Raw genomic sequence first — 63,579 nt, forward strand, 5'->3', positions numbered from 1 at the left:
ATATATGCATACAATTGTGTTGTTCCCATTGCCAGAAATCAGTAAATTACATCCAGCAAAAGGAAAAAAATTCTATTTAGTTTCAAATGCAATAAACGTGTGGTGTTTTTTTTTCCAGATTTCATATGGTAGAAAATATTATGACAAAATTCTTGCTTAACAGAAACTTCTGGAATCAAGCCAGCATTATGGAATAGTATCACATTCCACACTTAAGCACAACCACACTTAATACTTCTAGTTAGTTTTAAGGGTAGAAGAAATTTTTGATGGCAGAGAGGTGAGGGAAGGAGGGAAAGGAAGAAAACTTATTAGACAGCAAAAACAAAATAATATATTTATGTATTAGGGAAATAATTTAATGACTGAAAAACCAGTCTTTAAACACAGTATTTGAAGTTATACTCCTGTTGGGAAAAAAAAAAGGATATTAAATGGTGCCAATTGTACTACAAAATTGAACACGAATTCATCAAATAGATTCCATAAAAGTTCTGTTCTGACTTGGTGAATTCACAACTCTACCCATGGCACTTGAAATTACTCTTGTTGAAAGGACCTGTGCTTTGGAGAAAGGCTAGGCTGAGGGCAGGGCTAACTAACATCAGGAGATGCCCCCAGGGGCAAGAAAGTCTTTATGCACAAGATTCCTTAGAAAGGAGCTAAGATAGGCAGTTTGTGCAGTTTATTTCTTTTCTCTAGTAGCTCAGTTAGTCAAAAGATAATAACTAACAAATAATTTTAAAGAGAAATGTCTAAATATTTACTTGAGCAGGAGTTCCCTTTTTTGTGTGTTCTGGATCTCTTTGGCATTCTGATGAAGCCTATGAATCAGAAAATAGATCCAAACTAATGATCTGATCTCAGAGTATTAAAACAAATGCTAAATTTCAGTTAGAGGTTAATGAAAATAACTCTTAAAATTTATCCATGAGGGGAAAGGATCTCAAGTTAGAAACTCCTGCCTCATAGGGAGACTTGTAAATTCTCAGGTAGCTAAACTCCTATCCCAGAGACAGCTAACAGCAACTGGTCTAATTTCATCAAAATCACTATTTCTATTCCAGTTTTGTCTTCAGTAAGTGCTAGAAATGTAGGGGTGGAGATAGCTTCATAAGTATTATTAAAATGAAAGAAATCAGCAATTTTTAAGTAGAATTTTCAAATCTGCCGCTAATCATCCATTTTTATGGTATTTCCCATCGTTAAAAAAAAAAGAAAAACTACTATATGTGAATATCAGCATCCTTAAGTGTTCAAATAAGTCCAGACTGTATAACTATTATCGTCTTTGGTTTGATCTTCACATCTTGTGTGAAGTCACTTATAAATGATTCATATCTTCAAGCAATCTCTCCACCTACCCAATTTTGTACACACAATGAATGTGCTAAAAAATGTAGTTCTCATGATGACCATTGAGTGAAGGACAAAAAAATAGCCATTAGCAAGTAATCAAGCAAATAATCCTTTAACATAAACTGATTGTAATTTTACATACCACGTGCAAAGGCATACATACACACAGACACATCCCCAGGACAAAATAATGAGATTATTTTTCTTATGGCTTACAGAAATTAATTTTGCAATTCTGTATTCACATCATATACATTTTAAAAATCAAAAATCATTAAGCATCATTTCTAAAACTCAGTCATTCTCTGGGAAAAAATTTCAGAAGAATCAGACTACTTAAAAAATTAAGTGGTAACATATAGACCTTTATATAAATTTCAGGATGTATTAACATCCACATTACTCACTATAGAGAGATTAACTTCCTATTCAGTGCTATTTGTGTGATTGAACAGTGAACTCCCCATACCAGCATTAATTACAAGGGTACAAAGGGATTTACTTTTTTTTATACATGCACAAAGTAGATGGCTTCTATTTTCCTCTCTTCCAAAATTGGAGACCACAGAAAAGTGGACCAAAGGATGACATGAAGCAGACTCTTCATTGGTACCCTAGATTATGCCACGTTAAAATTCAGACAGCCTTGTACAGTGAATAGAAGCTGTCTTTTTAGAGAAGCACTCTAGCACCCCACTACTGACCTCAGTCAACTCAATCCAACCATGGAAGCATAAAATATTTTTTAGGAGTGGATCTAAGAGAAAAAGGGAGGTGAATGGCAATAATATTGTCAATGGGTTTGAGATAATTTGATCCTAGAATAAATTTACTTGCATAACATCAGAGCAAAAGCTTGTTCCACTTTAAAAAATAACTGTTGACTTTATTTCAGGTAAGACTATTTTAATAGATTTTCTGAGGAAACATTAGCTCTGAAATGTACCCAATAACAGAAATAGGGAAAGCATGCCAATCTGGAAGCCATAGGCTTCTCCATTAAATTCTGAGAGAAAGCTGTGTTTCTAAGCACCAGAGATAAAGAAAATTTTATTTTAAAAATGGACTGCTCAGGATATCTCAATAGGTACTATTGAAAAAGAAGCTAAAAACTGTGTAATTTAAATAATTATTTACAACTTCTTCTGATCCACTTTTAATGCTATTATTAACATATGATTAGCCCTAGGACTTTTCTGAATAAGTTTAAGTTAAAGACAAGAAGTCAAACTACATCCTTCACTTGAAGCTCTTACACTATCCACACTCCAAATACAAGGACAGACGGGGATGCTGAGTCTCCATGGACTTATCTTAAGTAATTTTCAAGACAGGTTCACTGGAGAGACTTACAGCTCACTGAGTATATTCCTCCTGGTTAGAAGAGATAGAACTTTATCTCTCATAAACACACTAGCAGAACCTAGTGCACAGACAATTTAGTTCTTTGGGGAAATTAAAGGGGCTTGGGTGGGAAGAGGGGAAGATCTCAAGAAGTTAAAGTAATTCCATGTTGGTCTTCACCCTCAGTGAAACCTAGAGATGGACAGCAGCATTCTTTTGATCCAGTTCCACCAAGGTACTTCAGTAGGCTTCAAATTGGCTCATCATCAACTTCCTACTGTATTCATATGCCAAAAATAGGGCCCCATTAGCAGGGAAAGCTCGAATCAAGGTAGGTTTCAGTCCAGAATATAAGGCCCCAATCCCTACAAGATAAAATTTTAAAAAAAAAAAAGATCATTTGGCATTTTAACAATGCATATGAAACTCTATATAGCAAGACATGGAAATAAAATTATAGTTAAAAAATTTTTTTGAGATAACAATGGGATAGAACGTGCCTTGTCAGCAATATGGAAACCACCCTGGATAAAACATCTCCCTTTTCCAAGGTAGGTCAGTACCTTCTCTGCAATTTATAGTTTTAGAGACCTGCCCCAGATACTAAGGGTTAAGGATACAAAGGTCATAGTGGCAGTATGTATCAAAGATGGGACTTGACCTAGGTTCTCCTGGTTACAAAGTTGACTATCCATTACACGATATTGTTTCTCTGCTAAAAATACTTATAACTGTATATAAAACAACAGTTACAGTTGCAGCCAATGGTTTCCTTCCTTAAAAGAAGTCACAGGAAACTTCAGTACACCTTTGAGGTAAAAGTGATACCCAAGTTCATTGAACAAGTTAAGGAGAACTTAACAAAAACCATTCTGAACTGACATGTAACTAGCACATATGAGGTGTCTCGCACATATATTATTTTCAAGTGCCTTGCTTTGGATGTTCAATTCTCAAACTCTATATCTCCTTGAAATTAGAACACAAAATCCAACTGAATTGGCTTTCTCACTGGGGGGGAGGGGGGGCGGAGAATGAGGTGGGAGGAAGGGAGAGAATTTGGAATTCAAGGTTTTAGAAGTAAATGTTGAAGCTTGGTTTTGAATGTAGCTGGCGGAAAAAATAAAAAAAAAATAAAAAGTAAAAACTGTTTCATACTTACAAGGACCCATAAAAGATTTTAATAATCTTGAAAATTAGCTAGGTATCATACTTTATATCCTAGGTTAATTCTCAAAACAAAACTGAGGAAGAGTTCATAAAATGCTTCCTACAGATTTGATACACAGCTTTTCATTATGCTTTATCATCTGGCATTTATGCTGTGTTTGGGGGGTAGTCATGGGGATCAAGGAACATGAGACTAGGACCTGAATATTTGCTTTGAACCCTAGTAGCCTCTCTCAAAACACAATTGATTCTGGCTGAAGTTGCCCTGGTCCTCCCTCATTCATACTCTCTAATAAATTCATTTAATCCCTGCTTTCCAACTTTCCTGTATATTCATTCTTTCCAAGCTCCCACATTCTTTAGATTTCATGGATGCAAAATGAATATTCTGTGAGCAGCAAATATTCATTAGTGAATAGTGAATAGAATGCCAGACTTAAAATCAAGAAGATTCATCTTTTTTAGCTCAAATCCAGCCTCAGACCCTTACTAGCTGTATGAACTTGGTCAAGTCACTTAAGCCTGTTTGCCTCAATTGACTTCATCTGTAAAATGAGCTGGAGAAGGAAATGGCAAAGCCACTCTAGTACCTTCACCAAGAAAATCCCAAAAGGGCTTATGAAAAGTTGGGTAAGGTTGAACAACAAAAATAATGCAAATACTCTGTTTAACTCTTTCACTCAACCCTCTCCTCTAAAACCTGAGACTCTTAACCTCTAGAGAATTTAGAAATTTCAAACATCTGCTTCCCTGATCCTCAGCATCAGGACCACAGTTGAACTTCCTTTTCTCAAGGTGACCCTAGTCCTTCCCATTGTGCCTGATCCCCACTAGTTTTCTTCAAAGTTAGATGTTTGTACATGGCCACTTAAGGAAAAGTCATGGTCACAAAGCACATTCACTATCATTTTTAAGGACTTGAAATCAATGATCACTCAAAAAGATGTGTAAATATCTATCTAGATACAATGGGACATGTTGAACTCAAGTCTTTTTGCCAACCAAAGATCTCCAATCATTCAAGTGTTAAGCTAACTGAGATTAAGAGGTTAGAAGTTCTGCAATGCCAACTTCAGAACTGCTCTTAGTGAATAATTTTGAGACAATTAAGAGAGATTGTAACAAAGATGAATCAATGGGGCAATAGCTATGATACTGGTACTCAATTAGCCTATCAATTCATCAAATGGTACTGCATTAAATGCAATGGATACACAAACAAAAAAAATTTAACAACCCCTACCCTCAAGGAGCTTACAGATCGAGAAAAAAGGTGCAGATCAAGGGAAAGAAGAGGATGGTGGTTTGAAGTCACCCATCAAAGTTTGGCCCTTGGCCAAAAATTTTTTTAAAGGACTCCGGAAGCTATTAAGTAGTGCCGGTCACCACACAAGCTTTGCATTCTATTTTTTTATATTAGTAGACTCACCTTCATTTTTCAAAACACTTGCAAATGTCCCCACAAAGCCAGCCTGTTTTCCAGACATGGAAAGAACTTGGATTCTTGATTTGATACAATCCACTGGATACACAGCAATCCAGAGGCATATTCCTCCAAAGCCACCACTTAACATCAAAGGGATGGGTCCTAAAGAGGAAAGCCAGAAAAAATACCATTTTTCCAGAAGTAAGGGCAACTGATATTATTATCTCAACACCTGGGAAAAACATCAATGATTGTTTCTCAAGGAAAAAAAATCTTACGCCAAAGATTACAATCTCAGGAGGGGACAAAAGACAGTCAGTCACCCATAACATAAACTATTTCTAGTTTCTGAACCCTTGACTTTTCTTATATCTTATATCTTTCAGAATGACAAACCCCAAATACAGTTCTTTACAACAGCCTTATAACATAATTGCTTTGTCCTGAATGTCAATATTATTGTCCATTAATGGGTTTGGGATAATTTGATCCTAGAATAAATTTATTTGCATAACATCCGAGCAAAAGCTGAAATAATGGGAAAAGCTGAATAATGTGATCAAGTCTAATGTTTAATGTTTAATGGGAAAAATGTCTAATAGGAAATAAAGTTTTAATTTGTCACCTCCCTGCCAAGTACTATAATTCATCATTTGATTAAAAAATGGTATCAGATAAGTTCAAGAAGGATTAGGCTAAACTGTACATAGTAATAGCAGAATCATAATGAAATCAAATGTGAAAGACTTAGCTATTCTGATCAATACCGTGATCCCCAACTTTCCAAAGAACTCATAATGAAAAAGCAAAGCAATTCCAGAGGGAGGATTGATGTATTGAATACTGAAGCAAATAATTCCTTCACTTTAGTTTTCTTGCTTCCTCCTTCCCCCACCAACATGGCTAATATCAAGATATGCTTTGCATGACTTCATATGTAAAATGAGCACAATGTATCTTGCCTTCTCAATGGATAAGGAAGGAGATCAGAGGGAGGGAGAGAATTTTGAAATGAAAAAAAGTAAAATTTTAAATAAATTGAATTTATTAAAAAAACAAACAATAATAAAATAAATATGAGAAGACACAATTCTTTGTTCCCTAGGAAAAGGATCTAATCAATCATACACACACACACACACACACACACACACCAAAATGATTCTATTGAACTGAGAGGTTAGGTCTTCAATGGACTCATCAAATCCTGATTTATCTAGGACTTTTAATAACTTGGTACTGAAGTTTCTCCCAAGTTTATATTTTTGTATGAAACAGAAACCCCAAGCAAATATCTCTCCATTTCTTCTCTTCCTCAAATAGACACAGTCCCCAAAAAGCTTAATTGAGTTAATGAGGAAACGTTATACTGAGGAAAGTGACAGGGGGCTATCCTTCAAACCTCTACCAAGTAAAGTTTTAGCCAACCTTGGCACAAGACTAAGAACATCTTAACTAACAACACTTTTTGTCTCTGTCCAAAGTCAACAAAGTACCTCATGGATGCCTATTTTGTCTTGAGAGTATAGCATAACTGTGATTACCACTCTATCATAATCAAAGCATAAGCAACATTCAGTTCAAAAGGTACATACCTAACTCCTCTTTTGATCTTCCTGATGCAAAAAATGATCTACTCAGTTCATAGCCACCAAAGAAGAAGAAATATCCAGGTACTTCCCTAAGTAAAGTGCTGGAGAGTCCATGGTAGAAACCCAGAGGGCCATCCTTCCGAAGAATGCCCTTTACTACTGACCATACTGTACTGGGAGAAAAGGCAACATAAATACATATTAGCTTGCAAATGAAGAAGGATTAAGGCAGTGATCCTGAAACCATCCATTACCAATTATGGCTGTGGTGGAACAGGTCCAATTCATTCAAAGTCCTCATTAACTCCTAGCAATAAAGAAGCAGATCTTCTATCAATCAAAATAATAGTCTTTATCTCTGAATAAATTCTCTTCTCAGAACCTAGTAGGAAGGATTCAGGTCTACAGATCTTGAGGGATTTTTTTGCTAGCTTTCTGGTACTCCAATTTTTTCTCCTGAGCAAAGTAAAAGGGGAACTTGGCTTTCAAACTCAGGGCTCTTGCCCTTTGCAATTCTGACTAAACTTCCTTGATCAATAATAACCTTCAGCTAGAATTTAGGAAAACCACTAGACTTGTCTTAGCCCTTAGGTTGGCTCCCCGAATTCAAAGAGCTGAGGATTTACCTCAACCCTAATTACCTGATCCCCACCTAACTGGCAGAATAATCTGGCTGGTTATCCTTCTAATATAACTCATTCTTAGTCCCCCTTTCCACTAATCTTCTATCCAGCCTTCTCCCTCTAGGCATCAAGAGTATATTTTCTAGGATTTACTGACAAAGAAGGATAATATAGGAAGTGTTGAGATAGTCCGGTCTGGAGGCAGAAAGGCATCTGAGTGTGACACTAATTAATTACAACTCAACTCTCCTATCCTGAATTCAATCCGGCCTCAGACACTTATGAGCTGGGTCACCGTGGGCAAGACACTTAACTCTGTCTCAGTTTCTTCATCTATAAAATGGCAAACTATTCCAGTATCTTTGACAAGAAAATTCAAATGACATTATGAAGAATTGAATACAACTGAAACAACTGAACAAGAACAAAACCAAAATTGACAAAGAGGAAAGATATGACAGCAAAATATATGAAATATATAACAGCAATTCTTTAGCAGCATAACATAATTAAATCTACTCAGTTTTAGAAGAGGGGCTCCAAAATTTAAAAAAAACCAACCAACAAGCAAAAAATTACAAAAAAAAAAAGAGGCAGCTAGGTGGCACAGTGGATAGAGCACAGACCCTGGAGTCTGGAGAACCTCAGTTCAAATCCAGCCTCAGACACTTAATAATCACCTAGCTGTGTGGCCTTGGGCAAGTCACTTAATCCCATCAATTTGCAAGATTTGCAAAAAAAAAAAAAAAAGAGGAAGGGCCCCTAATCTCCCTAAGGCAGATCCTTGCCTTAGAAAATCACAAATCAACACTATGCTGTATGGCATTATTTATTTTGTTAAACATTTCCCATTGATACCCACTAGTTGCTACCTCTGCCCTAGGCTTCCCTGTGCTTAAATTCCCCTAACCTGGCTGGCTTTGATTTTCCCTCATGGCATATGTAAAATCACAAGACCATGGTCATCTAGTCAAACTGTCACTTATCAGATGAGGCCCAGAAAAATTAACCAATTTGCTCAAGGTCACAGAAGCACTAAGAAGCAGAGCTGGGATTAGAAACCAGATTCTCTGATTCCAAATGCCATCTACTCCCCATTATCCCATTGGACTTTTTGACATTTGCTTCTCTTGTAGCCCCAGACAGGAATAGTTTTTCCTTTAGAACGTAAATACAATTAATTTAGTATACATCAAACCATGAGGTTTTTTGGGCTAAGCTCACCATTCCTTTCTTCCAATTAGAGGTTTTTTTTTCCCTCAGCCCACCAAGGAAGTCTCCTGATGGCAAGACAGGGCTTGTGGTACCCCACTCAGAACAAAACATAATCACTTAGCTGGCTGGTATAAAACTTCATCTCTTCCCTCCCCTCTTTTTTCTCTCCTCTAACTCTTTACCCCTAGAGAAAGGGACAAGGGCAAATCAGAATATTACCTCAACTAAATTTCAGTCCAACATACAGTATATCCTTTAAGTTAACAAAGTTAACAACAGAAAACATTCTTTAAACAACTTTTTTTTTGTGGTGGATTAGGAAGAATTAGAATTAGAATTTTATTGGACTGATTGAAGAGTTCTCTTATTCCTATCTCCTCAATATTCCTTTCTATATCTTGTGTTTTGGCAAATAGCAAGTGGATTTTGTTCAGTGGCTCAAAGACTAAAGTGGGAAGGAAGGCATTAAATTGAAGGATAAATGTTACTTGCTGGCAATTCAAAAGATCAATTACAGCAAAGATGTCAAATTTAAGGCTTGCCAAGTAAAGAATTGCTATTATATATATTTCATATGTCAGATATTTTGCTATCATATATTTTTCCTCTTTGTCAATTTTGTTTTTGTTCTTGTTCAGTTGTATCCAATTCTTCATAATGTCATTTGAATTTTCTTGTCAAAGATACTGGAGTAGTTTGCCAGCAACTGACAGAACTAGATTAAAATACAATTGGGATAACTAGATATGTAAGCCTGGAAAAGTCAATTTACCCATTTGCTTCCTCCTCCTTTGCCTCCTTCTCCTCTTCTTGCTTCTCTCTCTCTCTCTCTCTCTCTCTCTCTCTCTCTCTCTCTCTCTTTCTCCATAGATATAAACATATATCTATAGATCTATGTGTGCATGAATATAAATACATGGGGTATATATATATATATATATATACACACATATACATATACACACTATAAATATGCAAAATATGGAATATGTTTGATAAAATAAATAAAAACAATACAAAAGTAAAATACAACATAGGGAATGTTAATTTGTGGTTTTCTAAGTTAATATGTAACATTAATGAACTACAGCTTAACTCTCCTATCCTAAAAAAAAAAGCACGAAAGGATAAGGATCACAGCTGTAATTTCAATGGTATAACAAACTTTTAAGAGAGGAAGCTCCCTCAGCCAGTGCAGGTCAGTCTCTACTCTGCCTCTTCTAAGCCTGGCATTGCCTAACTAAGATGATGCTAGTGTCTTTGCCCCAGGTTGCACAGCCAGTATATGTCAGAAGTGAGGCTTGAATCCTCATGTTCCTGGTCTTAAGACTTGCTCTTATCCCATTGTGCTAAGCAGAAATTGAGTTACTTTATTAAAGACAAATAAAGAAGAAGAAGCACGGGAAGCACTTGAGCTGCTAGTTTTAAAGCATATCTACAAAGCATTTTGACAGCCAGGACATGGAAACAGCATTGTCATACAAAGGCAAGAACACCAGATTTGATGCCAGAAGACCTGGATTTTCCTAGCTCTAAATGCTAAAATTCTTTGAATGTTCCTTTGTACTGATATTTATTACTTTCTTAATATTTGAACCAATCCTACATTCCTAGTATAAATCCATCCTTATCATAATGTATGTGAGGAATGAAGGGTATAGTTGGTCTTCACAGGGTATGGAAGGGGGTGCCTTTGAAATCCATTACAAAAGGGGAATGGCCCCAGCCAGTCACAAAACTGGGAGAGTTCTCCTAATCCCATTCCAAAGATGAGAAACTAGATTAGAAGAAACTAGTCCTTAACTGGTCAAGAGTAACCTGGTCTTGACCTTCTCCTTTGCACATGCTCAAAGACATCTCTCTGTTCTTGCTCATTAGTATAACGAGCAGGGTGGGGAAATATATGGGAACCAATGTATCAATTAGATTTGTGACCCCAACCTATGGTTGGCATGAAGGGGCAGGAACAAAGTCTTTCAAAGTGCATAAAAGAGCTTGTATATTGTACCATGAGAGAGAGGTGCCATTTTGTTAAGATATTTTCATAAAAACCATTTTATCACTCTGGACTAAGTATTCTCGAGCCATTTATGACAGTGTATATATCTGCCAAAATTTTATTTCCCATTTTTGTATCAGAATTCATTGGGGATATTTGTTTATATTCACTTTAAGAAGTCTTGTTTCTGTTTTGGTTCTTTACTGGATTGAGGCCCGGGAAGAGGTCAAATAGGAAATAATAATTCACCTCTCAATTCTCTTCCTGGTAATATATGAGACTCAAACTCAAGTTACTCGAGGACCTGGGGGCCCCAAGATAAAAATTAACTTAACTTGCATCTTGATGTTTTCCTTTGGAAAAGTTTCAAGAGTTTAACCAGACATCACCTCATTTTCCATGTCCCTCCAGTCAAAATTAGTTCCATTGTATAAAGGGCAAAAGATTTAGCATGATTTGCCCAAGGTTATTCTGGGGACCAATGACAAAGATAAAACAACTAGTCCCAATGCTATATCACCTTGTCATGGATGGGTCATTTCTCTTCCAAGATACAAAAGATTTCAATTCCTGTCACCCAACATTCACTTTTTTGGGGGGAGGGGGATGGTGTTCAATATTACATAATGGGGGTAAGAATAGACTATTCTTCTAGATGATTTAAATTTAAAAAAAATAATTACCCTGAAATTAAAGGAATTTAAAAAAATTACTTTTACTTTTTTCTTATCAGTCATTCTCATTAACACCTTCTATCACATCTTAAATTACTTTCTTTAAAAGCATTTTTAATTCTCAAGAATGTCTACACTTTTTCTAACATCAAGGCAGATTAAATTTCTTAAAACAGTACAGAAAATAAGCTCTTTTCTGCAAATTTCATTGAGAGGGCTGGTGTTCTCTAAATAAATCATTGTGGTTTAGAGTGGGCAAATTAGAATAAAGTAGACTTGTTTTTATCTTTAGCATTCACATTTTGATTTGACATATTTGCAGCAAATTCAGAGGCTTTCAACCCTCCCTTCTCCCCCATCCCCCAACATTCAGAGCATCCAAAATACAAGATCTTCCCAGAGTGCTGTGGATCTGAACTACTGGAACTTACTTCTGGCCTTCTGTTATCTTCCCTGATGCCTGCATTTCAAACATAGTCTGTAGTCGACACTTCACCAACTCAGTGGGACACAGTACCAGGGCGGCAAAAGCAGAAGCAAAAGAGCCCGCAGCTGCATTCTGCACATCACTGAACAAGAACACAACAGAACATCAATCAATTTGCCCACAAACATTTATTAAGCACCTACTACTTGCAGTTGACATAGGTAATTAGAGTTGAATTTGTAGATTAGAAGGGTCCAAATACTCCTCTGACAATGCATACTGTGTGATCTTAAGCAAGTGATAACCTCTGGGTTTCTTTAGGCAACTGCTTAAGCTATAAATTGCAAAGACAGTGTTAAACTCTTAGAAGAGGGAGTTTAGTAGAGGTACTGTGAGTTTCCCAAAGCAATGAAATCACTGGTTTTGCCATCCCTATTTGCAATATACTCTGCAAGGGGCAGCAAGAGGATGTCATGATTAATGCCCTGGGTCTGGAGTCTGGGCTCAATCAATGAATAAACATTTTTTTTGCAAGGCAAATAGGGTTAAGTGGCTTGCCCAAGGCCACACAGCTAGGTAATTATTAAGTGTCTGAGGTTGGATTTGAACTCAGGTCCTCCTGACTCCAGGGCCCATGCTCTATCCAGTGTACCACCTAGTAGCCCCTGAATAAACATTTACTAAGCAGCAGGCACTATGCTGAATGCTGAGGGAAAGAAAAAGAGGCACAAGTTAGTGCCTGCCTGTAAGGATCTTACACTCTAATAAGGCAGACAAACATGCAATCAACTATATATACATAAAGTAGTGTACATTTTACATATAAATATATATAGATATATATGTATACAATTAAAAGAGAGGAAAAGCACTGGATTTAAGAGGGAGGGTTTAAGGAATTATTTTTGTATTAGGTGGGATTTTAACTGGAATTTAAAGAAGCCAGGAAGATCAGTGGTTAGAGCAGAGAAGAAAAGTGTTCTAGGCATGAAAAAGAGAAAGATAAAATATCCAGAACCAAGAGATAGAGTGTCTTGTTTTTAGAACAGCCAGAAAGCCAGTGTCACTGAACTGAAAATCTGAGTTGGGAATAGTCTGGAAAGACTTGCATGAACTGATGCTGAGTGAAGTGAACAGAACCAAAAGAACATTATACACCAACAGCAACATGGGGTGATGATCAATTATGATGAACTTATTTGATTCAACAGTACAATAACAAAAGACAATTATAAAAGACTTGTGATGGCAAATATCATCAGGGACAGCTAGGTGGCGCAGTGAATAGAACACCAGTCCCAGAGTCAGGAAAACCTGAGTTCCAGTTCAGTCTCAGACACATAATAATTGCCTAGCCATGTGACCTTTGCAAGTCACTTAACCCCATTGCCTTAAATAAATTAATTTTAAAAAATTTTTAAAAGAGAGAAAATACTAATGCATATTAAACTTAAAAGTATGATCTATACCTTTATCTATCTGTCTATATATGTGTGTGTATGTTTTATTTTTTCCTGGAGAGCTAATTATTAAACATTTGCCAGCATATTCTTGCCTTTGACTAATAGATGACCAACACCCAGCACTTCTTGTTAAAACAAGAATAGACTAGCTTATGATATGGGGAAGATATTTTGGTGAGGTGGATGGTATCCCTTGAAACATATCACTTGCTTGCTCCCTCTGAGCTTGTGTGTAAGACCTGGCCCACATAAGATGGAAGGAAGAAGAAACCATTGAGACTGGGGAGACCTTTGTCTTAAAACATCTTCAATAAATGTGAAAAAGTCTAGTTTTAGAATAAAGAGAGTTACTTTGCTCTAATCCAAGCACAACTTTGTATTCTAGTATGTCCTGAGTATATATAGGAGAGTCAACTTTCAGAAGACCCAGACTATGACCACCTCCTGCTTTTTAAAAAAGGAAAGACACTAGTTCTTTTATTTATAACTCCTGGAATGTTCAGATGAGATTCAATAGGTCCTTGCTCCTTTTATCTCCTCTTAATTGATGCTCCCTAGATACTTTTCCCATCTCAGCTTCTACTCTCTTAAGGCCCATATCTCATTTTTCTTGGGGGGGGGGGGGGGCGGTGTTAGGCTGAAACTCATTGTTATCTTAGCTTCCCTAAGTTACTGTTTTCACTATGTCCTAGTCTCAGGAAAACCAATTCCAATCTCAGGAATAGCTTAGTTCGGTATATATATGATTTGTTTATCATATGGTCCAGGGCTTGTGAAATATGATCATCTATCTATTCACAACTTAAAAATAATAAGAGGAATATTTTTTCTTCTCTTTCAAATTATACAACATGGGGAATCATTTCTTCTGCTTTAATATGAGGCCACCCATGGCTGTCTCTTTGGCAGCTAAACTCCATATAAAAATTGGAATTCAGGGTTATTCAGACATTTCCAAATAATATGATAATTGGGTTTTTGTTTTAATCTTTAGGTGTTTTAAATACTTTTATATCTTTTTTTCTGAATACAAATTCAAAATTGTCAATTAAATTCTAAGCTCCTCTAGGGCAGCGATATTTTCTAATTCTTTTGAGCTACTATTCAGCACCTAGTACTGCATTTGGCAAATATTAAACAGCTAATTCTCTGCCTCTTGATTGGTTTTAGTTATCTGCTGTAAGGCTAAATACCAGATAGGAGGTTTAAGTACTGACTTCTTGGTATCAGAGATAAAATACCATATTTGATCATGGATATAATATCAGACCAGTGAAAGAGAAGAATACAATTTTCAATACATCTTGAATAAAAAATGCCACTATATGGAAATGCTAAGTTGATTACATTTTAAAGATTAAAATTGTACATGTAAATTAAATTAATTGTGTAAATTAAAATCATGTTTCATGTATCCATTTAAAATAAATTTTATTCATATGTAAAAAAAAAGAAAGAAAATATCATCCATATCCAGAGAAGGTACTATGGAGTTTAAATTCAGACCAATGCTTACTATCTTCCAACTTTTAAGTTGTTTTATGTTTTTTTTAAACCTCTAATGTTTTTTTCCTGTTTTGATTTGATTTGATTTGATTTGATAACATGATTAAAATGGATCTTTGTTTAGCATGGTTATATGCACATTGCCTATATTAGATTGCTTTCTGTCAAGGGGGAGGGAAAGGAAGGTGAAAAATATGAAGGCCAAAATCTTGCAAAAAAAAAAATGATTGCTGAAAACTACCTCTGCGTGTTGGAAAAATAAATAATATTTGGGGAATGAGCTGCCAGAAGACTGGAAAGGTAGGAGGGGGCTAGGTATGAAGGACTTTGATTGCCAAAAAGAGCATTTTTGTATTTGCTCTTAGAGACAATAAGAAGAAAGCTGATCAAATCTTCAATTTAGGAAAATCACTTTAGTGGCTAAACGGAGGATGGACTGGAGGGGGAGACTGGAGACAGGCAGATCTTCCAGCAGGCTAATACAACAAGCTAGGCATGGATAAGGATGAAGGCCTTCACCAGAGTGGTGGAAATTTCAAAGAGAAAGGGGCATATTTCAGAGATGCTGCAAATGTGAATTCAACAGCCATTGGTGAGAGCTTGAATATGGGGGGATGGGGGGAGGAATGGGAGATCCTGAGGAATCCAGAACGTCTCCTAGGTTTTGAGCCTAAAGAGTTGGGAGGATAGTGGTTTTCTCTACAGCAATAGAAAAGGTAAGAGGAGAAGTGGGTTGGGGGAAAGATAATGAGTTCTGTTTTAGCACAGTGAGTTTAAGCTACCTACTGCACTTCCAGTTCAAGATAGTGGAAAGACAGTTGTAAACTTGAGACTGAAGGTCAGTAGAGAGGTAGATTTGAGAATCATCAGACTGGAAATTAAATCCATAGGAGTTGATGAAATCACCACGTGATTTAAACTCTGGAAAAATAAGTTCAAATCCAGCCTCAGACACTTACTAGCTGGGTGACTGTGTAAGTCACTTAACTGCTGTCTCAGTTTCTTCATCTGTAAAATAAGGATAATAATAGCACCTACCTTCCAAGGTTGTTGTGAGGATCAATAAACAATATAAATGATAATGTGTTTAGCACAATGCCTAGCATTATATGAAATATTATATAAATGTTAGCTATTATGTTATTGTCATTATTATTAACATTATTTGGTTCTGAAAGAAAACTGCATCAACAAAGAATCAATGGGGCAGCTAGGTGGCATCTAGCCTTGGAATCAGGAGAACCCGAGTTCAAATCTGTCCTCAGAGACCTACTAGCTGTGTGACCCTGGCAAGACACTTAACCCTATTGTTTTGATTTAAAGAGAGAGAAAGAGAGAGAGAGAGAGAGAGAGAATCAAGAAGGGGAAATGTTACAAGGCAGGACAAATAGAGACCTGTATTTCTTGATTTTGTCCTAAGGAAACTACACTCCAGTGAAGATAATAGCAATAAATAATAATAATAATAGCAATTAAGCAAATAAGCAAAATAAGCAATAATGAATATGTGGGTTTACTTTTCATACATTATCTCATCTGAACCTTACAACAAAATAGTGAGCTAGATCCTACTAGTGGTTGGTTGTCATTATTTCAGTCTTGTCTGAGCTTTACTAACCCCACTGCTCCTAATATATTTTAGTTTTTCCAAGGCAATGGGGTTCAGTGGCTTGCCCAAGGCCACATGGCCAGATAATTATTAAGTGTCTGAGACCGGATTTGAACTCAGGTACTCCTGACTCCAGGGCCGGTGCTCTATTCACTGCGCCACCTAGCTGCCCCTTAATATCATTTTTAAATAAGATTCTACTGATGTCCTTTTTACATCATAATAGTTTTTCCCAATATTCTTTATTTCCCCAGTTATTTCATATAATACTATTTTTCTTTAAAAAAAAAGGAAAAAAATCAACACAACCAATCAATATATTTAAAAATATTAGAAAATGGGGTGGCTAGATGGTGCAGTGGATAGAGCACTGGCCCTGGAGTCAGGAATACCTGAGTTCAAATCTGGCCTAGCTGGGCAAGTCACTTAAACCCATTTGCCTTGCAAAAAAGAAAATATTAGAAAACAAATGCAATGTGTACCATCTGTGGACCTCCTACCTCTGTGAAAGGGTGATCTGGAGGTGTTCTCATATCTCTTTGAGTCATGCTTGATCTTTATAATTTCGCTATATTCATTTTTAATTTTTTTGCTATGTGATTGTTCTTGCCATTTATATTTTTGTAGTCAATGTGATTACTACTTTCTTAGCTCTGCTTACTTCATTCTGCATCAGTTCATGTAGATCATTTCATGCTTCTTTGTTCATCTCACAAAACACTTTATTATTATTAATATCATTTTTTCAGTTCAAAATTCTCTCCCTCTCTCCCCACCCCAACCATTGAAAAGGCAAAAAGAATCTGATTGCCATTACATGTACAAAATCAGGCAAAACATTTTTTACATTAACCTCATTCCAGAGGGATAAAATGTAAGAAAAAGAAAAAGAAAAAAATATGCTGCCATTAGCAATCTGAGTCCATCAGGTATCTAACTGTAGGTGGATAGCATTTTTCATCATGAATCCTTTGGAACTATGATAGATCATAGTATTGATCGGCATTATTAAGTCTTTCATAGTTGAGTATCTTATATTGCTTTTACTGTGTACATTGCTTTCCTAGTTGTGCTCACTTGATTTGGTATTACTTCATATATCTTTCCAGGTTTTTCTGAAACTATCCTCTTTATCATTTCTTATAGTACAAGAGTATGCATCATATCATTTACCATCACAATCACATACCACACTTTTCAACTATTCCCCAATTGATGGGCATCCCCTCAATTTCCAATTCTTTGCCACCACAAAAAGAGATATTTTTGTAAGTATGGGTCATTTCCTTTTTCTTTGGGCATAATTTCAAATTCTTTTCCAGAACAGTTAGATTAGTTCACAGTTCCAACAGTATACTACTGTATCAATTTTCCCACATCCCCTCTAATATTTGTCATTTTCCTTTTCTGTCATCTTAGCCAGTTTGGTGGGTGTGAGGTGCCTCAGAATTGTTTTAATTTGCATTTCCATAATTCTCAGTAATTTAGAGCATGCTTTTATATTATTGATAGCTTTGATTTCTTCCTTGATTGTTCATATCCTTTAGTCATTTATCAATTAAGAAATGGCTCTTATTTTAATAACTTTTACTTGGTTCTCTCTCTCTCTCTCTATATATATATATATATATATATATTGATAATGAGATCTTTATAAAAGAAACTTGTGGTAAAAAAAAAAGTTTCCTGCTTTTCTTCTTCTTTGCCTGAACTGCCTTTGTAAAAAAGTTTTAATTTTATATAATTAATATTATCCAAAATTACTTCCTGTGAACCCTCTCTATCTCTTGTTGATCATGAAATCTTTCCCTATCAATAGATCTAAAAGAATTTTTTTTACATCCTCCCCTAATTTGCTCATCCTTTAAATCAGGGACCCATATCGAGCTTAGTTTGGTATACAATTTGAGACATAGGTATATACTTAGTTTCTACCATTCTGTTTGGCCCTTTTTGTCAGTGAGTTCTTGTTCCAAGAGCTAGGATCTTTGAATTTATCGAGCATTAAGTACCAGGCTCATATGTTTATCTAATAAATTCCATTGATCAACCACTTTATTTCTTATCCAATATCAAACTGTTTTGATGTTTGCCAATTTATAATATAATCTGAGATCCAATAGGCTTCTTTCCTTTACATGTGTCTTTATTGATTAGCTCACTATTCTCAATTTCTTTCTCCAGAGGAATGTTTTTCTAGCTCTATAAAATAATTCTTTGGTAATTTTATTGCTATGGCACTGAATAAGTAAATTAATTTATGTAGTATTATCATTTTTATTACACTGACTTGGCACACCTATGAACAATTCATATTTCTCCAGTTATTTAGATCTGTCTTCATTAGTGTGCAATTGTGTTCATAAAGTTCCTGTATGTTTCTTGGCAGGTAGAATTCCAAGTATTTTTGACTTTCTGCATTTACTTTAAATGAAATTTCTTTTTTCCATCTCTTCCTGCTAGAGTTAATATAGAGAAATACTTATGATTTGTATGGGTTTATCTTATATCCTACAATTAATTGCTTTGATTAGTTTTTTAGTTGTAGTTCTACAAGTTCTATTATATCATCTGCAAAAAGTGATAATTTTGTTTTCCCATTGACTATGCTTATTCCTTCAATTTCTTTTTCTTCTGAAATTGCTATCAGTAGCATGTCTAGTACAATTATTGAATAATAATGGTGAAAATGAGTATCTTAGTTCTCTACAATCTTATTTAGAAGGCTTCTAGTTTATTTCTAATATAGATAATGTTTGCTCTTGATTTTAGACAAATTCTATTTGTCATTTTAAGAAAAACTCCATTTCCCCTATATTTTCTGGTATTTTTCATAGGAAATGCTGTATTTTGTCAGCAGTTTTTTTTTTAAGTTTTTTTTTTGCAAGGCAATGGGGTTAAGTGACTTGCCCAAGGCCACACAGCTAGGTAATTATTAAGTGTCTGAGGCCAGATTTGAACTCAGGTACTCCTGACTCCAGGGCCAGCGCTCTATCCACTGCACTACCTAGCCACCCCCCAGAAGTTTTTTCTACATCTATTCATATAATCATTTTATTTTTGTTGGTTTTGTGACTGACATGACCAATAATATTCATAACTTTCCTAATGTTGAACTTACCCAATATTGCTGATATAAATCCAGCCTGGTGATAATGTACGATCTTTGTGATAAATTGCTGTAATCTCCTGGTTGATAGTTATTTAATATATTTTTTCAGTTTATAATTTTGAAATAGTTTTTTAAATATTTGGTAGAATTTCATAGAAATTTTTGGTAGAATTTGTTGGTATATCCATCTGGTCTTGGGTTGTTTTGGAGGGGATGTAATTCAAGAACTTGGTAAAATGACGCTTTCACATTTCCATCTCAATTCTTATTACCCATATTATTTCTTACATCACAATATCATCTGCCATTATGTTCATGTTCCATCATAACCATTCTCTAATCAATGAACTTCTCCTTTGTTTGTAATTCTTTGTAATCACAATATGTGCTGTCATAAGTAATATATATATATATATATATATATATATATATATATATATATATATATATATATATAGGCATTTTCTTCTTATCAGCAAGTTCCCTGAACTTCCTACCAGTATTGTTACTGCCATTTTTCAGAGGAGGAAAAGGAACTAAGATACTAAATCATTTGCCAAAGGTCACCCACCTAGCAAAAGTTATAAGCCAGAATTGGAAGCTATGTCAGCCTGACTCCAAGTCCTATATTTTTTCTCTTAGTCCAGGCTCCTAAGGGTGGCTGATTTGAATGACAGAAAACTCAGGCAGCTTACAAAAGCACAAACACCCAACTTGATCCAGGGAACCAAGGCTGGGAATTTTTTTGCAAACCAAACCTGGCAAATCATGGATTTCCTAAGTTAAGCTAATGTTCTAAACATCAGCAGTCAGCATTCTTGCACAGATATCTCCAGGTTCTTAGCATGGATAATGATATTCACTCACACCCAAGTGATTCAGTCTACTGGCTACAAAGGGAAATTAATTCCAAAAACAGTGGCCCTGGGTGGTAGAGCAGCTAATGTTAACTGAAAGTGCAGCAGGCCTTGTACTTTGATTTATAGGTGTACATTGCAAGGAGACACTGCCAAGTGAGCTTGTTTCTGACAAATGGTATTGAGAGGAGTTTTCTTTCACAAGATTTGCTCAGGGCACAAGTTTCCTTTTAAATTTTTAAAAAGACAAACATACAAATGTTTGCATGCATAATATATTTATAGACACATAAAAATATATCCATATATTCTATTATTCTTTCAAACATTACTACCAAGTGCTACCCAGTTCACTAACATCTTCTCACTCCCCTCCAACCATCACAAAGTAAAAATCTTTACTTTTCTAATTCTGCTAAAACCTAAACTTTAAACTTATCCATTTTCTCTTCAAATCAGGCTTGCCTTTTCTCAGGGCCACCTGTCAGTCCTGTGACTGAAATCATTGAGTAGCTATTATCTAGCTTGAGGGAGCAAAGGTAACAAGTCCACAAATAGAGATAGCTTTTGGACATTACTTACAGTACCCTCAAAAGCAGGTTTTAATAGAGAGAACAGGGTTGGATTTTTAGAGATTAATGATATCATAAATGGGACAATCACTTGGGGACAACTTGGGAGATAGAAAGGTGCTGGGGATTGATTTTATTTGTCAAAGTCTTGTTGAAGCCAGGCCATTATATTATATGGGCTTCTTAGGAGCCCATTTCTCTCTCCTCTCTCTGCCACACTCAATTTTAACTATGTGTCCTAATGGTGGCTGGTTTGAATGATAGGCACTTAAGGATCTATTGGCATAGGCATATGTATGCCTATCTGACAGTCCTCAGTCCACCCTGAATGATCTGATTGAAATCCAAATGAGTAGCAAATGTTGACTAAATCATTCCAGATTCAATATAGACTTTAAATCTCTAATAAATACTTTCATCTCCCTATATAAACACCTAGGGTGCACAAGTCCCATTTTATGATTGTAATATAAAGGTTTAGGGATGGCATTACTCACAATGAATGTAAACTTAGTTTGTTTAAAACATGCACACAGGGCGGCTAGGTGGCGCAGTGGATAGAGCACTGGCCTTGGTGTCAGTAGTATCTGAGTTCAAATCCGGCCTCAGACACTTAATAATTACCTAGCCGTGTGGCCTTGGGCAAGCCACTTAACCCCATTGCCTTGCAAAAAACTAAAATAAAAACATACACACAAAAGCACACACGTACACATACACGAGACAAACATGATTTATAACAGTTAAAAGTCAGACTTTGAAGAACTAGAGAACATACTTCCAATATGCTCTGTCTACTAGAGAACATACTTCCAAGAGGCTCACTCTTTTCGTGTTTGCACTCTGTCTCTTGCATCTGTTTCCCCATCCCTTCTCCTTCTCTCCTCCTCTTTTGATTCCCTCTCCTTCCTCTTTGAACATTTTTCTGGGTTAGACCCACAAAAGACACCAACGACTCTCCAGCAAAAAACTGTATACTTGTTCTCTCTGCTTCACATTGGGTTCACCATGAAAGGGGACAAGATGTTTACAAAGTCCTACTAAGACCCTCAGAGGGTTCTTTGCAAACTGGGGATGGATAAAAGATTAGATGAGGTCAGTGTGAAGAGTTGCTTTTTCTCTATCCTTGAATGCTGCAAAGCTACCTGAAAAAAAGCTGCATTCCAAAGTAGGAGACAGGAGAAGAGGAACTGTCCTCATCTCTCCATGGCTGCCAGAGATAGCCCATAGTACTGGCATGTAGGAGGGAAAACTCTTTCACAATCTCTTAACACCCCACACACACATCTGCCCTATGACCCCAAAATGATGTGGGCCATGTCAATATGAGAGGAACAAGCTTCCAACTGTCTTTAAGCAAAGGATATTTATTATCTGTCTCTTAAGAGGGAGAAAAGGTAGAAATTTGTTAACTTTTTCCTTACAAATATTTCTAAGTACCTAAAATTAAACATTATCCAGAAGTTAATACAAATCAGTTAACATATGCAAAGTCCTTTGCAAAACCTAAAACACTACATAAATGATGATTATCAAAATGACTATCAACCAAATATATAGGTATATAAATGTGATTATGATTATATTATTTTTTATTGCTAATAAACTTGAGTGGTTGGTCTTAACAGAAAGAGAAAAGCAGGGCAAAGGATTTAGGTAACATAGTTCAGAGGAATTCATTTTGAATTTGAAGTCAGAGGACAAAGGTCTGATTCTTGGCTTTCTCTTACTGGTTATATGGCCAAATCACTGCTAATCTCTCAAGGTCTCAGTTTCTTCATCTATAAAATGAAGGGGGTTTACGATGCCATATAAAGTCCCTTTCAACTCTACATCTACAATCCCATCATATTATTAGTAGTAATTACATTTCTGACATTTCATAAGTTATGCAGATGCTACACACGTGACTATTAATAAGAAAGAGAGGCAGTGTTACTTAGAAGATTGAGGATTGGTCTTAAAATTAGGAATATCTGGATTCAAGTCCTGTCTCTGATATGATACAATATGAGATCCTGGCAATCACTAAATTTTTAACTCCTCATTCTTGCTTAGTCCACATGACCACTCTGTTGCTAAAGCTTGTCATTTCTACTTTTACAACATCTCTCATATAGCCTCTCCTTTTCACTCATATAGCCTCAATCCTATCACCTTTGCCTGGATTCCTGCAATACTCTCCTAATTAGTTTTTCTGGCACAAAGCTCTCTCTCCACTCCAATCTATCCTCCTTTCAACTGCCAAGGTGATTTTTCTGAAGTTTTGTGAAGTCTACCCAGGAATAGGTTAGACTAGAACAATGTCTAGATCTCTTCCTACTAAAAGATTCTATGACTACATTCTGTTGCATGGACAAATCAACATCAATCCCTGATATATGGCAGCTACTCAAGGAGCTCCAGTGGTTCCCTGTTAGCTCCAGAATCAAATATTAGTCCCTTTGGCACTTAAAGCTCTTCACAAACTGGTCCATCCTATTATTCCAGTGTTTTTTAAACTTTTCTCCCCTCCCAGTAATCTATGATCCAGTCATACTAACCCCATGTAGTTATTCAAACCCATCTTTCATCTCCAGGCCTTCATATGAGTCAAGCATTCTCCCATGTCGAGAATTCTTTGCCTCCTCATTCCTATATCTTAGATTCCCTGACTTCAAGACTAAGATTAAAAACAAAAACAAAAAAAAACTGCATCTTCTATGGGAGACTGCTAGTCCCACCTCCCATCCCCAGCTGCCTCTCCCAGAGTTTCATCTACCTACTCTGTATTCTTTGCATTTACCTAGTTTTCTGTATATAATCTCCTCTATTATAATGGAAGGTTCTTGTAGTTAGGTGCTATTTTTTGCCCTTTTTTTAGGGACAAAAAGGTTTACTTAAGTATTGCTGAAAGAGATCCATGAAAGAATAAACAGTAAGGAAAAGCATAAGAGCAACATCAATGACATAAGCCACCATGAGAAGAAAGGTATAGGAGAATGAGAGGTTACCTGGGGATCACACTTCCCAAGAGTGGATTACCCTCCCAAAAGGAAGACAAGTCTTTCTTTTGGTCTTTTAGCCTCCAACAGTTAACATAGTAGTTGGCACATAGTAAGCACCCAATAAATGCTTGCTAATTGACTCAACTTCATGGTGCCCCAGGCAACTCTCTAACACTATAAATTACCAACAAATTGCTAAATCTGCATAGGTGGCATAAATTTTCATATACATTTTCTGTGAAAAAGGAAGGGGAAGAGAAAAGGGGGGGGTGAAGTCTCATTCATTGTTATCAGTTTCACTCACAGTGTGGGTTCTCAAAAGACAAGACTCTCAAAGTATAAGGAATAAACCCTAGAAAATGCATTTGTGCTCCTCATTCAATTACAGTCAAATTTCCATTATCTAGACCCCTCAGGATAGCCAAATTTTCTGAAAAATTCTGGGTACACTCCTTTAAACATAAAAAACTATTTTTACTGAGAACATTTTAGATGGAAACTATTTCTATTTCTCTCAAGTACCATTTACCAAGATGGATGATGGGAAGCATTGGGAATAAGAGATGTTTGTTGACAGGAAAGTTAATAATTTTACCATCCATTTTTTAAAAAGCTGGTGGTAAAGGCTGAATTTAAATTCAAGTTTGCTAGAGTCTGTTCTAGGGCACGCTAAAGCCAAGGTGTTTCTGGTTTGGTTTAAATAAGACAGTCACACACCCACAGCTGTACAACCTTTGTACCCCTGAGGAGTTCTTTCCCCCTTGCTTAGCCTCTAGAAGCAGACATCCCAGAGTAGCAGTTTTTCTTGACACAATAGAAGAAAAGCCTTCCTAACATTTAGATCTGCCCTACCTCAAGGGATGATGGGTTTCTAGTCACTGGAGGTCTTCAAGGAGAATACAGGTGATGACTTGTCAGAGAATTAGTAGAAGGGAGTTCCTACTCAGGAATGGGTTAGACTAGAATAATGTCTAGGTCTCTTCCCATTGCAAGTTCTGTAGCATGGACAAATCAGCATCAGTTCCTGGAATAGAAAGATCATAGTTCTGTTTTCCCAAACACATAGCAAGAGACTATATCAAAAACTCTTGCAGCAAGGGTCTATGCATAACTAGAGATACTTTGAACACCATTACAATCTACTCATCCATTCATTCATGAGGAGCACATCAGGGGCTGATTAAAGAAATAAATAAGTAAATTACTAATTTACTGCCCATACCCTTTGAACTAGAAATTCCATTGCTAGGTACATATCTCAAGAAGATCAAAGACAAAAAAAAAGGAGTTATAAATGCTAAAATATTCATAATAGTACCTTTTGTGGTGGCAAAGAACTAGAAACACAGCTGATGCTCATAGACTGGGAAATAGTGTTATGTTTGCTCTTTAAGGGAATTGACATAAAGAATTCAGAAAATATGGGAAGATTTATTTACATTTACTGATATAGACTGAAGTAAGCAGAACCAGGAGAACAATATACACAGTAACAATAATAACGTAAACAGGAAAAAATAATAAAACTGAACATTGTGGAATTTTGTGGAATGGCAAAGCTTGATCCTAGGAAAGAATTGAGAAAATATGTCTTCTGCCTTTCAGTTATGTTAGGGGGCAAAAAGAGTGACTATGTGGGTCAATATGTTTCAATGTGTCAGTTGATTTGGTTGAAATGGAATTTCTTTCTTCTTTTAAAATATATGTGTGTGTGTGTGTGTGTGTGTGTGTGTGTGTGTATTTTAAAAGGCAAGTCTCCCTTCATAGGGAGAGAAAGGGGTGGTGATTATTTGGAAATGAACAAAAGTCATCCATAAAAGAGAAAAAAAGACTATTGACAAACCTCAGTTTTGAATTCTTCTCCAATCCAACTACCTTCCTCACAATTTGTTGGCAGAAACCATAGCACATGAAGAGGACAGAATTCTCTGCAATGTTGGCAATTAGTGCTGGGCTGGTCCCTTTGTAGAAGCCTCGAAAGCCCACTTGGGTGTATGTCTTTACACAGCAGTTTATGAGACCCCTGTACAAGTCAGGAAATGTCTGCATCTTCACTTTCACTGTGTCAAAAGGCTGGCCAGTCAATACACATGCAGTTCCTCCTAGAATATGGAGCAGAAAGTCAGAACTCCTTTGCCTATCCTCTTATTTAAAAAAAAAAGTATGTAAGCTTTGTTTTAGAGCCAGCTCTCAATTATCTATTAGAAGATGGGAAAACAAGCATTTATGAGCCAGACACTATGTTAATTGCTTCACAAATATTTTTTATACCCACAAAAACCCTGGTAGGCAGGTACTTTTAAGATTCCCATTTTATAGTTGAGGAAATCAAGGCAGACAAAGGTAAACTGACTTGCCCTCAGGTAGTAAGTGGATTTTTTTTTAGGTCTTTGCAAGGCAAATAAGGTTAAATGGCTTGCCCAAGGCCACACAGCTAGGTAATTAATAAGTGTCTGAGGCCGGATTTGAACTCAGGTACTCCTGACTCCAGGGCTGAAGCTCTATCTACTGCACAACCTAGCCACCCTAGTAAGTGAATTTTAACTTAGGTCTTCCTGACCCCAGTGCTCTGCTCATATCATAATAATGGGGGACAAGCCAAATGTGCCCTTTTTTTGCTTAATATCAACCTTATCTGTAAATGAAGTACAAAAGCAAAAGAGCAAGGTTATAAGAGAAATAGTTAAAATGAAATACCAGCCAATATTTATGAACACTTTAATAGAAACATTGAGGTTATGGGGGGGGGGGAAGAATGTAATAACCCCCAACACTTACACGCAAGGAATAACTTTCATGCTTCAGTAATTTTTCATCAGCAAATACAAAAACTGCCATTTTTTTCATTAATAAAATTTGCTGTCTAGCAAGTTTAACAAGTTAAACAGAGATTGTTTATTTTAACATTTAATAACTAACAATCCCTAATATTTATCCAATATTTACTATGTGGTAAGTATTTTACAAACATATCATTTGACCTTCACAGCAACCCTGGGAGGTAAGTATAATTAAGAGGAAACTGAGGCAGACAGAGGTTAAGTTATATGTCCAGGGTCACACAACTAATAAGTGCTCGAGAACAAATTTGAACTTGAACTTTCCTGACTCCAGATGCAGTGCTCTATCCACTATGCTACCAAATTACCTGTGGCTAATCAAAACTATGACTTAATCTTTCTGAACCTCAGTGTCCTCACCTCTAAAGTAAGGTTGGATTAGATGACCTCTAAGGTCTCTTCCAGTTCTAAACCTAGTGTAGAATGAAATTGTGGCAAACAATACATCTAGTAAGAAGTCCCCTAGCAGGGGGCCGCTGGGTGGCACAGTGGATAAAGCACCAGCCTAAGAGTCAGGAGTACCTGGGTTCAAATCCGGTCTCAGACACTTAATGATTACCTAGCTGTGTGGCCTCGGGCAAGCCACTTAACCCCATTTGCCTTGCAAAAAAACCTAAAAAAAAAAAAAAAGAAGTCCCCTAGCAAACGTGCCAGGTCCCTGGGGCCAGTATCCCTATAAACAGCCTAGATCAAGGGCTCTTGATCTTTCCAATGACAAGTATATCTATCCTACAGACAGACTACAGATTTAGGGGATAGAGTTTGAAGGTTCTTGAATCTAACCAAACTCCACCAGAAACCTCAAGTCCTCCCTCCACCCTGCTAATACCAGGCTTGACTTCTCTACCACTACTGATCCCAACTTATAAATTGCAACATCAGGATTATTACTGGGTTTCTTTATCAGTAATGTACAGATTTGGCAGAAAGGATGAAGCCAGTAGATGATCAACTCCATAGATTCTGCACTTTCTCACCAGAAAGGGGACTCTGCATCTGATTTATTTTTTGGTTTTTTGTATATCTTTAGAATGGACAGAAAGAATATAAATTTTAAAAACAATCAACCCTAACTAAATGGAAAGGATAACTCAAACTGAAAGCTACAAATTATGATGATCAAGCTTGGTCCCAAAGAAGGCTTATGAGAAGGTAAGATCTTCCTCACAAATATCTTCTTAGATACTATTCAATAGGAGGAACATCAAATATGTTGTTCAACTTTTCTGACAGGTTGGTTAGTTTTTCCAAACTGGTTTCTTCTCCTATTTTAATTCTGTTCTAAGGGCATAGCATAGTTCCCTGGAGGGAGATGGGGAAGTAATATACTGGGAAATATAGGTGATATATAAATCAATAAATATTATTTAAAAAAAATAAAAACAGGGCAGCTAGGTGGCACAGTGGATAAAGCACCAGCCCTGGAGTCAGGAGGACCTGGGTTCAAATTCGGTCTCAAACACTTAATAATTACCTAGCTGTGTGGCCTTGGGCAAGCCACTTAACCGTATTTGCCTTGCAAAAAACCTAAAAAAAAATAAAAATAAAAACAACTGGCAACTTCTGTGTTAAGTCTTGGTGAATGTGAATCTAAGTACTATCTCTTCAAGTCTTAATACAAGACTGAGAGCTACACCATGACATCATTCTGATTTTGTTTTTGTTTTTGTAAGGCAATGGGGTTAAAGTGGCTTGCCGAAGGACACACAGCTAAGTAATTAAGTGTCTGAAGTCAAATTTGAACTCAGGTCCTCCTGACTCTAGGGCTGGTGCTCTATCCACTGCTCCACCTAACCGCCCCAATCATTCTGATTCTTGAAAACAGATACTTTGAGAGGAAGAGTATATTTTCTGTTAGGTCATCTGACCTCTTTCTCTTATTTTCTGCCTCTATTAAACAAGGATGTCCCTCCATAGGAACCAATTTTCAACAGAGTTGAAGCTACTAAGACAAGTCCTTGAAAGAGATGTGAGGTCGGTTCCAACATCTGGGCAACATCCTGTCAGTCAGCAAAGTATTGTAAAAGTATGGAGGTAAACGTTTGGAAACTCTGAGGATAACATAAGACTTACATTTGTGTCAGAAACAAATGAGAAATTATAATTTTGGTTCATTTTTGCCTTTCTTAAAATCTTTGAGCTAAAAAGATCTCTAAGGTCATCTAAGCCAATCCTTTAACATTATGGATACAGAAGGGGAGGCTCAGAGAAAATGATTTTGTCGGTGTTCCAGAACCAGTTCATGGCAAAGCCAAAACTGGAATCCAGGTCTACTGTTCTTTTTTATCATACCTCACACATTGCTTTATTTCCCTCTGGATTCACTAAAAGTAAACTTGAAGAACCATGAAGGCTTTTTATCCCTCTTTATGGAAGAAAGTTAGGAGTAAAAGAGGAGAAAGTGGGAGGACAATTGTAATTTTCTCAAATAATGCTTTTCAAAGTTTTTCCAAATCATGTAGTCATGGCATCGTTTTCAGAGCTAGAAGACACTTATTTAATACAATTCCTCTATCCTATCATTAAAGAGGAAGCCTAACTTGACTGGAATCACATGGATGACAAATATTAGAGGAAATCAGAACTCGGGTCTCCTTATCACCAGTACTGGATATTTTGCTCTCAAAATTAGAAATTGGTTATTTTTTATTGTGGCCAAGTTCTCTGATCTTATCAGTAAAGAGAATTCCTGATGAGGAAAATCAGTCCTGCTCTCCATCCAATAGACTTAGAGGCCTGGGGAATTATGAGGATAAATGACTTGACCAGTTACATCACATTGAAAGGATATATGATTTGACCAAGGTCAATATGTGTCAGAAAATATTGTGCCTCAAACACAGTTCTTCCTTACTCTGAGGCCTTCTCTCTGGCCACACGGTTTCTTATGGCTTAACAGAAGCAGACTATACTCATTCTTATCCCAAATGCTCACACTTCATTTGATTTGGATCCTTGGAATTCAAGAGATCCAATAAAAAAGAGAGTAAAAAAAAGAGTAAGTCCTATATTAAATAGACATCCTTCACTAGATGAGCCCCCCTTTTTGGAGAGATCTTTAAATAAATTGATATTGAGACAAGGTTAATTAGCTATCAAAATTTATGTTCACTTTGAAGCCTATCGAGTTATTCTTGAATTTTTCTGCTTTGGGGATTATAAATGCCTTTTTTCTTTATAACATCAACTCCCTCACCTTCCAAGTTGACCCTCCCCACCTGTGATATGCTTCTGTTTTTAAGACCCATAGAAAATTTTTTTTAAAAAGATCCACAGAATACCAATTCAAGTTCCAATATCTCACTTTAGAAAACAACCATCTAGCCCTACCCCAGATTCTCACAATGTGTACATAAATTTCCAGGAGCAAAGGAGGACAAAATGATACAGTTGCCTAATTCTTTACCTCACTCAATGGAAAAGGGCAAGGTCAACAAATCAAACCTGTTAGAAGCCCTTCCATCTTTCACTTCAGAATAAATAAATCGATCCCTGTCCAGATAGGAACAAAGTATTTTTCCACAACTCTAAAAGGTCACCTAATGTGCAGTGCTGAGAAAGACTTGTGACTGTGGGACTGTGCCCTGATAAACAGCATGGAGCAATAGAGGCTTTTAGGGTCTAAGGAGCAAAGATGACTGTGTCCTATGATCCAAGTAAAGGTCAGTTTGGCTCTTAGAGCTACTATATTTGGGCCAATCACTTTATCACTTTTAAACAATTTACCATGCCATGCTTTTTCCTTCTTGTATGCTCATGAGTTTCCCCTCTTCTACTTAGGAAACTCTATTAGTAAAAATGAATGAAGTAAGCTTTTTTCTATTTGTTTATATAAGCTCAATATTAAAAAAAATAGTGAATTGTTATTAATATGTTGTTGTACTTTTAAATTACAAAACATTTTTCCTTATACTTCCCCTGGATCCTCAACATCTTTTTTCAATAAACAGAATGACAGCTTTATCTCTATTTTACACAGAAAAATTGTGATTTACCAAAAGGCAAAGTGAATTCATAAAATAAGCTAGGATTAAAACTCAGTTCTCAGATAGCTAGGTGGCTCAGTGGATAGAGTACCAGCCCTCGAGTAAGGAGGACCTGAATTCAAATCTGTCCTCAGACACTTAATAATTACCTAGCTGTGTGGTCTTGGGCAAGCCATTTAACCCCATTACCTTGCAAAAACAAACAAAAAACCCCTCAGTTCCACTATACCACATATTTCCAAGATTAGCAATCCATTTGCTATAACTACACATCTTGCTCCTAGTAAACAAATGACAACTAGAGATTGCTCTTAGTTGTAGGGAGGTTCAGGGGATTATAAATGAGAAATGCTGTTACTACCATGAGACAGACGTGTTAAGTCCTTTTCTGATACTTCATCATGACACAGGAAGACCTCAGGTTCATGAGTACTGTGCTAGTAGAATTTAAACTCTGATAGGTCCTATTCATGCCAAAAAGTACTATCGAAGTAAAAGACAACATTGCCGACTGACCAGTCTGGCTCAGTCCAGAGGGAATAACTACAAAGTCTTAGCACCCAATATTTTGTACTATGACAACTCATAAAATCTTCTCTTAATGAGTGAAGAGCTATCAACTGCCTTAAGAGAAAGAGAACTTAGAAAAACCATGAGTCTTTGCTAATTTTCCCATTTAATGATTAAATATCCAATAAAGGTATTAAAAGTCATTGTGTAGGACATAGGACTTTGAATTTCCAAGGAGACCTGTGTGAATAAGGGTAAATAATCCACATGCTTTGGTAAAAATCACAATTTATAAACCGGTTAGGTTTACTATTGGGGGGGGAATGAAAGATGAATTCATTGAAAATCAAAGTATTAATTATGGAAGATAAGAGGGAAAGGAAAGAGAAAGAAGGGTAAGACCAGTGGCAGGGAGGGGAAGAAAAGAGGAAAACTAATATTTATATAGGCCTTTAAGGTTTGCTAAGTACTTTACAATTTGATCATTTGATCTTCACAACAACTCTCAGAGATAGATGCTATTATTTTCCTCAAATTTTAGATGAGGAAATTGAGGTAAACAGCATTCAAGTAACTTGCCCAGGTTTACACAGTTAGCAATCATCTGAGGCAACATTTAAACTCAGGTATTCCTGATTTTAAGTCCAGTGCTCTGTCATTAATCAAATAAAGAATTCATCTCCATTCCAAATTTTCTTTCCTCGGTATGGAAGAATGTCAAAAAGAAGTGATATTAAAAATTAATGTTAGGAATCAGAGGGATACAGCAGAAAAAGCACTAGCTCACTAGAGGACCTGTCTCTGACCCCTACTACCAAGTCATTTACTTCAGTTTCTTCAATTTAGTTGTAATCTTCAGACCCTAACACTTGGACTTGAAGAAATGCTAAGTTTATTTCTACATAATTCCAAATAAACCACTCAAAAGTTTCCAATACCTAACTCTACTCCATTATTTCCAAATACCTCCAGGATATGTCTATTTCAATGTCATCACTTCAAATATTGGTGCGGAAAGTCACTCTTTTCTCAATCCCCACAAAAGAGACGGTCCCTTTTCCAATTACCCTGTGTCTCCCTCCCAAGGGTATCAACAATCTTTTGCTCTCTCTGGCCACCAAACTTGTGAGATTTTCTTTTAATTATTTCTTCACCTACATACCCTAACAAATATCCTACCAAATCCTATTTTTATTTTCTCTCCATCACCTCTCCCATCACCTTAGCAGAGTCTCAATCATTACAACTGCCTTCTAGCTGATATCTGTCTCCAACTGTGGTCTCCAATATTCTGTAAGACTGCCAAATTGAACTTCTTAAATATACCATTTATGTTTCACTTACTTAGAACCCTCCATAATGACTTTTCTTTGATACCTGCTATTCAAGGTCCTGCATTATCTGACTCCAAATCTATCCAGGTTCATTACACCCTGTCCCCTTGTAATTATCTTCTCTTATCACCTCTTAGAGATGTCAGGAAATAATAAGTGTATTCTAAGAAACAAGATCCTCCAAGGATCTTTCAGGTCAGGAATAGTGGGGATTACAAGATCTTTTAAATAGGAAGCTCTTTGAATTTCTAAATGGGAAAAAAACAAACAAAAAACGCCCACAAACATTTACTAAGTGCTTACAATGTATAAAACACTGTGCTTCTTAAAAAAAAAAATTATTTTTAGTTCTAAATTTTCTTCCCCACCCACTGAGAAGGCAAGAAATATGATACCCATTATACATATTAAGTCAAGCAAAAGATTTCCATATTAGCCATATTGTAAAAAGGTGAGAAGAAAGGTAAGAAAAATAAAGAAAAAAATGTAAAGCACTGTGCTGTGTTGAGGACCCCAATAGAAAAATAAAGACCGTCTCTGCTCACAAAGAGATTACACTCTAATGGATGAGACAATTCACAGAGGAGATTTCTTGGGCAAGTCAGCTGGAAAGTCCCCATTTTTCTGAAAATTCAATGACAAAATGGAAGACAAGGTATCATCTTTAATGTCATTTCCATTCATAAAATCCATTCATTGGAGAGCAGCTAGGAGTGCAGTGTATAGAGCACGGGCCTTAGAGTCAGGAAGACAGGAGTTCAAATCTGGTCTCAGACATTTGATTCTTACTATCTGTATAACCATGGGCAAGTCACTTAACCCTGACTTCTTACCATCCAGGGCCATCTCCAAATGTCCTGATTCATATCTTGCCACTGGACCCAGATGACTGGAGGAGAAAAGTGAGGCTGGTGACTTGGCACAGCACTCCCCCTCACTCAAATCCTATTCATGTGCTTGTCATGGCATCACTATCCTGATATCATGGTCGTCTTCATGAATGAAGGACAAATATCTATTGCTTATGCTAATCAACTTGATAAAGCCAAGATCTTTGGCAATGACAAATTTCTTTTTTAGGGTTTTGGTAGTTCAGGCTGCTGAGAGGGCAAGAGTTCTACACCTGCAAAGGCCCACCTCCACAAGAGATGCTTCCTTGGAATATGGCTAGAGGGGCTTGGCTGAAAGCACAGCAGGGTTGGGGATGGGGGAAGGTACAATTTCCAGGACTCTGGAGCTTACTTGCCCATTAGTGGTATTTAACTGTGGGTAGTGGTAGTGGGAGAGCAGCTAGGGAGGATAGAATGACAGGCCTGAAGTCAGGAAGTCTTTCAAATCCAGCCTCAGACACTTACTAGATATGTGAAGTTGGTCTAGTCATTTAATTCTCTTTGCCTCAGTTTCCTCCTCTGTAAAATGAGTTGGACAAGGAAATGATAAACCACTCCAGTATCTTTATCAAGAAAAGTTAAAATGGGGTCATGAAGGGTCAGACACAACTGATATGTGAACAAGAATAACACAATAATAACAAAACTGTAGTGGGAATGATGAATCATTGTTCCTCTCAATAATGGCTACAAAGTCAATCTGGAAGCAGGGTTGATGGTTTGGGTGGCAATGATATTCCCAAGGCTCTTGGGTGCAGAGCCCTGGATTGCCTTCCCCAGAGTATGAGGAAAAGGGCCGATCCAAGGGATTTCACCTGCTTAACCCCTGACACTTCCTATTTCTCTCTCTGGGTCAGGTGCTTTTTAACTAACAGGTACTCAGTCTATGTTTAACTGATAATGGTATTATGTTGAAAGATGACAGGAAAATATGTGACAATATGTTTTCACTCTCAAATACTGCATACTGGCCAAAGCAAAGTTTGTGATTTATGCTAAGAAGAATCCCAGTAATCAAATGCTGTCCTCTAAACACATATAATGCTATGTTCAAAGGGACATCTATTTATTTGCCTGGCCTCACATGGAACTTTAATACTAAGACCTTAAGGTTTCTAAAGTACAGATCCTTCACTTTAAAGGTAAATTAAATTCATATAGGACAACTAGCTTGCCTACATTCATAGAAAAAATTACAATTATGTTATTTTTAAAAGAAATTCTTTGTTGGAGCAAATATACTTATTGGATTAAACCTATAATGAAAATCTTGAAGATTCCTAACATGAATAAATTAAGAATTCATTCATTCCCTAAGATGCCTGAGGAATGAAAAACACATATTCACACCCAAAGTCAGTAGACTTCTTTAATTTTTGCTCAAGAGATGCAGGTATAGGAGTGACAATATTTGAATAAAGAATTCCCTAGTCTCCCTTCTCAGCTTTCTTTGGCAGAGATTTAAAAAAAGACTTCAAAGTCTGTGAAGAGATTTCAGAGATTTATATAGCCTACATTTTATGGGACCAGTACAGTTCTTTTAGAATTAGGAAACCAAAGGTTGGATTCAGGTAAAATTCAACTACTTGCCATTTACTTAGGTCAGGGATTCCAGCTTGAAGCATGAATATTTCCCATATGGTAGAGAAACTTGTCAAGAAGGTAATGGGGGGAGGGGCGGCTAGGTGGCACAGTGGATAAAGCACTGGCCCTGGAGTCAGGAGTACCTGGGTTCAAATCCTATCTCAGACAATTAATAATTACCTAGCTGTGTGGCCTTGGGCAAGCCACTTAACCCCATTGCCTTGAAAAATCTTAAAAAAAAAGAAGGTAATGGGGGTGGGGGGGAAGAGTATGAACAGTCAAGTAGCACAGTGGATAGAGCACCAACCCTGAAGTCAGGAAGATCTGAGTTCAAATCCAGTCTCAGACACTTGATTCTTACTGTGTGACCTCAGGCAAGGTACTTCTCCCCATAGCCTTGCCAAAAAAAAAGAAGAAAGTGTGGGGAATATTTAGTACATAACGATAACTATATTATTGCACTGAAATTAATCTGTTTTTTTATATATGTATATAAACATATACATAGGTTGAGAAATCTGGTATATGTTTATATATAGTAAACTCTAGAGAGATTTTTAGACTGGGGTCAAACTTGTCTTTTAAATATTTTAATAATTATATTTCAACATAATTAGATTGTGATTCTATGGGTTTTATTTTATGCATTTAAAAATATTATTCTGAGGAATCTATAAACTTCACTAGACTATCAAAGGAAGATCTAAACAAGGATTTTTATTAAATACCTTCTATATACCAAGCACTGTGTATAGAAAGGGATGAAGGGAAGAGAATATAGTCCTTCCTCTTAAGACGAGAGCAACCTAATATTTGCTCTTATTTCTTTGAATAGTACAATATATCTCAAAAAAACTTATTATAAAACAATAGTGAGAAAGTGATGTAAAGGATATGTTCATTCTGTAATGTTCTAAGAACTTATGTTAAATTATATAGAATGGATGGATGATATAGTAATAGAGAAGCTTCTCCAGGGAGGCTGAAAGTATCTTAACAGGTTTTCACCAATTTAATTCTGAGAATGCATAAAGAGAATTAGAGGAATTGAATGTTCTCTGGAATTACCTGCAGCCCCTGCAGTGAGGTCAATGGCAGCTTGGATGGCAGGATTGGACTTCATATTGTCCTACCTGGTTGTCTCCCTTTTGCAATGGAAATATCCAGAATATGGCTGATATCTAGTTTATGGTTGATAATGCATATCCCTGGAAAGAAAGAAAAAACAATGTTAACCAAGGCTTTAGCAGATCCAGTTTCATTATTATAGCCTTGACAACTAGTTACTATCTCACAAATAAAGAGAATCACCATGTATTCCAGGAAAGCTGTGATACTTAAAAATAAAAAAAAAAGATTGGAGTGTATCTCACTCTTAAAAAAAATATTTTTTTTTAAATTGCAAAGTTATAACATGACAGATTTAAGTCAAACTTTGCAAAGTCTAAGGATGTACCTGGGGAATTTAATGGCTTACTAGGAAGTTGGAGAGAAAAGTTTACCAAGGGACAAAAATATTAACTATAAATGTGGCAGATTAGTTGTCCTATGGTCAAAGCTAAGTTCTAAAGCTACATGATAGACCAGTACCAAACTTCTTTCGATGGTCAGGGCTCCTAAGAAGCAGTAACAAAATTAAGAGATGAAAAAAAGAAAAGAATGAAAAAAGAGTGGGAGAGAGGGAGAGAGAGAGAGAGAGAGAGAGAGAGAGAGAGAGAGAGAGAAAGATCAAACTCTGAGCCATCCCTTTGCTTCTAATTAATCCAGTTTTATTTGGGAGGAGTAGAAGAAAGAAAGGAAGGGACAAAAAGGAGATTGAGAATCCAAAAATATCAGGGGGCAGCTAGTTAGTGAAGTAGACAGAGCATGGGCTGTATGACCTTAGGCAAGTCACTAAATGCCATTATCTTGCAAAAAAACCCAAAGAAATCAGTGAAAAGGGAGCTCAATAGTCTAGACCAATGCAAACAAGAATACACTTACATTTCTGAGGAGTGATGGTACTGAAGATTTTCCACAGAAGACTATCAACCCAGTTAACAGGGTATAATGGAATTTATATTCATTAATATAGAATATTATCATTACCTTGATACTATACATTTGGGGAAAGAGTGATTAATATCAGATAACAATAGCAACAAATATACATACACATGTATATATATTTGTGACACCTTTATAAAATAAATAGCTTAATAGAGGAGGGAGGGGGCAGCTAGGTGGTGAAGCACCGGCCCTGGAGTCAGGAGTACCTGAGTTCAAATCTAACCTCAGACACTTAGTAATTACCTAGCTGTATGGCTTTGGGCACATTTAACCCCACTGCCTTGCAAAAACTAAAAAAAAAAAAAAAATAGAAGAGGGAAGAGTCAAAGTGAGAAGACAAAAGTGAGACTGGTTTAGAGTGTGACCAGATCCCAAGAATGAGCCCTACTTCAAAAAAGAACACAGTTGAGTATAACTCTGCTGAAGTATATAAATTAACCCTTATGTTAAGGCTAAGGAACTGCTTTCTGGTCTAAGGCATGGAGAAAATGTGATAATTGCCCACAATCCTGACTTGGTGAGGGCAGTAAAGGGAAAGGCCCTAATTGGCCATAGGAAAGAGGATTTATGAACTCTGAGTAACACAGAAGTCGAGCTTTGACTCGAACTACTCCCTCCACTCCAGTTTGTAATTAATTTCTACTATGGAGGAGGTAACCGCAAAAAGAAGACATAAAGAAGCTACTTTTCAGTGACACCAGTTTTCATCAGGCACCTTTCTCTTTCCAGAGGGAAATGGGCGTCTTAGGCTGGGGTTTGGGGCCAGGGTGGGCATATTTTCCTCCATAGAACTGAAAAGTTGCAAATGTCCGAGCCGCCTGTCTGCGATCATCCCATTCATAAAACCTCCCGGCTCCTCTGCGCAGGGGCAGCGGCACAAGTAAGGTCAGCGACCAAATGACACCACGCAGGGGTGGAAAGGATCCGGCCGCTGCCAGAGTCAGGGCCAAGGCCAAGGCAAAGGGGCCCGGGGACGTGGACCTGGCTTCCAGCTGCTATGGATAAGATCACCCGCAATGCTCTTCGGTCGCGGGCCGGGCAGTCCTTTCCCACCCCCGCCCGGGAGTTGGATCGGAGTGGGGGGGTGCCCACCCTCTGGCCCCCGGAGATGGGTTGGAGTGGGGGTGCTGGGCAAGGCGAGGGGTCCCTCCCACCCTCTGGCCCCCGGAGTTGGGTTGGAGTGGGGGGTGCAGGGCAAGGCGAGGGGTCCCTCCCACCCTCTGGCCCCCGGAGCGCTGGAGGTACCGGTTGCACGTGTCAGGGGCAGCGAGCCAGCAGAGCCAGTTCTCCGAGAAGAGCAGGTCGCGGCGCCGGAGGAGGACCCTAGAAGAGTCGCCTCCCCTCCCCTCCCCAGGGGACCAGGTTCCCCTCCTAGCCCCGAGGCGCTCGGCGCACATTGCAAAGACCCGGGCCTGGGCGGCGCAGCTCACCCCGGGCCAGGCGCCCAGGGCCGGCCGCCTCCGCCTCCTCCTCCTCCTCCTCCTCCTCCTCCTCCTCCCCCGCCTCTACGCGGTGTGAGCGTGCCTGGCTCCAGGGCCCGGCCCCGCCCCGCAGACTGGCAGCCGCTGGGCCCCCTGGCCCCGGCCATCCTGGCCCCGCTAAGCCTTCTTCCCCAGCCCGGCCAGACAGCCGCGAAGGCGGAAGCAGCCAGCAGCCCCGGAGCCTGCGGCCTTGAGGCTCCTACCGCGCAACTCCGGGCCTGGGAGCGGGGCTCCCGCCGCGATCGCGGCTTCCTGCGCCGCCGCCGCGCTGGCTGCCCCCCGGGCCGCGCTGGCGGGAAGCGCGGCCAGCGACCCCTCCAGTTGGCCTCCAGTGGAATCAGTCTCTGCCCCCACTCTAACCCCGCTCCTCCTGCCCATCCCTCCCCCCCACCCCTTTGGGCGTCTTGATTGCAGTTTGGGGGTGTAAGGAAAGCGGGGGACCCTCCGAACTAGCAGACTGCGTTTGTCCTTAGCTTCAGGAGACTTTGGGATTATGGAGTGACTTGCAGTTCCTCGGCCTAGGTTTTAATGGAGTCCTTTACAAATGAGTCTCTCTGCATGGTAGGTAGCCGATTGCCCTCTCAGTGCATGGGAGAAGGGCTGGAGAGAATTTGAAACTCAAATTTTTTTTTTAAATGAATGCTGAACACTAAATAAACGCTTTTTTAAAAAAAGTGGGTCGCTTTAACGGCACGTTCATTGTAATTTAAAGAACGTGAGAGTAAGGGAAAGTAAAGAAGAGCTCTTTTGGATGTAACTTGGGAAACCACTACTGAGGGGGAAAGCCTTTCTCCCCAAAGGAGGCTGGAGAGAAAGCCATTTCTCCTTGAGAACGGGAATTTAATGTAGTATTCCAATTTAAAAAGTTCACTATGACAAGAGCACTGGCACAGAACAGATACTTGCTGGGTCTATTTATGTCTTACGGGCTGGACTCTGTTATTAGGCACTCCAAGGATGCCAGATCAAAAAAACAGAAGGCCCTTCTTTTCGAGAGCTAGAATGGAGGTTGAAGTCTATGACTTTTACCTTTAGAATTTAATTTTTTTAGGCAATGAGGTTAAGTGACTTGCCTAAGATCACACACATGAGACGTATCAAGTGATTGAGGCCGAATTTGAACTCAGGTGCTCTTGACTTCAGGGCTAGTGTTCTATCCACTGTACCACCTAGCTGCCCCTAGAATTGCATTTTTTTTAAATTTCTATGTATTTGTGGTGTTGGAGAGCTCCTAATAGAAAAAGTATCTATTTCATAAATATAGCACCTTATAGGGGAGTGGAGGGAGAAGAGTGGGGTTTTTAGGTTTGTTTTTGGAGATCGAAGGATCTCAAGCTTAAAGGAGACAAAGTAAGCTTTGCCTCCATATCCTGATAAGATAGAAGTCCACATTCCAATCCAAAGTGCTTTGGCTCCGATACTATGTTTCTAATTTCATTTCCTCCAATATGGTTTCTTTCTTAAAGTTTAATACCATTGTCTCTTAACAACACCATGTGGTGTTGTAATATTGCTTCATAGAAAATACATTTTAACATTCTGTCACCCAAAAAAGACAAAATAGTATACTATTGCCAACTAATCCTAATATCTACTGAAACTCAACACTGCTACTTAAATAATTTGACAGTAGCTATTTGCTCAGAATTTGAAGCTGAACCCCCCCAAATTAGAAGAATCTTACTTTAATGTAGTTAATTAAAAAGTTGGATGTGGCTCCTTTAAGTTTTCTTTTAACAGAAGTATAAAACTTGAGACCAGATACCTCTAAGAACTCTTTATAGATCCTGCTATCCAACTCTCTTATTTTAACTTATTAACTTTTTTTTTTTTAGGTTTTTGCAAGGCAAACGGGGTTAAGTGCCCAAGGCCACACAGCTAGGTAATTATTAAGTGTTTGAGGTAGGATTTGAACTCAGGTACTGTTGGTTCCAGGGCCGGTGCTCTATCTACTGCTACACCTAGCCACCCCCCAACTCTCTTATTTTAAAAGCTCAGGGAGGTTGTCATTTGCACATGGTCAAGAGACTAATAATAGCTTCTTTATACAGATGGCATCTCATTGGATTCTCACACCAACTCTTTGATGTAGATGCTATTATTATTGACATTTTACAGCTAAGGAGATGCTCAAGATGATATAGCAAGTGAATATCTAAAGTGATGGATTTTGTAAGGAGTAGTAATGAATCTTGCCAAGAACCTACAGCTCTTCTTTCAGTAAGATAAACATATTTAAAGGCATTTAAAAAATCTTAATGTATTATCTACTATAAGCTATTATTATTATCTTTATTATGCCATGCTGTCACAATATTACTGACATCAAATGACAATAAGAATACCTCCCTCCCATGGTTGTTATATGAGAATAAAATGAAATAATATTTGTAAAGTGTTCTGCAAAATTTAAAGTGCTGGTTAAATACTAGTTATTATTATAGCTGACATTTATGGAGAATTTTAAGATGGGAAAAATGTTTTGCATGCATTCTTGTTTAATAGTCATAAGAAACTTGTGAAATTGCTATTATTTTCTCCATTTTATAAATGAAAAAACCATGACTCAGAAAAGGTTTTAAGATTTGCCCTGGTCACAAAACTACCGAGTATCTGAATTGGAATCTGAACCTAAGTCTTTCTAACTTCAAATACAGTATTCTAGCCACTACTAAGTCATGCATTTTAAATTATGCTTAAAGTAATAGTGAGATGTATATACATTAAGTTATCCATATTCTCCCTGTTCCCTTGTGACTAGTGGTAGGTATTTACAATAAAGGTCAAGAATTGGTGTTTAGTCTTCAGCCGTGGGACAGTTTATCTTTATTTGAAGCAACCGCCCTATGAAAGGATTGAGCATAGGACTTTGTTAAAACCATATTCTAGCCATTGTATCCCATATTTTCTATGTTAATATGTCATCTGTAATGGGTGATGTTTATTAAAAGAAATTAGGAGCTCCTTCCAATAAGATATTCCATTCTAAGAATATTTGATAATAGCACTTTTTAGAGTCTTAGATATCTTTAAAACTATTTACTTCAAAACACCTTTTGAAGTGCTGACTGCTTTCACTATTTCTATTTTATAAAGAGGAAGATAAATGAAGGGGGGGTTCAAATAACTTAATCAAGATTGAGTGGAATAAAGTCTGAGATTTCTTCAGTAGAATATTATAGATTGGAGAATAGTTAACTATGGTGGCCCTCCTCCCTTCACAAAGCAACTTCTGGGATGCTGGTGAAGAGTCAACTGACCCCACCTTATTTGTTCAAGTACGAAGACCATTCAATTCCTGGGGCTGAAGAGATAATCTGGTTTTGGTTTGAATTTTATGCTCTTTTCCCTAGATTAGTTTTCAGGTCTAGATTTTAAAACCACATTCCTCATTAACGAGGTGGGGGGTTGGCAATCAAGTTAGGATAAATGTGATTCTTGGGCCTTTTGCTTTTGCCTCCATCTCTGTAATTGATTGTGGCCTGTTCCATGACAAAGGAATAAAGCTTTCTCTAAAGCTTTCTCTTCATACCTTGAAAGATCTCCGAAATTTATTTAAATGGCAATTGTCCCACACAGGATCATGTGAACTCTATGAAAGTGAGGCTCAGGCTTCAGTTGTCTTGTTTGCCTGTCTATTCCATTTAGCTTTAACTAAGAATTAAATCTCCAATATCTTTGTTCTAAGGATGACTACACATTGTCTCCAGTTGCATAGGGGTGGACAGAAGTTGAAGACAGTAGGTTTTGCTTTTAAATGTGTATTTAAAGCAAGAAAATAAGTTCACATGTTTTCCCCAACAATTTCTGCTTATTTGCCTATGTTGGGATTACACAACAATCATTTGTCTTTGTCCTAAAGCATTCAGTGTGACAGTGTGACGTTGGTCAGGGTTAGAGCCCAAATGATCAGTTTTGCAAAATGGAAAAAAAGTGAACAGATTGATATTTCTAAGAGATTTCTCAACATGCTGGTTAATGATACTTTTTTAAAAAACGTGAATAATTCCACTTATACAGGATACTGCTTACCCCAGCACTGAGGTAGTTTATACAAAGAATGCTGCTGTTTATTTTGAAAGTGACCAAATTGACCTGAACAATGCGTAAAAAATGAAAATGTATGTCATCTTTACTTTAAATTTTCTAAGTGAACAAAAAAAGGTATTTTTCTACTACAAGTCAACATCCTTCTTTCCTCCACTTAATTTTTTTTTGTCTCATTTGGTGGTTGAACAGGGTTTCTTTCCTTATCTTTGTAATAGGAGAAAAAAAAATGTACCCTGCAAAAGGTCCTAAAAACACTTGGATAGTATTACAAAAGGGGACAACTTATTTTATAGGACTTTGCATTGGAAACAACTACAATTAGTACAACTAATTACCTATATGAAAGACATTATTCTCTTTGATTCCAGAATGATAAGAAAAAAATAAAAGAATTAGTTGCATTAAACTTTAAGTGAACTTCAAATATTAGTCTTTGGCAAATATACCTAGATTTGGGGTCAGAGGTCTTGTGTTCAAATGCTAGCTCTGCTCCTCACTATGTGATTTTGTTTTTCAGTTTCTTCATCTGTAAAAGGAAGGGGATGGAAGAAAAATCATTTAATATACAAGATATAGTTCTAAGTGCTGGAGAAACAAATGAATACCAAAATGTAATCCTACCCTGGAAGAGTTTACTTTCTAGTAGGGAGACCTCAAATGAGGTCAATAAAAGATATGTACAAAATATATATAGCTTATATAGAAAATACTTTGAAAAAGAAAGGCATTAGCAACTGAGGGGACTAGAAAAGACCTACTGAAGAAGAAATTTGAGATGAGTCTTGAAGGAAGGCAAAAAAACTCAAGGGTAAAGGAGAAGGGACAGCACATTCTTTTAGGATTTTTGCAAGGCAAATGGAGTTAAGTGGCTTGCCCAAGGCTAGGTAATTATTAAGTGTCTGAGGTCCAATTTGAACTCAGGTACTCCTTACTCCAGGGCCAGTGCTCTATCCACTAGCCGCCCCAGCACAGCACATCCTAAGGATGAAATATAGCTAGAAAGGGGAGATGGAATGTCTTGGTTGAAAAATTCCAAATAGACCAGTATAATTGGATTGTTGTTATTGTTGGTCCTTTCTCAAAGAGGACCTATGACATTATGAGGATAATGCCCTGACTTACCTACAAATTGGATTTAAGTGAGGCAGAGCTGTGCCAAGGCACTAGTCTTAAGTCTCTCCTCTAGAGACATCAGAGTCCAGTGGCAAGATCTAAGTCTAGATAATTGGACATGACCCCAGATGCAGTGCATAATTCTTTCTAAGGTCTTTTGCAATTCTCATATGTCAGAGACTATGCCCATTCAGTGACTATGGGTTAGGTAAGAAATGAGACCAAATTTATCATCACAAAAATGTCAGTCTGGGAGAGGACGATCTTTAAAGTTTCTGCCCAGAACAGAAAACAATTAATATTTATACTCATTCTAAGCCACTAAAACCTAAATAATAAGCCTTTGAGGCTAGAGCTAAAAGCTCTTGGTGGTTCATCGAAAGCCACAGTGATTTGAGTTTAAAGGGAGTCAAGTAACTCCATTAGAAATGCCAAGACCTGGCCTGGAGAATTACTGAACTCCATTGTTTTGTTAAAAACCTGTTGTTCTTTTGTTGTTTTTTCAGAGTTATATTTCTAGAACTTGTCAATGAAAACTATACAGTAAAAGGTAAGTTGTCTCAGCTTTGGGGGAAAATATTTTGTAATTGGACTGGAAAAGTAGGAATATGTTCAGTTATTTTAAACTCAAAAGAAGTTGATATCCTTTTTCCTAGAGGGCTATTATTAGGCCTATGCTTTAGAAGAGTCATCTAGGCAGATAAGGGAAGAGAAGATTAAGAAGGAAAGAAATATGAGGCAAGGAGACCCATTAGTCTATTAAAATAGGCTATAAAATTAAAATATTATTAAAATAGGTAATTAGAGCCTGAACTAGGATCCTGGATGTCTTCAGTGGAGAAAAGCAGACATTACTCAAGAGAGGTTGCAAGTGCAAAAAAGTTTGGCAACTTTGAGGAAGTATGTAAGAATGTAAGTATGACATCAAGGTTACACACTCTACAGTTATAGAGTTAGGAAGTTGGGAAGAGAGGAGGGCTTGGAGTTAAAGATGATTTTTGATTTGGATGTATTGAGTCTGAAATATGCATGGGTCATCCCATCAGATATATCCAAAAGGCTGCTGGGGATAAGGGACTAGACCTCCAAAGAAAGATCAAGGATATCTATTTGGACCTCAGAATCATCTGCATAGTACTAATAATTGAACTTATAGGAGCTGATGAAATCATCAGGTGAGACTAAATAGAGAGAAAATAGGAGAAGACCCAGGACAGAACTGTGGGGAACATGGGCAATTAATATGGATGATCAAAAAAAAAAACAAAAACTGAAGAACAAAGAAAACTGTTAAGTAGTTTGCCAGATAGAAGAATCAGAAGAGAACATTTGTCACAAAAACCCAGAGTATCCAGAAGGAGAAGGTTATCAACAGAGTCAGATGTTTCAGAGAGATAAGAAGAATCAAGATTGAAAAAAAATTAGATTTGGCAATTAAGAGGTTACTGACATTTTCAATTGCATGATTGGGTCAGGAGCCAGACTGCTGAGGGCTTAAGAAGAAAATGAGAGGAAAGGAAGTAGAAGTATCTAGGGTAGATTACTCTCTCATGGAGTTCAGGAAGAAGAGGAGAGATAGAGAATGATAACTAGTGAAGATGGTTGGATCAGCTGAGATATTTGTATAAAAATAGTAAAAGAACCAGTAGATAGGGAGAGATTGAAGATAACAGTAAGACTAGGGATTGGGGGAATGGGGGTGGCAAGGAATTTGCACCAGAAAAGAAGGGATTGGCTTTGGCAAAGAAAAGAGCTATTCCTTTGTCTGAGACCAAAGTAAGGGAAGTATTGATAAGGGAACTTAAGAATAAGAGAAGGGAGAGCTTTTAGCAACTGTCCTCAATTTTTTGATGGAAATATAAGGTAAGATCTTTTGATAAGAGGGTAAAAGTATAGAGGATGTTGTGAGAGACTTGGAAAGAAACAAGATTTGGAACAACCACTATAAGGGCTACTGAGTCAATTAGGGAGGAAAAAATTGCCTTGCTGTAGTGAGGGCCCAGTTAAGATTTAGAAGTATGAATTTGTAACAAACCAAAAAAGCTTTAATAATTTTCAAGAAAGTTTCATGATTTTCTTTGGCTCCATTCAGCAGTACACGAATAGAGGTGAAGGAGTAAAAGGATGGGAGTAATCTGGGTGGCAGGATCAGAAAAGCATGAGAGCAATAAAGTTGAGAATGAAAAATAATATAAAATTGAATTGCTTGAACAAGAGAGAGAGAGTGTAGTCAGTACAGGGAGTAATGGCCTTACAAGAAATGAAGACTTATGGGTACAAAATACAGAATTAGAAGTCATAAGACATAGAGAAAGATAAAATGATAAAAGATTATGGTCAATTTAAGAATTTTCCAAATTCATGAAGAAGGAAATATGAGTGATAGCAAGATCAAGGTACTGACCCTATAAATATGAGTTAGAGTGAAGGACTAAGACATAACTGTCAAGGAGATTGAGAAATTGGCCTTTTAAAAACTATCTGGGAACAAAAAAATTAGGTTGTAAAGTCTGGCCTTTTTGATTTAAAAAGCAAAACTATAATAATGTTAATAATGCAGGACTCCCTTCAAGAAAATATCTTCCAGGGGCTTAGCCCTACCTGATCTAAAATTATAAAGCATCAGTCATTAAAACTGTTTGGTATTGGCTAAGAAATAGAGTGGTGGACCAGTGGAATTGACTAGGTGTAAAAGCAGGAGATGATTATAGTAATCCGCTGTTTGATAAACCCAAAGAGTCCAGCTATTGGGATAAAAACTTTCTCTTTAATAAAAACTGCTGGGAAAATTAGAAGTTAGTATGGAAGAAACTTAGATTAGACCAACACCTCACACCCTTTACCAAGATAAGATCTAAATGGTTACAGGATTTAGACATAAAAAAGCAATACTATAAGAAAATTAGAAGATCAAGGACTAGTTTACCTGTCAGATCTATGGAAAGGGGAGCAGGTTATGACTAAGGAAGAGATGGAGAACATCACCAAAAACAAACTAGATGATTTCAATTACATTAAATTAAAAAGCTTTTGCACAGATAAAACCACTGTAACCAAGATCAAAAGAAATGTAATAAAATTGGGAAACAATCTTTACAACTAATGATGAAAAAGGACTCATTTCTAAAATATACAGAGAACTGAGTCATATTTTTAAAACAAAAAGCCATTCCCCAATTGACAAATTGGTCAAAGGATATGCAAAGGCAATTTACAGATGAGGAGATTAAAATAATCTATAGCCATATGAAAAATTGCTCAAAATCATTAATTATTAGAGAAATGCAAATTGAAGCTTCACTGAGGTACCACCTCACACCTCTCAGACTGGCCAATATGATCAGAAAGGATAATGATCATTGTTGGAAGGGTAGTGGGAAATCTGGGACACTACTACACTGTTGGTGGAGCTGTGAACTCATCCAACCATTCTGGAGAGAAATTTGGAACTATGCCCAAAGGGCAACAAAAATGAGCATACCCTTTGACCCAGCAATACCACTACTGGGTCTATACATTGAAGACATGATGAAAAAGGGTAAAAACATCACTTGTACAAAAATATTTATAGCAGCCCTGTTTGTGGTGACAAAGAATTGGAAATCAAGTAAATGTCCTTCAGTTGGGGAATGGCTTAGCAAACTGTGGTATTTGTATGTCATGGGACACTATTGTTCTATTAGAAACCAGGAGGGATGGGATTTCAGGGAAGCCTGGTGGGATTTGCATCAACTGATGCTGAGTGAGATGAGCAGAATCAGAAAAACACTGTACACTCTTACAGCAACATGGGAGTGATGATCAACCTTGATGGACTTGTTCAATCCATCAGAGCAACAATCAGGGACAATTTTGGGCTGTCTGCAATGGAGAATACCATCTGTATCCAGATAAAGAGCCATGGAGTTTGAACAAAGTTCAAGGACTATTCCCTTTAATTTAGAAAAGAAAACTAGTTATCTTATTGCCCGATCTTGTTATCTCTAAGACTTTTTGTTTCTTCCTTAAGGAGATGATTTCTCTCTCATCACACTCAATTTGGATCAATGTACAACATGGAAACAAAGTAAAGACTGACAGATTGCTTTCCTTGGGGGAGGAGGGAAGTAAGATTGGGGGGAAAATTGTAAAACTCAAATAAAATCTTTGATTAAAAAAAAATCTTCCAGAAAAAAAATATTTTTTCTAAAAATGTACCTTTAACTTGACCTATACCCCAAAAAAATAAAAAATAGGAAAGAATATACATGTAGATAACTAAATTGGTAATATATTTGCATGACTGAATATGTATATAGCTTTAAGGGGCGGCTAGGTGGCACAGTGGATAAAGCACCGGCCCTGGCACCGGCCCTGGAGTCAGGAGTACCTGGGTTCAAATCTGGTCTCAGTCACTTAATAATTACCTAGTTGTGTGGCCTTGGGCAAGCCACTGAACCCCATTTGCCTTGTAAAAAACCAAAAAAAAAAATTTAAGAATATACATATAGAAAATATTTATAGAGGTTCTTTTCTTTGATAGCAAAGAAGTGGATGCTAAGGGGGTATCTTGCTATTGGAGAATGGTTAAATAAATTTTATTATATAATATGATAGAATATTATTGTGCCATAGAAATGATGAACAATTTAAAAGTAAAATGAATAATCTATATGTGAATAGAACTAGGAGAACAAATTATACAATGATAATATTAACAGAGAGACAGCTTTGAAAGACTTTAGAGCTCTGATCAATATAATGATAAACCACAGTACAAAATAATAAAGATGAATTATACCATTCACCTTCTGATAGAGAGGTAATGAATTTAACATTAGAGACACATTTTTGGCCATTGATAATGTGGGAGTTTGTTTTACCAGATTACACAGATATGTATTGAGAGCTATATTTTATGCTTTATTTAAACTTGCTCAATGGGAGGAGGGGCACTAGGAGAAGAAGTTAATTTTATTTTATTTTTGTTCACTTTTTAAAACTATATATTTTTTCAGTCAGCAAAAATTCTCTTGTCCTTTCTACTGTCCTTCCCTCCACTGAAAAATGAAAGAAACATAAAATTCATGTTATAAACATTTTTAATCAAGTAAAATAAATTTCTGCATTAGCCATGTGTATTGTGTTTGTGTGTGTGTGTGTGTGAATGAGTGAATAATTCTGTACTGCATCCTAAACTTCTGTCCAGAGGTAGGTAACATGTTTATTCTAATGTAATTATAGTGAGTTATACTAAATTCCTAAGTTATTTATCATATTTTTATCATATAATTTATTCTTTAAATTCTACTCACTTGAATGCATCAAATCAATAAAAATTCCCACATTTCTCTAAAAGCATCCTATTCATTATTTCTTAGAATAGTGATATTCCATCATGTATATATACTCTAACTTGTTCAGTCATTCCCAATTTAAATGCATCTTAGATTCTCATTCTTTGACACCTCAAAAAGAACTAGAAATATTTTTTTATATCTCCAGAATTTAAGACTAATCTCTCCTTAAGCTACCCTCCCTCTAATTCTCCCATATCATCTCTCACTCCTATTTTCCTACTGAGTAAAATGTATTTCTGTACTCAACTCTGTGTATGTATATGTATTTATGTGTGAGCATATATTTTCCCCTCCTTCAACCAGTTTATGTCAGAGGGGAAGTCTGAGGAAAGTATCTTACATAATCAGAATGTGCAAGTAGATGACCATATAAACAAGGAAGGGTGGATGGAGAGAGTATCTGCTGATACTTAAACACATTTAGGAAAGGAACAGATCCTGGAAGTTCAGTTGGTTGACTTTCTCAGCAAAGAAAAACCCACAAGGGATATGAGGAACATACAAAAGGGAAAAGGACTTTTAGTACCAGAAATTGTTAAGTGACCTCTTTATAACATGTCTTTCCTATATGTTTGACCACCATTGTTCTTTAAGTCTGAACCTATTCTTATCGTTAACCTGTATCTATTTATGGAAGAATATATCCCAAGTTTATGAATGGTTCACACAATTCTTCCTAAGCCATCTTATTAAATGCTTTTCCTGAAAGTGGTAAGACTATTAGCTGATTATTAAAGGTGAAGCACATCAGCTGGGGCTCAGTAATAATAAAAGAAATGATAATAGGAATAGCCATATAAAGAGTTACCACTAAAACCTTGAGGTAGCAATTTGTCCCTCTGGAGGTTCTATTTTTTTTTTTTTTTTAGTTCTAGTCCTACATGAAGCACTGTCATAAATAAATATAAAAATATATATGTGATATATGTGATATGTATATATATGTATTTCTATATATAATTTATACAAATGAATATTAAGTCATTTGGAGAGGGAATACACTAGCATCTGGAGGAGAACAGAAAAGGTTCATGTAGAAAGTGGTTATTTAGCTGAATCTTAAAAGAAATCAGAGTTTCTAAGAGGGGAAGATAAGAAGGAAATGCATTCTGAGCATAGGGTAGTGGGGGGGGACCTCAGGTCAGAAACATAGAAATGGAGATGAAGTATTGTGAGTGCAGAACAGCAAGTAAACTATTATAGCTGGATTGCATAATGATTAGATGGGCATAATTTGTAAGAAGACAGGAATGGTACACAAAGATCTGGTTGGAAAACTATTTAAATGTTAAGTAGAGGAATTTATATTTGATCTTTCAGGTATCAGAAGCCACTGGAACTTATTGAGTAGGAGAGGTGAACTCTTTAAGACAATTATTTTGGCATACTGTAATGTCTTCAGAATATTAATTTGTTGAAAAGGGGCAATAGTTCCTTCTTTTCTTCTTGATTGAGATTGTCTTTAAAATAGTGTTTCTTTCTCTTCATAGACTTTTTAACATTGTTCAAAAGATTGCAGAAAATTGAGCTTGAACCTTGAAATTCCTTTTAGCCTTCAAAGTCACCATCCTCCTGTGTCCCTGGCTATTTTCTTCTTTGTTTGTTCCTGACATAGCAATCACTCAGCTCTATACTCCCAGAGACCCTATCTCTTTATCTTTTTGCCCTGTTGCTTATGACAAAATAACCATGTCAAAATAATCAATGCATGCAATAGTCTATATCCAGTTTTCCATCTCTTTACAGAGAAAATGGATTTGTATTTTTATATGCCTTCTGAGACCAAAATTGACCATTACATCTAATTCAGTCTACAAGATCTTTTTCAATGTTATTTTATTTATGTTATTGTAGCAATTGTTCTCTTGGATCTATGAACTTTGCTCTTCATCAAATATTATAAATCTTCTCATTCTTCTCAAAAATCTTCATTTTTGTCATCTGTAATCTTGTAACATTTATATGCCACAAATATATTTTGAGCAATTTCTTAATTGATAGAGATTAACTTTGTTTCCAGTTGTTTCACTACCATAAAAATTGCAGTTGCAAATATTTTGATATAAATGGAGCCTTTCCTTTTGGCTTTGACTCTCTCAGGATATACACCCAGTTGTCCGATCAATGGGTCAATGGTTATATACATCTGAGACCTTTCACACATGGTTCCTAAAATAGTAAGTACAGTAGTAGATAGATTATTGCTCTTGGAGTCAGGGGAAAAAACTTGAGTTCGAATCCTGCCTCAGATATTCATTAGTTAAATAACTATGGGCATTTCAAAAAAAACCCAATTCTCTCAGTTTTAGTTTTCTCATCCATAAAATGGTTTTATGAGAGCACTTGCCTCACAGGGTTGTTAGGAAGATCAAGTGAAAGAACATCTGTAAAGTGCTGTTTAAATGTTAAAGTGCTATATAAATATTATCATTATAAATGCAAATTGTTTTCCATCTCTATTGATGGTGTATTAGTGTGACTATCTTCCTATAGTCTTTCCATATTATTATTTTTTCTTTAATGAGTGTTAGATGAAATTCCAAGGTTGTTTTCATTTATATTTCTCATGTCATTTGAGCAATACTAACCAGTACTACTACTATGAGTAATAATAGCTAACATTTATATAGAACCTAGTATGTGCCATACACTATTCTAAGCACTTTACAATTGCTATTTATTTGATCTTCACAACAACCTGGAAGATAGCCACTATTATTATTTCCACTTTATAGATGGGGAAACTGAGGCAAACAGATTAGGTGACTTGCTCAAGGTCACATAGCTAGCAAAGTTCTAACTTCAGGACTTTACCACCTCACTGCAGTTTTTTCTTTGTTCCTCCCATCCCCATAATCAGACTTCACTTATTTTTTTTAGGGTTTTTTTTTTGCAAGGCAAATGGGGTTAAGTGGCTTGCCCAAGGCCACACAGCTAGGTAATTATTAAGTGTCTGAGACTGGATTTGAACCCAGGTACTCCTGACTCCAGGGCCGGTGCTTTATCCACTATGCCACCTAGCCGCCCCTTCAGACATCACTTATTGAGGGCTCCTTTGAGGGTTCTAATGATTTGGAAAGGCAACCCTACCAATAGCCACCATCCGAAAGAATCTTCTTTAATGTTTTTTTTTATGCACATTTTCAGTCTTCACCTATCATATTAAGACATGGCTACAACCTCATCAGGGTTTTGAGATTTAATGAACATTTAAATTCTACTCAAGCTTCTGAAGAGATCATTTAACTAAGGAATATTAAAACATAATTTCAAAAACCCATAATTTCACCATTAGATTCTGCCCTAGCATTTGATGTTGTCAGTTTTAGCTGTGACTCACTTTCAATTGCAGCTATCCAAGTAGCAGTGGTAATCACACATAGACATACACACGAATGCATGCACATTCTTACATATACAGATATACATATTTTATATATGAGTGTATAACTTTAGTACTACTGTTTTAAAGTCTCTCCTTTTGGAAAAATAGATAAACATAAAAACATACACTTTTTCTCACAATGTTTGCTCACTTATGGTGGAAATGGTGAAGATCCAAAAATTGACCTCTATTCCCTTGATACCACTGGAAAAATGAAACAACTGTAAAGTTCAAAGAACAGAGATTTTATTGCTAGTAAGAAAGTGGGACAAAGTTCACCAATCCTACCAATTCCCCTTCAAACTAGTTAGGTGAAATCCTAGAGTAATTTTCATGGTCCATTATTGTCAAGATGAGAGCGGAGAGGACTTTTCTTTAGTTCAAAATGTCCAGGGGAAAAATGCTGACTGAACATCCCAATTTCATTAGCAGTAACCTTTGATAGAAATAGTTCAAAAGACCAACAATGCCGAAGGGCTTCTCCAGCAGATTGGAAAGACCTGGAGAACTCTGTATTTCAAAGGGGTAGAAAATCCCTTGAGGTTATAAGCAAAAACAAAAAAACAAAACAAACCTGATGAACTCTCTCCTTATGGGGAATTTTGTATCAACTGAATCATCAGTGTACCAGAAAATAGCAATGCAACAGAAAATATGAAAAAAAGAGGTCTAACAAAGTACCTTCTTGGTGGGTAGCAGTGGAGGGAAAAACTTATAGCCAGATAGTATCACCATAGAAAGGTGAGGGTCAATTGAATCAAATCACTTTTCCCTCTCACTTATCAGTCAATAAGCATTTATTAAATGCCCATCATAAGCCAGGCACTGTGCTAAACCCTGGGGGGATACAAAAAGGGGCAAAAGACTCTCCTTTCCCCCCCATTAGATTCTCACAATCTAATGGAATAGATAACATATAAGCAAGCATGTACAAATAGACTATATACAGGATAAACAGAAAATAATTTAAAGAGGGAAAGTATAAAATTGAGAGGTCTTAAGAAAGGTAAGATGCTCTATACTCAAGGTAAACTATTTTCTGAGGTCCAAATCCAACCCTTCTTACTTTTATATTACCCATAAGCTAAAAAAAGAGATTCTGCTTTTTAAATGCAATAAAACTTTATTTTGAAATGTAAAAAATATTTGTTTCATAAATGGTATAAAATCAGATAGACTTAATTTGGCCTTCTGATGCTGGCCCCTGGTTTGCTGACCACAATTCTATTCCTCTATCTTTATTAAATCAACGAATCAAAGTCATTAAACTAGATGTAGAGAAGTTCTTAATCAATTTGGAAGGCATGAAATGATGCTATACTGGTGTGGATCAAATTGCAAGCCAGTTCAGGACTCAGCATTTTGGTGTCTAGCCAGCCCAGTGGTAGAAGTAGTAACAGCAAAAGCCCTGAGAGGGAATGACTTGGGGAAGGAAAAGATCTTGTCTCCTTTCCCACCCTGATGACCTTGAGAACATCCCACAGGCCTCTTAAGTAATATCCCTGGAATAGCAGTGGCTGATGTCAATGTCTACTTTAGGAGTCAGCTTCAGAACTTTACAGAAAACTGTACTATGACTTGGGGAAAACACCATGGTGATCCCACAAAAGAGAAAAAGAAAATTTCAGAAACCAGGAACTAAGTTACTGCTATGCCACATATACTCTAAGTTTGAAAGCACTTTTCCTGAACTCTATGTGTACTCGTGGGAGAGTGTGCTCCCAAGTTTTAAGAGATATTTTGTAGCAGCTATGTGGAGGAATGGATAGAGTATTAGGTTTCAAGTCAGGAAGATTTTGGTTCAAATACAGCTTCAGACACATGCTAGCTGCATGACCTTAACCTCTATTTGCCTCAGTTTCCTCAACTGTAAAAGGGATAATTATAATACCTACTTCTCAGGGTTGTTGTGAGGTTTGAATGAGAGAACAATTTGTAAAAAGCATTTAACAGTTCCTGATATTCAGTAGAAGTTATATAAATACTTATCCTCCCTACTAGATCTTGGTAAAGACTCACATCTAAAAAGAAATTAAATCTATCTGGCTAATTGATATTAATTGATAGTCAATAAAAGAAATACAATGGTAGGGATTTGAATACCACATAACTTCAAAGTTCTACCTAAAAACCCTAATACAGTATTTTAAAATTTGTATAGTATTTTACATACATTTCGGTAAAGAACAATGTTCAACAAGTGATATTTGGTACATTAGGAAGATGATTTGTATATATAATGTTAGAAAAATTTTATAGGAAAATGATACTTTTGGGGAAGCAAAAATGAGATTGTTAGTCTTAACACAATAGTTGGATTGGCTTCACCATCCTTCCTCTTCTTCCATTAAAAGGAAACTACTGATTAGTCTATTTAGGACAAATTTCTAATGTACTATACTGTTACTCAGTTTTCATTGCACTGTGCTTTCACACAATATCTTGTCTAGCACTAATCTCTTTCTATGGCATTCTTACAGTTTCTGAAACTTTTTTTGTTTTGTTTTTTAGGTTTTTGCAAGGCAATGGGGTTAAGTGGCTTACCCAAGGCCACACAGCTAGGTAATTATTAAGTGTCTGAGAATAGATTTGAACCCAGGTATTCCTGACTCCAGGGCTGGTTCTCTATCCACTGCGCCACCTAGCCGCCCCATTTCTGAAACTCTTAATGGGAAGATCTTATTTCTTATTCTTTTTCATAACCATCACAGAGCATAGGATGCTCTAAAGTGTAAATTGATTATAATGTGAAAATAATATATTCAGCTTGTTATTTACTCCTAAACACCATTGCCAAAGTGATATTTCTAAAGCACAGGTTTAATCATGTCCTTTTCTTGCTCAAAAAGCTCCAATAGTTAATATTTTTAAGATAAAATAACCTCAGGGTCAGCTAGGCTGTAAAGTGGATAGAGAACAACCCTGAAGTCAGGAGGACCTGAGTTCAAAGCAGGAGTCAGACACTTGACACTTACTTGTTATGTGACCCTAGACAAGTCACTTAATCCCAAATGCCTCTCAAAAGGAAAAGAAAAGATGAAATAGTCTCTCCCTACTTTACCTTTCTAGGCTAAAGACACATTATTCCCCTTAACACTCTCTACATTATAGCCAAACTAACCTATTTAGTGTTCTACACACATGATGTTTCACAAGCTTCTTTTAAAATTCATTTCAAGATCTATTTACTATATGAGATGTTTCCTTAAACCCCTAGGTGCTAAACCTTCACTCTCCTTCCCCCACCAAAAAAACCTACCTTGGAGTTACCTTTATATCTTTATATTTTTACATGTTGTTTACTCAGGGAGACAGTTGTATATCTTAAAAATATAGGGTTACAGGGCAGCAAGGTGGCACAGTAGATAGAGCACTGATCCAGGAGTCAGCCTAGCTGTGTGACTTTGGGCAAGTCACTTAACTTTATTGCCTTAAATAAAAATAAATTTAAAAATAAAAAATAAAAGCAATATTAAAAATATAGGGTTAAAATAAAATGACAGAAAATATAGGTTAGACATGAAATTTTATTTTCTAGAATTTACTGCAAACTCACAGGTAGAGGCTATCTAATCAAACTGACCACCCAAAAACAGAGAGAAGGGAGAATTGTCCAAAAAAAAAAGAATGGGGGGGAATCATTAATCTTCTTGAAAACCTGGCTATGAAGATTGTATTAAGTTGCTCAATTGCCAGGCAAGACTGTCATCCTTATACAATGCTATCAGATGAATTAGTATCTCTTCCTGAACTTTAAACATCATGAGAGCAAGAAAAGTTTTCCAGTTTTCTAATCATTTGTCTTTCTGAGTTTGTACTTAACATAGGGGGAGATATTCAGAATCTTGACTTCTTACCTACTTACAAGTGACTGTAAAATGAAAGCTGAATGCTGTCTGAAGAACTCAATCTTTTTTCCCCAGGAATATAGTTTGAGAAACTAATTATACTTTGATATTCTCCCATTTTGATAAAAAAAAAAACCCGACATTATATCAGTTATAGATCAACTAAAGAAGTATAAAAAAAATGAGGGGTATAATGGAGGGAGAGATAGCATCTCTTAGAGACATAGAGTTGGGCAGGCAATAAACATGAAAACAAATATGAATAAACATGAGGTCTGTCTATGAGGGGGGCATAAAGATGGATGGAACATTTACAGAATCAAGGGATAAGTTTTAGAGATCAAAAAGGGGCAGTCCCCTTTGATTACATAAGCCTAATAATAAAGAAGTACAATACGTAGCACACAAAATTCTGGTCCATTTCTTCTTTCTTCTGGAGTTATAAGACTGACATCTCCAGAGTATGCCAATGACCAGGCTTTACAAGTACAAGGTATCTTCCTTTCTGGTAAAAGAAATATCTATTATTATTATTTTTTTAGGTTTTTGCAAGGCAAATGGGATTAAGTAGCTTGCCCAAGGCCACACAGCTAGGTAATTATTAAGTGTCTGAGACCGGATTTGAACCCAGGTACTCCTGACTCTAGGACTGGTGCTTTATCCACTGCACCACCTAGCCACCCCATAAAAGAAATATCTCAAAACAAATTTTATCAGGTCAAAACTTTTGATTTTGGAACTTCTTTGATTTGCCAATCATCACATAGAGACCTAAGTTACAAAAAGAAAATTTGAGAACTAAATCAATTTTATACAATTCAGTTTTAAAAGACTCAGCTTATACTTGGTATTATTATGTTATTTGGATGATGCTGTTCTATGAACAAAAATAACTTCCATAATAATAAAAAATAATTTTTGGAATAATATGTATCTAGTAGGTGATTTAAAAAATAAAACAAAATAAAACAAAAAAGTTTTAATATTTTGCCCATGTTTTAAAGAACCTAAAAAATCTTAGCCGAAAATGAATTTCTCTTAAAAGTTTAACAAAAAATGAAAAAAGAAAGAAAATTTAAAAGACCATAGGTCATACTTCTTTGGATATATTTATTTGACTGATATTCCTTTTCTTAAAACAGAACTCGAGATGGTTATGATAGAGTATAATATCTTGATGTAACAAAAATATTATATGGCTTAAATATTCCCTTAGCATTTTCAAACATAAAGGATCTTTATTCTCTCAGGAAAGTGTAGTTTGCAACAGATGCCAAGGCTATACACTAGCCTAGCTGGCTATTAGGATTAGGTAGCTGTAAGCAAAAATGGGATAAATTTATTTATATATGTTGTACTTATCACCTGACATAATTACAAGAATTTACTATAAGAATCAAGGAAGTAAAAAAGAAAAGCTTTTCTTTTTATTTAAATGTCAGTTTCCAGATAAGGCTATGTGGATAATCAAATGACTTCAGCCAAATTTTAAATCTGCCAGGTGAGACATTTCCAAACGGGATATTTGTGAAAGTGAGTTAGGGGAAATTTAACCTCAAAACTTGAAAAGTTGTTTCCCCAGACTTTCCCAATGAACCCATTACCTACAGTATATCCATCCCCCTTGGACTGCCAGTCTCATAGGGCATTTATCCAACATAAATTTCCTTTATACTCAGATTCAGACTCAGATAGAAGGTCAATTTTCATTCTCATGAGGTCTTTAGTTGCACATTCCCATAATCAAGAGTGAATTCAGGAGTACCTGAGTTCAAATCCAACCTCAGACATTTCCTGATTACCTAGTTGTGTGGCCTTGGGCAAGCTACTTAACTCTATTTGCCTTGCAAAAACCTTAAAAAAAAAAAAGAATGAATTCAGCTCTAAAAGATCTGGATATGTTGTGGTACCTACAATCTTATAATGGCAACAAAACAAAAATAATTAAATTATTTTATCAAAAACTACTGTCACTGATTATGCTTAAAAAAGGAGAAAAAAACTGATTTCAAAAACTACTGTTGTGGCCGCTAGGTGGCACAGTGGATAGATTACTAGCCCTGGAGTCAGGAGTACTTGGGTTCAAATCCAGCCTCAGACACTTAATAATTACCTAGCTGTGTTGGCCTTGGGCAAGCCACTTAACCCCATTTGCCTTACAAAAAAAAAAACTAAAAAAATACCTACTGTTACAAATTCTGCTATCAGTCCTCCTTGTGGATCAGAAGAGTACATACCACCACCTGTAAAGTAAAAGAAAAAAAAGAAGGTAGTAATTGATGGACATGGGAGATGTGGTTAGAAACAAATTTTGTAGAAGGAAAAATATTGTCTATGCTTGTCTGGGGCACTCCTGTTGTTCAAAGTGACTCCACTGCTAAATGTGAATTCCTTAAAATGGGAGGGGCTTCAACTGGTTCCCGGTCCTCCAGCTTCTGGTTTCTAGACAACCTGACCTTGGCCAATGATGGGTCAAGCTTGCCTCGGCATGAAATCATCTTCCACAGGAAATGATGTGTTGGAGTCAGAGGCCAGGCACTTTGGGACAGGAAAGACTAGAATGTAGCTTGCCTGTCAGAGAATACCTGGAGTCAGGTGCTGGACCACTCCCCAAGAACCACCCTTGTCCAGCCCACTACATTTAATTTGGCCTGGAAGAGAAGCTAGCTCTCTTCTTCACCCTACCTTCGCCCTGCAAGGATGGTTATCTCTCTCTCTCTCTCTCTCTCTCTCCCTCTCTCCCTAAGCTAGTGGAGAACTATGGGTCTCTATGCCATGTGACTCGACTCATCCAACCCTTATGGCTAGCTCTCCTTTCCCTCTTACATTCAGCTCCACAGGATCTCCTGGTTATTTTCCTTTTTTTACTTTCTTTTTCCTTCAGGGATCTGACCTGGTCCTTTACTACTTAACCTGTCTTCAAGCTGCTTACTGACTCTCCAGGAGGAGAAAAGGCTTTAATCTGTAAAGTTTGCAGGGTTTTATAATAAATCCTGAGCAGTTTTAAAGCTCCAGGGCTATAGGTGAATTCTTTGACCTTGAAGACCTACCAGCCTTTTGGGCAATATAATAATCTTTATTCTTCCTCAAAGAGCAGGAAGAAAAGTTCCTTAAGACCCATTTCATTTGACCAAGGGATCTCTGCTTCTGCTCTTTGAGAGGAAAAGACCACAAACATTATCTTATTCATCAAAGTAGTGGAACATTTTTTGGGAAACACCAGCCTTACCCATACTCCAAGCAGAATAAGAGTAATGATAGCTATTATCCCAGTAATGGAAAAAAAGCAGAGATCTAATCATACTCTTTGTGCCTGAGGGAAGGATACTAAAAATATGGGGGGAATGAAATAGTACTTGGGGTCTTTTGTATTCTGGTATCCTCCTCAATTTGGCAAGGGTGCCTATGCCTCCCTAGAAATATAATTTCAACAGGTGATTCCAAAAGAAAAATCAGATTTCCAAGTAGGGTGGCACATGAATTATTATATTTCACTAAACATAATATTTTCTTACTGAAATCTTATTTCTTAGAACAAAAGCAAGATAACATGAAAGTTTTTTTTTTAATTTTAACATAATGGATTTTGTATATCTTGTTTTTTTTTGTTTTTTTTTTTAGGTTTTTGCAAGGCAAACAGGGTTAAGTGGCTTGCCCAAGGCCACACAGCCAGGTAATTATTAAGTGTCTGAGACTGGATTTGAACCCAGGTATTCCTGACTCCAGGGCGGGTGCTTTATCCACTATGCCACCTAGCCGCCCCTGTATATCTTGTTTTTATGAATTTATTTACTTCTACCTAAAGATACTCATATAATTCTTAAAAAGACAATGAGATTCTTCAGGAATTTTGAATCATATATTTGAGATCAGCTCATAAATATGATTCTTACCTATGCCATGGCAATGGCAATAAATTCAGATCCAAAGCAGCAAAATACATTCTGACAGTAATTTACATGCTTTTATCCAATGAGAAAATGTTTCACAAATAGTGGATTTCCACTTTTACTTATCACCTTGAAAAATAGAATCTTTTCTATGAGAACTATAAGCAGGGACTTAGCTAATCAACAGGAAAACTCCAACAGCACTAATAACTTGGAGGTAGGTTTTGTTTAAACATCTATCTCCAGAACAAAAATCTACATCAAAAAAAAGCAAAATCTAACAATGGGAAACTCCTTGTTAAATAAGTTGGACAGTTGTTAATATCAGATTCTTATACTGAATCAACTTACAGATTGAAAAATTAAAATCACATACAAAATTTATCTTCAACTAGTCTGGAAAAATTTCTCATTCTTATTGAGCTTTAAATTGAAAACTAATCAGGCAGCTAGGTGGCTCAGTGGATAGAGCACCGGCTCTGAGTTCAAATCCTGATTCAGACACTTAATAATTACCTAGCTGTGTGGCCTTGGACAAGCCACTTAACCCCATTGCCTTGTAAAAGAAAAAAAACTAAAAAAAAAATTGAAAACTAATCCTTAAAATGTAAACTTATAAAACCTAAGCTATCTTAAGTATTTTATATTTAAACCCCAAAATATCCTTAGAAACACAAAGTTTCTAAAAAAAGCGGTTACAAAATAACAAGGGTTTGTTTTTAACCCAATTAAATCACTCCCTTCACAAAATTCAACATTTTAACTACCTTTCCAAAATTTACTCATCTCCAAACTTGTGCACATAAATATCTTTTGAAAGGAACAAACTGGGGAAGTACACCCAAATTTTGTACAAAGGTTCAACACAGAAAATTCTTGATAATACAACTAAATTTTTTTTAGGATTACAAGATTTTCTGTGTAGTTTAGTTAATAATCTTTTTTTTAGTGGTGTTGTTTTTTTTTGCAAGGCAAATGGGGTTAAGTGGCTTGCTCAAGGCCACACAGCTAGGTAATTAGTAAGTATCTGAGACTGATTTGAACCCAGATACTCCTGACTCCAGGGCCGGTGCTTTATCCACTGAGCCACCTAGCCGCCCCTTTTAGTTAATAACCTTAAGAACTTTATAATCCAAGACCAAAATAACCTTAAATAAATTTCCTTTTGTATAGAAATGTAGATGATAGACTATTCCCAAGTAATGATTATTCCTTTGGGGGGGGGGGGAACTGGCACACATTTCTCCAACTGAGAAGAAAACTGGGACATGATCATTTTATATACTGAGTAAAAAGTTACATCCCCACATGCAAAATGCTACCAATTATAACTTAGGGTCACATAGGAGTTACAGTAAACAATAATATGTAAGTAAGTACTGCATAAAAGATTTATTTCATTTAAATGTTTTCATTCATTCATTCATTTTATTGTCAACAATACAATTTTAAACTCCCAAATGTTTAGTTGATGAGAGAATTTGTCCTAGCTAATACAATTATTTATCAATATTTTTTTTTAATTTAAGGCAATGGGGTTAAGTGACTTGCCCAAGGTCACACAGCTAGGCAGTTATTAAGTGTCTGAGGCTGGATTTAAACTCAGATCCTCCTGACTCCAGGGCCAGTGCTCTATCCATTGCACCCCCTAGCTGTCCCTACTAACTGATTTCTAAAGGAATAGTGTGCAGTTTCTCATTGAAGTAAAATCACTACACCTTTCTTTAAAATGTTCTAGCATGGAGCTAGGATTGAAGTCTCATATATGATTTGCTGCAAAAATTTCAAATTTCCCCAATATGTATTTTTTGGGGGGGTATTTTAGGCATTTTTATTCAATAAATAACTTCAATAGCATTGTAAAAAGTGAACAATTGCTAAAACAGAAAGGCACTCAAAATAAGAATGTGATTAAGAATGTGAATAAGATGGGCAATTCAAATGACTAGAGGTAAAATGTACAATGCTCTGCTATCCCAATATGTCTTTCAATCAACTATATATTTTACATTAATTTAACTTGTATAACTTTTTTTTTTTTAGGTTTTTTGCAAGGCAAATGGAGTTAAGTGGCTTACCCAAGGCCACACAGCTAGGTAAGTATTAAGTGTTGGAGGTCGGATTTGAAATCAGGTACTCACTCCTGACTCCAGGTCCAGTGCTCTATCCACTTCGCCACCTAGCCGCCCCTCTTGTATAACTTTTAAAATACCCAATTAAAATCCAAATACCTCTTCCCCCTCCCATCTTGTGCTGTTTTTTCTTTTTCTTTTTCTTCTTGATTTACAGAGAGATAGAGGTGAGGGAGTAGGGAACAGCCTTCAATGTGAATGATATATAGGATAAAGAGAGAGTAAGAGTGAGAGAGCTGTATAGCTAAGTTACTAGAGCAAAGTTTAAGAAATAAATGAGGGTTTCATCAAACTTAGAAGTAGGAATAGGAAAAACGGCCTTTCCTCCTTCAAAATTGCAATTTCTGGATTAATCTAATTCATGGCACCAAAATTGCAAATTTTGGCAGATAAATTCTAATTTTCCCCTCACTTTGCTGCTGGAAAATCATAGGAGAGAAAATGACAGGTGGCTAGAATTTACTTCTCTGGCAGGGGAGGGAAAACAAAAAGTGGAACATATTTGGCAGATCAGGACAGAGAAAATATAATAGACAATAACACAGCCAATCAAGGCACAGAGAAAACAAACAAAAAAAAAAACAGGTAGAAACAGATTTTTAAAAGAGCAAGAAAAATAATTCTTTTAAATTTCACCATTTACCAAAAAAGGCAAGGTTCCTGCAAGTCTTCCTAGGGATCCCTACCCCTTAGGTTGCTGCAAGTTATGTTGCCTTATGTGAAGGGGAAGGGGAGGCGAGTGGCTGAAGTCTACATTCCATCTCTAAACTCTCATTCTATATTCTAGTACTAGTTAGTAACAGAAATACCAATATGAAGAAGAGCAATAAATAAACACAGGTACCTAAATAGGCATACACACAAACAAAAGAGTGGTTACACAAACAAAGTCTCACATATCGAATGCCAAAGGCACAACCCTCAAAATTACAAACATACAACAAACAAAGGGAAAGGACACTCAAACCAAGTCTCTCACTGTCAGGTTTCAGAAAACCAAAAGAGATACCTGGGGTCTAAACAAGAGGAAATTGTTACCAGAGGCAAAAATTTCAGTAAACAAGAGAGGATGCCTAGGGGTCTAAATCAGAGGAAATTCTCACTAGAGGAAAGAATTTCAGTTACCAATGGTAAATTCCAGAGAAGATTTCAACTTCAAACAAAATTAAAGTATGAAAATAGAGTCTTAAAAATGCTCATTGCAAGGTCAACT

At 36.6% G+C, this 63,579-nt stretch overlaps 1 protein-coding gene across 4 annotated transcripts; it reads right to left on the minus strand.

Moving 5' to 3' along the window:
• Nucleotides 1-208: 208 nt before the first annotated feature.
• Nucleotides 209-38,528, minus strand: SLC25A15 (solute carrier family 25 member 15). 4 transcript variants are annotated; one of them, XM_074217216.1, is made up of 7 exons: nucleotides 38,374-38,528; nucleotides 36,148-36,287; nucleotides 25,779-26,037; nucleotides 11,834-11,971; nucleotides 6,895-7,064; nucleotides 5,303-5,461; nucleotides 236-3,068 (listed from the first exon to the last, which is right to left on the minus strand). In XM_074217216.1, exons 2-7 carry the CDS (start codon nucleotides 36,200-36,202, stop codon nucleotides 2,944-2,946), a joined length of 906 nt encoding a protein of 301 aa, XP_074073317.1. In that variant the 5' UTR covers nucleotides 36,203-36,287; nucleotides 38,374-38,528; the 3' UTR covers nucleotides 236-2,943. The 4 variants fall into 4 exon arrangements, with proteins under 4 accessions (XP_074073319.1, XP_074073317.1, XP_074073316.1 ...); XM_074217215.1 differs by having other exon boundaries at nucleotides 38,346-38,528; XM_074217217.1 differs by lacking the exon at nucleotides 38,374-38,528 and adding an exon at nucleotides 37,844-38,078.
• Between the last annotated feature and the right edge of the window lie 25,051 nt (nucleotides 38,529-63,579).

Source organism: Macrotis lagotis, chromosome 1 (genome assembly GCF_037893015.1).
Source record: "Macrotis lagotis isolate mMagLag1 chromosome 1, bilby.v1.9.chrom.fasta, whole genome shotgun sequence".
In the NCBI taxonomy this organism is placed as follows: domain Eukaryota; kingdom Metazoa; phylum Chordata; class Mammalia; order Peramelemorphia; family Peramelidae; genus Macrotis; species Macrotis lagotis.

What these genes read in the sequence shown, in the direction of transcription:
- SLC25A15 (XM_074217218.1), bottom strand. Translation starts at nt 36,202, where the DNA reads ATGAAGTCCAATCCTGCCATCCAAGCTGCCATTGACCTCACTGCAGGG. An exon ending in GAGAAGAATTCAAAACTGAG is followed by an intron (nt 11,972 to 25,778) that starts GTTTGTCAATAG and finishes GTTCTTGTTCAG; the next exon opens with TGATGTGCAGAATGCAGCTG. An exon ending in AAGATCAAAAGAGGAGTTAG is followed by an intron (nt 5,462 to 6,894) that starts GTATGTACCTTT and finishes TTTCCTCTTTAG; the next exon opens with GACCCATCCCTTTGATGTTA.